We start from the raw sequence: 72,089 nt of genomic DNA, 5'->3' as shown, positions 1-72,089 counted from the left end.
TTCGAACATGATCTATATATGGAAGGAACCACACGATGTGCAAAGTTTGGATCAAATCGATTGCTACCTTCGAGAATTATCGTTCACACTATTTTTATACCCTCAGCCTTTAGGCTAAGGAGGGTATATACACTTTGATACGATGAAAATGTGCCTCATTGAAATAATGGTTTTAGACCCCAAGTATGTTTGGATGAAATGTGTTTCAGACAATTTGGAGTAGATCTAGCCATGTCCGTCCGTCTGTCTGTCTGTCCTGCTGGCTGGAGCGCACGATAACTCTCGAACGGATGAACCGATTCGGTTCAAATTTTGGCTTTCGTAATATTTTGCCCAAACTTAGTTTAAGTTCGAAGATGAGCTACATCGGTCCTTTCCTTCCGGTACCTCCCCCACAAAAGTTCGAAAATGTTCGGAAAGTTTGTGCGCACGATAACTCTTTAAGGGAGTGACCGATTTGGTCCATACTTTGCATAGCGTAAACTTCCTACCAGAGTAATATGAGGTTCCAATATGGTCTCAATTGGTTCACTCCTTCGGGTACCTCCCACACAACATTTCGGTAAAGTTCAGTTTAGGGCCATCTCTTGAATCGCTTTGATTTTTGTTTTAGCAACTTGTATTCACTGCCTTCCATACGACGGTACATGTTTCATCAGGGGCAAGTCCATACTTCCTGACAAAATAGCATGAAAGTTACAAAAACCCCTTTGACACCGTGTGAGGTGGTTGGAGCGCAAGACAACTCTCGAACGGATCTGCCGATTCGGTCCAACATATGGCCTTAGTAATATTTTGTCCAAACATAGTTTAAGTTTGAAGATAAGCCATATCGGTCTACTCCTTCAGGTACTTCACCCACAAATGTTCGGAAAAATGGTTCGTACGGTAACTCTTGAAGGGAGTGGCCGAATTGGTCTATACTTTACACGTCCTAATATATCTACCAGATATAGATTAGGTTCAAATATGGACTATATTGGTCCATTCTATCCGGTACCGGTAAGTTCACTTTAAGACCTAATATCGAATCACTTTGATTTTTGTTGAAGCAACTTGTATTCGCTGCTTCAATTACGATGGTAAAAGTTTTTTTAGGGGCAAGTCCATACTTCTTGAGCAACCCGAAGAGTGTAAAAACCCCCTATGGCACCATATGTTGTGGCTGGAGATCTTCCATAACGGTCAATGTCTATTCATTCCTTTTAGTATCTCCTTCGCAAAACTTTTGATCTTTAATCCTAATCAAAATTTTTGTCGGTTTAAATGCCCAAAATTTTTAAAACCCCCAAAATACATACGTATTTTGGGAAAAAATTGTTTCAATATACACAGGCTGAGGGTATATCTCTGTCGGCAAAGCCGACTGATACTTTTTTACTTGTTTTGTGTTCATTTATTTCAAATAAAAACAATTTCAATTCATTATGCCTCAGCGCCTAAAATACTTCTTTCCAAAATTATACAAATAATTCTACATTTATAAATCGATTATTATACCCTACACCACTATGTGGAAAGGGTATTATAAGTTTGTTTTGGTATACCAATCTTCATTAGAGCTGGCAAACTATCGATATCGGCCCCATTCGATTTTTTTCGATATTTCCGTTTCAAAATATCGATAAAATCGATACTATCGGAGATTTCGTACTCCTATTTATTTGAATTCAAAATTGCCGACAAATATGTTTTGTTTACATTTCGCATGTCAGTGAAATACTAGGCGAATTAGAAAAGTTTGCGGCCTAAGCAACACGCAGTGTCGCCAGTCGTCAGTTAACATTTTTAAGAAAGTGTGTCAATTTTTAGTCTGAGCGTACTAAGGACAGTTTAACATGTGTTGTGTTGTTCACATTGACTTGAAAAAATCACTTTGCAAAAAAATGGAATTCACTTGTGAACATTTTCGTCCGATAATTTTTCACAACTTTCGACGTGGATAATCGCGGCAAGAGTGCATCGATCAAATTAAGTCTTTGTATGTCAATAAAGGACCATCCTATAGAACTATTAAACTGGTTTAATGAATTCAATCGTGGCCAACATTCGCAAAAAAAAAACGAAGTTCCTGAGGGTCGTCCAAAAACGGTGAACGGATAGTGCAAGATCGCCATGTTATGTACCGTAAGATAAAGGCATCCTTGGGCATTTATTCTACCAACTAACATTTGATATTGCATGAACACTTGGCGCAAAAAATGGGAGTTTTCCCGTAGGATCCCGCGTTGATCGGTGCAAGAAAATGAAAAAATTTCTGGCTATTGTTTCTATAGCTTTTCTTTAGTGATGTCAAAATGGCCGATAGTATCGATATAAAAAACTATTCGTCGATAATGGTTTAAAAAATTAAGTATCGATAATATCGATATTTGCATCGATGGTTTGCCAGCTCTAATCTTCATATCTTGGCGAGATAAACCGATTTTGAGATGTGTGTCGTCCGTCCGTCCGTACGTCTGTCCATTATAAATTGTAATCAAACTCCAGTCCACAATTATGTACCGATTGTCATGGAATTTTGAATGGAGGTCGGTTTCAGACCAGAATAGACACCTATTCTTATTGGTGATGATCGTGAAATATTTAGCGGGTGAAATGGAAAAGACATAAGACAAAGACATAATTTTTATCCGATTTTGTAGGTGCTCTGTTGGTGGCAATAATAGCCCGATCGCCTCGAAAATTAAAACAAGCTAACAGTATATGACAAAAAAGATGCTTGCAGTTTGAGATTGTGATAGGATAATGTATAGAGGGGTAAATGGACCACAACTTTTGTGTGAAAATTGTGAAGATTTTTAATATGCCGGTTATATCCGTATTCCTGGAAGTCACATTCCGCCCACGTAAATAATATTTGAAGGTCCAACTCTTGCCCTTTTCATTGATGCCAATTATGTTGTTTTACGCGGTCAGATAACGGAGTTACAACCTAATATATCCAGTTTTTTGCTTGTAGTGTATTCATAAGCACACTAGAGGTCGCAATTACAGCTCAATAGTCACGAAATTTTGGATGAGGTATGGGTTTAGGTCGAAGAAGATGCCTAATGATAATTGAAGATGCCTTGGATAATGATCTGATATTATTAAGCGGGTGAAATGGACCATTACTTTTGTATGAAAAATAAAAACATTTTATTTTTCGTCCATATTTGAATTCCAGGAAGGCATAAACCGACAAAGTCACTTATATGTGGAAAAATAACTACTGACCTTTCCTCTGATGAAAATTGCAATAATAACCGTGCTTGATAACGGGCCTACTGCCTAATATATAATGAGTTTTGTGAAGAGAACTACATCTTCCTCGCATGCTACAAATTGTCTCTATCATGACAGAGTATTACTTGTCCAAATGTCCAAAATTTAAAAATGTAGCAGAAGGGGCTAAACAACGCCAATTTTCCAATTTAGGAGTACTTATTAGAAATGTATAATATATAATTGTACCACAAACATCCCAGTAGGGACAAAGTAGCCTTCTCTCATTTCAACGAATGCACCCAGATTAATATTAGCTCAATGATATGTAGACATGGAGTTTTATGTAACCCCTATTTTTTGTAAAATTTTGGAACTGGGCATATTTTGGCTTCTGATTAAATTTCAATCGAAATATATCACATATGCATATCCAAAATTTATTTATTTTAAATATTTTCGTATGCAATAAATATTTCAATAATATCTTCTAAAATGTTTATGTGTAATTTTTGTCTGTTTAAAATTCTCTTCAGACAACCTTCAGAATGTCGAAAATGGGGAGCTATCTGAAGACCTAGACCTACAACGATAAAGTTCTGGTGGAGAGTTTAGTACCCCCATTTCGGAGGGATATTGAGAACATAACCTTCAAAATACAGAAAATCAGTAGATACTGTTCTATGGGAGCTATATGAAGACGTGAACCTATACCGACAATTTCAGGTCGAAAGTTGTACCCCCAATAAAGACTTCATACAAAATTTCAGTTAATTCGGTGAGATATTTATGTCACAAATCCTTACATATGTTCATTTTATGCAAATATGTCTAAATAAATATGCAAAAAATTAGGTCCAGACTAATTCGGTTTATTTTGTTATAAAACAAGTTTTTGTCTAATCACATTACCTCTTCGACATTCCTAACCATATATGCATTTGCATAGGATTCCGCTGTCTAATGATATGGGACCTACTGTTTATCGCCGAGTCCGAACGGCGTGTCCTAAGACACCACTTGTACAGAAGTTTTTTATGACTGATATACTCAGGAAACATTACTGAAAGGTATTTTGCCACCGTTGAAAATTTGATACCATTGCACCACGCTGGCACACTATTAGAAATTTCATAACATGGAAATTTTACATATTCTGATTTTTAAAGAATTGACGTCCTATACATTTAATATGAACAATAACTAAAAAAATTATAGTATCTTCGTTTCTAATATCATGCCATAGAGTGCAGCTATATTTCAACTTCCTCAAATTTCCATGGTAAGATTATTCATTGTTGCCACAGTGGTACAATTGTATGCACACCCGCCTTGCAAGCTGAAGGTTGGGGGTTTCGATTCCCGGCCAGCCAACATCAAATTTCCAATGATAAAGTAAAGTTGGCGATATTTTCTGAGTATTTCAGCCATGTAAAACTTCTGTGCAGGTGGTGTCTTAAGGCCCCATATCATTGATGTAATATGAATCGTGGTGCACTCCCTGTCCCTACCGGGATGTCTGTGGAACAATTAATTTATTGTTATTTAAACTTGATGTGATAAGGTGGCAGACTCCACAAAGTTATTTCTTACAATAACTACATTTGTCCAAAAGGAATTTTGATTTGCTGAAAGCTAATTCGCAGGGTAGTGGTGTAGGGTATCGCATGGTAGGCCCTGTCCGACTATAACCTTTGCTTACTTGTTATCTAACAAATAAGTTTTTAAGAACGTTTTAAAAGAAAAGTCTATGCTGTAACCAGGGTTTCGGAGTCTACGAGTCGGAGTCGAGCAATTTTGCTGGAGTCGGAGTCTGAGTCGAAAAAAATAACTCGACTCCGACTCCGGGCAACATTTTTTTCTACGTTATAGATATATATCCTTAAAATTGGAACAAGAACATTTCTTTAAATGATTATTTATTTTAAAAGAAAGGTAAAAGAAAATATATATGCAAAATATATATTATACGAAGTTAAAGGACAATTCACAGGATATTTACTATCTTCTGAAGTGTAGTCTATTCATCCCTATTTTGTTGATCCAATGATTCCTCACATTTTTGCAAACAATAGTAAAGTTCTATCTATCGAATTAAGATTGGACCTTTAACCTCTTTCGTCAGAAGTCTTACTGGTCTTCTCACAAATGTCTATTGGTATTCTCATCTTGTTTTTTTATGAAAAGTCATCATTGTCTTCTATTAAAGACATTGTGGTCTCTATGGGAAATCTTACTGAATACACAGTGACACAAAACGGAAGTTAATATCTGGGGGAGGAAAATTCCTTTTGGGAATGAGAGCCCCAATTGAGAACCCCAAAGGATCCCATAGCTGAAATTTCTGAGTCATGACATAATGATTTTTTTGATTGACCCTCATCAATCATTGAGAAAATAGCTTTATATCTCTGTTTGGAGATATTGTTTCATCATTTTTAGATTACATGTTTCCAGTTAAATGGAATGACGAACCTTTATGTCAAATATGCTGTCCTTCTAGCTTAGTTTCTTCCATGTCCTTTTTGTTCTTGAACTCATAAAGTAAAACAAAATGAAATTTTCTACAAAAATGTTCCACCGAAAATTATATGTAGGTTTCCCATATCCAATAAATCGATATTGTCACGTTTTAATTGTCCGTTATCAGTTTTACCCGTTACTTTCTCAAAAAAACCTATGTTTATGTATTTCGGTTAAGTTCGCATAATCTATTAACTATATATCAAATTCGGATGATTACGCTTCTGAATTAGGCATCATAAATTCGTTGTTGGTTAACAGAAGCCTCACAAACGGAGAATCTTTCATCTAGGATTCATTAAATACTCAATGAGGGCTTTAGATGTAGATATTCAAATAACAGAATCTGTCAGAGTTTTCTGCACATTCAATTGCATATACGAAATTCAATGAAATACATAATCATAGAGTTTTCATAAGAAAGGATCGGGTAAAAGTGATAAAGGACAATAAAAACATGACAACATCGATTTCTTGTCCTAGTGAAGCGACACTACATAAAATTTTTCTAGCAACATTTTTGTAGTATATTTTCATGCACGAAATCTTATCGTTTGCTAATTTTCAGTTCCAGAAAACTTCATCTGCCTTCATGCTGAGTGGTGTACACAATATATCTCAAATATTTCAATAAAATTATCCACTCCACACCAAAGTTCAAAGCGTAAGCGCTGAATTTTAGTTTAAGGGGTGATTTATAAATTTCAGAAAAAGGTAGAAAGTATAAAGAGCATAGAATATGTGGTCAAATTTTTAAGTCGATCGGAACAATATTACCTCAGTATGAGCGTTAGATGGGAACAATTTATTTTATTTTGTATGCAGAATATAAACCTTGTTTTTAACGAAATGACAATTGGTTTATTAGTTTTCGAGATAGAGTTGGCACCGCAAAATGCTTTAATGAAAACAAATTTTCGTAAATTGCTTATAGCTTTTATTGCATGTAGTCCTTACGATTTGTATTGCCCCATCATTTTCAAACATTTTGAAGGCTTAAAGATGTTCTCACGCGGAAGAAATCCGTCCAGAATATACTCGTGCAAGAAAATGAAAACCGACAAAAACTTTCAAACTTTGCTATTTTTCAATGTAAGATTCGGCAGAAACAGTATTGATATGTTCGAATGTATTCGAACCAATGCCCTTTCTAATGAGTAAGTAAGGAAAAACTAACACATTAGCCTATATAGGCCAACATATAGGAAAAAGTTAAAAATTTGTGCACATTTTATTCATTTTTAGTGGTATAGGAATTCACTCTCGGAGTCGACCCGGAGTCTGAGTCGGAGTCGGAGTCGTGAAAAAACTCGCCTGGAGTCGGAGTCGGAGTCGAGCCAAAAATACCTCGACTCCGAAACCCTGGCTGTAACATATTACAACGATATATATATGTTATCATTCTCAATAACTCCCCAGCAAAAATTTGGTAGGCACATGTCATTACTTTCTGCATTTCTGAGTACTCGTTACCCTCCGCATTATCAGACAGTACATATATAACAGTTAACTTATAACTAGTTACATCCTTACTTACTACTTACTTACAAAGGAATAAGTACGGTGGCACAGGGCTAGTGTGTCTGACTACAAATCCTAGATTTGTGTGTTCAAAGCTCACTGTCAGCTCACGAAGAAATCTTGATGTACATGGATGTTTTTAAACAACCCTTACAATTTGTACGAGTGGCCTAGTGTGTAGTGTGTTTGGCTAGAAATCAGAAGTTCATGTGTTCGACACCGGCTGGGACCGGAATAAAAGAAAAAGAAAAAATAAAAACAAAAAATAATTGGAGTGTTGAATTTGAAAATAATTTCACCACAATTGTTCTAAAAATAGAACATATGCTTTTTAGATTTTTTTGACTACTGGTAACCCATGACATCCCCATGTAAAAATAATGACTTTTACGGTCAATTAGTAAGTAGTTACAACTGCAAAAATTTACTGAATAAAGTCATTATTTGGTAATGACTTTTTTTGCTGGGTCGTGCTTGAATTGAGAAAATTGTAAAATATTTTTTAATGCCTTTGGAAAGACATTGTATTCTATTGGTCCTATATATGTAATGCACTCTTTAGTTACATCTAAACGGCAACGAGCTACATTCAAGTTTTTGCTTGCCTTGTCATTCGTTGCGTAACCCCTTTGATTGGTAGGATATTGACTGCATGATCTCTAATAGATCTAACGTTGAAAGCCTTCTCGGTAAAAAATTTAAACTTTTGTGTGTGAGGTAGCCGAAGGAATGGACTGATGTGGCCCATCTTCAAACTTAATCTAAGTTTGGGCAAAATTTTACGAAGTGCAACCTTTGGTTCGAATCGGTTGATCCGTTCGAGAGTTATCGTGCGCCCTAGTCAGACAGGCGGACGTACATGGCTAAATCAACTCCAAATTGTCTGAAACGGATTTCATTCAAACATACTTGGGGTTTTAAACCGTTATTTTGATGAGGCACATTTTTGGTCGTATCAAAGTATATATACCCTCATTAGCATAAATGCTGAGGGTATAAAAATTACAACAGCATCCAGACATTGTGAGGAATAAAATGAAACCTAAGTGGTAAAGATTGGAGTTATAATAGTCGTGTTTTTTGCAAATCATCATATTATTCCAGTTTTATTTTATTTGTGGTTTTATAGGAAAAATTGAAGAAAAAATTGTTGAATTCTTTATCATTTTCGTCACAATCTCGCGCAATAATAAAGATATTTCGTAGCAACCCATTTCTATATCCTCCACCATAAGAAATAATCATTGTACATCGATATAACCATGTCATTCCGTCTGTCCGTCTGTAGAAATCACTCTAGCGTCCAAACGGATTGAAGTAGGGGGATAACATTTTGGTAGAATCTATTATATGTACGTAGGACTTTTAGTATTAAAAGCGGGCTATGTAGGCCCACGTTTTCGTACAAACGACGCAAGACGCGTCGTCGTTTTAAGGAGTTTTTACCACCGAAGTGGTTGTAATTTAGTACTTTGTGTCTCCAGAGGCTAAAAAACATTTCTACCAAAGTTTGTTTATATAGGTCCACGTTTTGGTATAGCCCCCATATATGGCCCCATAAATAGTACGCCTCACGTTAAGTTCTTTTGAATGTATTAGTCTCATTTGACAACAGAATCGGTTGTAACTTTGTACTTTGTGTTTCCAGAGGCTAAGAAACAACGTTTTGATATAGCCCCCATAGGACGATATCTCCCGATTTCCAGAATTTTGAAGGTTTTAGCCTCAATATCACACCGAAATGGCTAAAATTTGGTATTTGTTCTTGGTTGGGGGTATAAAACTTTCCCCCAGAAAATTTGTAGGTATAGGTCCACGCCTTCATATAGCCCTCATAGAACGGTTCCTCCCGATTTTCGGTATTTTGAAGGTTATGGTCTCAATATTCCACCGAAATGGCTGAAATTTAGTCTTCATTTGGGGAATTATACTTTTCATATGAAATTTGTCCGTATAGGTCCACGCTTTTATATAGCCCCAAAGAACTTACCTCCGGATTTTCGGTGTTTTGAAGGTTGTGGCCCAAATATTCCTCAGAAATGGCTGATATTTGGTATGTAGTCTACGTTGGGAGTATAAAACTTTCTCCCAGAAACTTGTCGGTACAGGTCCACGCCTTAGTATAACCCCAAAAAACGGTAATTCCCTATTTTCGGTATTTTGCAGGTTGTGGTCTCACTATTCCATCGAAATGGCTGCAATTGGTATTTAGTCTTCGTTGGGGGTATACAACTTTCCCGCGGAAATTTGTCGGTATAGGTCCACGTCTTTATACTGCCCCCATAGAACGGTACCTCCTGATTTTCCGTATTTCGAAGGTTGTGATCTCAATATCCCACAGAAATTACTGAAATGTGGTAGTAAGTCTTCGTTAAGGGTATACAGCTTTCCACCTGAAATTTGTCGGTATAGGTCCACGCCCTCACATAGAACGGTACCTCCTGATTTTCCGTATTTCGAAGGTTGTGATCTCAATATCCCACAGAAATTACTGAAATGTGGTAGTAAGTCTTCGTTAAGGGTATACAGCTTTCCACCTGAAATTTGTCGGTATAGGTCCACGCCCTCATATAGCCCCCAAAGGACGATATCTCAAAATTTTCGGTATTTTTGAAGGTTTTAGCTATCTTATCCTACCAGAATGGGTGAAATTTGATATTTCGTCCTCCTTCGGGATGCCAAACACTCTCCCAGAAATTTATCGGTATCGGTCCACGTTTTGGTGTACACCCATTAATCCACCGAAGTGGCTGAAATTTGGTATTTAGTCTTTTTTTGGACTACAAAAATTTCCCTCAGAAATTTGTAGGTACGGTTTTAGCCTCATTATGGTTTTAGCCATCAAATGGCTGCAAGTTTGTACTTAGTCTTCGTTGAGGGTATAAAACTTTCCACCTGAAATTTTTCGGTATAGGTCCATGTCTTCATATAGCCCCCTTAGAACGGTACCTCCAGATTTTCGGTATTTGGAAGGTTGCTGCTCAATATCCCATCGAAATGACAGACACTTGTTATTTAGTCTTCGTTTTCCACCGAAATAGCTGATATTTGGTATAAAGTTTTTGATAGGGGTATGAAACATTCCACCCGAAATGTGCCGGTATAGGTCGATGTCCTCAAATAAACCTCATAGAACCGTACCTCCCGATTTAAGATATTTTGAAAGTAGTGGCCTTAATATACCACCAATACGACTGAAATTTATTATTTAAACTGTCATGAGTATATAAAATATTGCATTTCTTCAAATAACCCCGCATAGAAGCGTACTCCCCCTTTTTTTGTCCCATCAATGTCCCATCGAAACGGATGATATTTAATAGCCCGTTGGTGGTATAAAACTTTCCACCCTAAATTTTCCGGTATTATTCCAAGTTTTTATATAGCCCCCATAGAAAGGTCCCTCCCAATTTTTGGTGTATTGAAAGTTTTAGCCACATTATTCAACGGGAATAACTGAAATTTGGTATTTAGCCTCCGCTGCAGTTACGAAACTTTCCTCCAGAAATTTATCGGTACAGGTCAACGTTTCATACAGCCTCCATAGAACGGTGCTCCTGATGTTGTTAACTATCCAAATCCAGAATATTCAGGTTTAGGTCTAGTCGCTATTGCCAAATTTTATGTACATATTTCGCTCAATTCGGAAAATTGTAAATATCGGTCCACGTTTTGGAAAGAACAACAATGTCGACCCATATGAACTGTTTTAAAGGAAGTATTATCAGTTGATATATATGTACTTCTCCTGTAATATTCACTTCAATACAGTTCGTGGTGGAGGGTATCAAAAGTTCGGCCCGACCGAACTTAACGCTTTCCTTACTTGTTATTTATTAATAAATATTTACTTGTTTCAGAAACATAACAAATTTTTTTTCTTCACAAATCCTAATAAGGAGACGATTATCTTAACGTTTTTTTAGCGTTTCGGCTCTTTGTACCTTACGATTTGTAGCAATCCGGCAGTCGGAGCACTAAGATTTTTAGTGTTCCGACTGCGGTATCCAACGTTTTAAGTGTACCAAAATGTGGTACACTACGCTTGCACAATGAAAAGCGAAAGATTGGTTGTATCGGTCCACTTCTTCCGTTACCTCCCCCAACAAAAGTTCGAAAATGTTCGGAAAATTTGTGCGCACAATAACTCTTGAAAGGAGTAACCGATTTGGTTTATACTTTGCACGTCGTGAAATTTCTACTAGTCTTAGATGAGGTTTCAATATGAACCAAATCTGTCCACTTCTACGGGTACCTCCCACACAAAATTTTGTGTGACTTTTGGACCAGGTCTCGAATCGGTTTAATTTTTGTGGTGGCAACTTGTATTCACTGCCCCCCATACGACGGTAAAGCTTTCATCAGGGGCAAGTCCATACTTCCTGAGAAAATAGCCTGAAAAGTGCAAAAAACCCTATGACACCGTGTGTTGTGGTTGGGGCGTTAGGTAACTATCGAACGGACCTGCCGATTCGAACCAAAATATGGTCTTCGTAATATTTTGTGCAAACTTAGTACATTCAGGTAACTCCCCCACAAAAGTTCAAATATGTTCGGAAAAATTGTGCGCACGATAACTCTTGATCGGCGTGCCCGAATTGGTCCATACGTTTCACATCCTAATATATATACTAGATATAGATCAGGTTCGAATATGGGCTATATTTGTCCGCTCCTTCGGGTAACTCCCACACAAAATTTTGAATAAATTCACTTTAAGACCTGCTCTCGAATCACTTTGATTTTTGCTGAAGCAACCTGCATACGCTGCCTCAACTACGACAGTAAACGTTTTTTGGTGAAGCTGATGCATACACCTTATCAGCGCGTCGCCTCCGGTTTTAAACAGCTCGGCTGGTAAGCCATCGGCTCCTGCTGCTTTATTATTCTTCAGCCGGTTGATTGCTGTTTTTATCTCATCTTAGCCGGGCGGTATACATTCTTTACCATCTTCTGGAATTGGATCTGTGGTATCATTGTCTTCTTTTCTGCTATTGGATACCAGCAGATTGGAGAAATGTTCCTTCCATATCCTGAGCACGCTATCTGTATCTGTTACCAGATTACCTTGCTAGTCTCTACAGGAGCCATCTGTTTGATGTTTAACTCTTTGGTAGAATTTTCGGACTTCATTCTTGCTCCTGTACATCTTGATTTTTTCACACTCCCGCTTTTTCATTTCTCCCTTTTTCTTGCGGAAAAGACGTTTCTCTTCTCTCCTTTTCTCCTGATATCTCTCTCGCTACGCTACGTTGCTACTGATTGTTAAGTAGCTCTATATGCCGCATTTTTCTCTTCGGTAGCAGTACGACATTCCTGGTCATACCATGAATTCCTTTGGGGAGGTCTCTGGAATCCAAGTATGGATTTTGCGGCTGTTTGCATGGAGTGGACAATATTTTGCCATTGTGTTGTTATGTTATCGGGACGAGGAGTGCTCGCGTTAAGCAATTGGGCTAATTGAGTGGAATATGCTGTGGGTATCTGTTGCGTTTGCAGCCTATCGATGTCCAACTTCCGCGTTGTGTCTGTTCGTGCTTTATTTGCAACGTTTAGACGGGTACGTACCTTTGCTGCAACAAGGTAGTGGTCCGAATCAATGTTTGCGACTCGAAACGATCGTACATCCAACACGCTGGATTAATGTCTTCCATCTATCACAACATGATCAATTTGATTACTTGTTCTTTGATCTGGAGACAACCAGGTGCCTTTATGAATATCGAGATGATTAAATCTGGTACTGCTAACTACCATGTTTTTTGCATTGTCCGATGTTTCACTATGGAGACTGAATTTCCCAGCTTTTTGGCCAAAGATATTCTCCTTTCCAATTTTGACATTAAAATCGCCTAGACCGATTTTAATGTCATGGGCAGGGCAACGGGCAAATATTTCTTCTAAGCCCTCGTAGAATATATCTTTGGTCTTTTCGTCCTTTTCTTCAGTGGTAGCATGAGCGCAAATAAAGCTGATGTTGAAGGCAAATAAAGCTGATGTTCACTGGGGTCAAGCTTAATACCAGATGTTTTAGCTTCCGACTAACTACGAATCCGCAACCAAACTCATGCTTTACGTCATGGCAGCTATAATACAGTGCGTCACCTTTAGGTGTTGTTGTGACGCCTTTCCCAATCCATCGTATTTCCTCTATGGCAGTAATATCGGCCTTGTACTTTTCAAGTAAGTCTGCCAATGAGAAGACTGCACTTTCTCTATAAAGAGTGCGAACATTCCAGGTGCAGATTCCCAGATCATGGTCCTTAAAACGTTTGCAGGGTTCGTCAACTTTAGAGGGGTTTGTTTTTCTTTTCTTTCGTTTTTTCATAGTAGGCTGTTTTTTCTAGGGGAGGGTTACTAACCCGAGGCCCAAACCATAGTTTTTAACGTTCTTATGGGTGAACGCGCGGCACATGTTAGCTCATTACTTTAACGGGTGTTAAAGGCAGTTCCCCAGGTGACACCACGGGGAGGTCAGTGTCCACTGGAGATGAAAGAGGGACCAAGATAAATCCTGGGCTTTGCCATGTTAAAACCGGTCAGGACCGTTCCTTGGTATCTTCCATCCCCTATGTCACCCATACTTGGGGTACCACCCACACAAATATTCAACATTTTTGTGAGGTTAAGGATCCTTTGGACATTTTTAGCGATGGTTTTCCTAATGACCCTGTTTACAGCATTATTATGTTTTTCGTAGGCTAGTATGGTAAAAAAACCTTTCTATCGATATCCCCGCATATTTTTGAGCTTTAATCCTATCCATATTTTTGTCGGTTTATACGCCCAAAATTTTGAAAATCCCCTAAATACATAAGTTTTTTTTTTTGGGAAAAAGGGTATTTCAATCCACACAGACTGAGGGTATTATCTCTTGTTTACATTAATACGACCGCTTTAATTCTTATTTTAAAAAAATCAATCTGTGAGTCGTGCTAAAACACCTCATTTTTCCTAAATGTGCTCAAAAGATGTGGTATTTTAAAATTGTTCGCGAGTTACAAACCCCATACCTCAGTTTCAGAATAAGTCAATTTTCTACAAAAATGGTCTATATAGAAAATGTATAATTACTCTACACTGTTATAATTCTCGGAATAGCAGATAACTATTTTTCTCAATTCCTCCCTTTACAATTTTCATTCAATTGACAGTTGGATCTATATTGATTTGTATATTCTTTGGTTTTCAGACTTCATTTAATATACAATATCTTTGTGTGACGCTTGGTATTTCAATAATTGTTGAAATTGACATATGTAGAACTGACAATTATCTGACCTTTGTGTATACCCTAAACCACCCATAGAATTACTATATATGAAATACGAGTATTATATAACTTTTTTGTTGTTGTACGTATGACAACAAATAATTGACTTTCACTGGAATTTTGGTGACCTTTTATATACAGGTGCAATTATAATTGTACACATATCCTGCTGGTCTTGTTGCACATGTGGATATGTGTGTGTGGAATGTATGAATTGGTCTCTTACACAATTTAAGATTCATATTGCGTTGAAATAAATATTTAATTAAAACCCAAAATGCGCAAATAAACATTAATAATGGGATGACACTTAATTAACACACTCACATAATATTTTAATTATACACTTGCACTGACTGACTGCCTGGCTCACTCACTCGATTATACACATATACACATTCGCTGAAATGCCAACATGTGGTACGCTAACAGTGCACAGTGGTTCCGCTCAAGGAAATAAATTGAAAACTTTTTCCAAATTAATTTTATAGTATTAGTTATTTACCCTACACCACAACGTATATAGAGTATTATAAGCGTCCTTTTCTGAATATTCATGTAACACTGTTGTTGTTGTCAGAGTTTCGGAGTCAGAGTCGGAGTCTACGAGTCAGAGTCGAGCAATTATGCTGGAGTTGGAGTCTGAGTCGAAAAAAATAACTCGACTATGACTCCGGGCAATTTTTTTGACATTACACTGTACGACACAATTAATAATTACATCATAATTCGGCCAGATTATGAAGGACCGAAAAAAGAAGACACGTGTATCTGCATTTTGAAAGTTTACGTCGGGAAGCAACCTAAATAGGCATGACAATTTCCGCCCATTTCTACAGGTTTTGAAATATTATATGCCGTATATAAAATATATTGATTTTTGCTTTAAAATATGCATGTTCCGTAATGTGGGGCTACATATACCAAATCATTGACATATACCAAACATGTTTAATAACCAAACTTCTTCATAAAGGACTCGAAATGTTAAATTACATTAAACTAAGTTTGGAAGAAATTTTTGAAAAATTTTAGAGTTTTCTTGCACAATAGCCAATAGCATGTGCCTTCAGGGTTTTGGAGCTTTCGGTCCATTATCTCAAGAATCGGGATATGAATCAAAACATAGCGAGAGGAGCTCTCAAACTTCACTTTTTCCGAATTTTTTGTGGGAGGTAACCGAAGGATTGGACCGATATAGTCCATGTTCTAATCTCATACATGACTGGATGAAATAATACGATGTGCAAAGTCTGTACCAATCAGAAACTCCCTGCCAGAATTATCTTTCAGATTTGCCATTTTGATTGGTGCCGTCAGGGTTTCATGGAGCTTTTAGGCTAATATCTCAAGAAATATGGATTTGCGCAAGAAAAAATTGTACTGTCGTTAAGGGAGCCGCAAGGACAACCTACTAAAAAATGAACACGAGAGTTGCTCTTAACATTCACGTTATCCGAATTTTGTGTTGGAGGTGCCCGAAGGAGTGGACCGATATAGTCCATATTCGAGTCCGAAATATATCTGAACCGATACTCTGTAATAAGGCGATGTGCAAATTTTGGACCAAATCAATTGCTCCCTTCAAGAGTTATCGTTCACACTATTTCCCAACATACTCGGACTCTAAAACAGTTATTTCGATGAGGCACATTTTTGGTGGTATTAAGGTGTGTATGAGACTGATAGACTTCGCAGGTGCAAAAACATGGTGGTTAACAGTACCAGATTTAAGTTTCTCGATGTTTATAAGGGCACCTGGCTGTCGCCAGATCAAAGAACAAGAAATCAAATTGATCACGTTGCGATAGATGGAAGACATGCATCGAGCGTGCTGGATGTACGATCGTTGCAGCAAAGGTACGTACCAGATTAAATGTAGCAAACAAATTGCGAACAGACACAACACGGAAGTTGGACATCGGTAAGCTGCAATCACAACAGATAGCCACATCATATTCCACTCAACTGGCCCAACTGCTTAATCAAAGCACTCCTCGTCCCGATAACATATCAGAACAATGGCAAAACATTACCAACTACATGCAAACAGCCGCAAAATCAGTACTTAGATACAAGAGACCTCCACCAAGGAATCCATGAGAAAAGAAAGAGATGGAAAAACGGGAGTGTGAACAAATCCAGGTGTACAGGAGACAGCATGAAGTACGAAAATTCTACCAAAGAGTGAAACATCAAACTGATGGCTTTAGCACTTGCACATCCTCCTGTAGAGACCAGCAAGGTAATTTGGCAACTGATACACATAGTGTGCTAAGGATATGGAAATAACACTTTTCCAAACGGTTGGTATCCTATAGTAGCGAAGTCGACGAAGATACCACAGATCCAATCCCAGAAGATGGTATACCACCCGGCCAAGATGAGGTAAAGACAGAAATAAACCGGCTGAAGAATAATAAGGCAGCAGGAGCCGATGGTCTACCAACCGAGCTGTTTAAAACCGGAGGCGACACGCTGATAAAGTGTATTCATCAGCTAGTTAGCTCCATCTGGCAGGAAGAACGCGTACCCGACGATTGGAACCTGAGCATCCTGTGTCCCGTCCATAAAGATGGAGATAAGACTTTATGCTCCAACTATTGGGGCATAAGTCTTCTCCCTATCGCCTACAAGATAGTGGCAGGGATATTGTGCGAACGACTAAAGCCCATGGTCAACGAAATAATTGGACCATACCAATGCGGTTTTAGACCAGGCAAGTCTACCATTGACCAGATATTTACCCTGCGGCAAATCCTGGAGAAGACGCAAGAGATGCAGATCGACACCTACCGCCTTTTTGTCGATTATAAAGCAGCCTTCGACAGCCCGCTACGTTCAAAGGTATTCCAAGCAATGTCTGAATTTGGTATCCCCGCAAAGCTCATTCGGTTTTGTAAAATGACTCTAACTGACACAAGATCTTCAGTTAAAATAGGAGAGAACGTGTGATCTTTTCAACATCCTGGTGCAAAAAGTTATACGAGTAGCAAACGTCAAAAGAAGTGGCACAATCTACACCAATAGCCACATGTTACTTGCTTATGCTGATGATATAGACATCAGGGGACGATCAGTAAAAGAAGTAACCGATACCTTTATGAAGTTCGAAGGAGAATCTGCTAAAGTGGGTCTGGCGATAAACGGTGAGAAGACTAAGTTGATGGTGTCGACGCGCGATGCGTCCATTGAGCTCGGACCAACTGTTGAAGTTGGTTCCTATAATTGTGAGATAGTAAAAGACTTTGTATACCTCGGTACCGCTCTAAACACAACAAACGACATCAGTTGTGAAATAAAAAGAAGAATTATATTGGCCAACAGATGCTACTTTGGCTTAAGTTAGCACTTTAAAAAGAAAGCCACAACTCGTCAAACAAAAATAACGCTCTACAAAACACTGATACTACCCGTGCTGATGTTTGGTTCCGAAGCCTGGGTACTCGCGCAAGCAGATAAGGCAGTGCTTGGCGTGTTTGAGAGAAAATTTTTTCGAAAGATCTACGAACCAATTTGCGTTAAAGGTGAATATCGACGTCGCGTGAACCACGAGCTGTATCAGCTATACAAAGACACCAGTATAGATAAACGTATCGAGATGCAGCGATTGCGTTGGCTAGGCTATATCAAAAGAATGAGCGATGATGAACCCGCTAAAAAGCCTTATAAATTCAGGGCAAATGTTCTGTAATGGGCCAGCTAAATAAGTAAGTACCCTTGGAGAAAATTCCTTTCAGATAATTTGGAGTCGATTTAGCCATATTCGTGCGTCCGCCTGCCTGTCTGTCTGAACGAATCAACGGATCGGGTTCAAACTTAGTTTGAGTTCGAAGCTGGGCCACATCGGTCCACTCCTTCGGGTACCTCCCGCTCAGAAGTTCAACATTTTTCTCCAAAATTGTGCTAACGATAACTCTCGTAACCGAATTGGTCATTTTTTTTAAATTTGTTTCAGCAGGTTGTCCTTGCAGCTCTCTTTACGACGGTACATTTTTTGGGACAATTCCATACTTCCTGAGATAAAAACATAAAAGCTCCTAAAAACCTTGACGACACCAACTAACATGACAAATCTCGCAGGCAGTTCCTGATTGGTCCAAACATTGCACATCGTATTTGTTCATATAGTCATGTATCAGGTTGGAATATGGACTACATCGGTTCCCGTTCCTGTTACGGGGGCAAGTCCATACTTTCTGAGATAATGGTACAAAATCTCTGAAAAAAAAGCTGCCGGCATCAACTAAACTGGGTAGTACATTAGATACGTTGTACATCGTATTATTTCTTACAGCCCAACAGGTACCTCCCCGACAAAGCTAAGAGCACAGTCTAAGGACTCGTCTGGAATAGTTTTTAAATTTTGGCAAATATTACGTAGGCGGCCCTAGTTAAGGCGGTATATTTTTTTCGGAAGCAAATCCATACTTCCTGGGAAATTGGATCAAAAACTCAAAAAAAACCTGTAGACGTCATAAGTATTGTGTTTATTTCCTTTCTTTAGGTCCGAGACAGATGGTATATATCGGCACAGCAAACTGATACTTTCATACGTGTTTTATCCTATTTTTCAGTTGGTCTGTATGGCGTAAAAATAATCCGATTAACTTTAAGACAAATTAGAAGCTTGAAATTTACTTACTTACATAGCTGGCCCATTACAGAACATTTGTTCCATAGGCCGAACCAAGGAAATATCTCCAATTCTCTCTATTTGTTGCTTCGCACTCTGGAATACCGCGCCTTTTCATCTCTTCATCCACTTGTTTGCGCCATCTATTCCTTGGCCTGCCAATTCTGCGTGCACCGCCAAGCGTTCGTCTTTATACGCCTTTTTAGCGGGTTCATCTTCGCCCATTCTTATGATATGGCCTAGCTAACGCAATCGCTGCATCTCGATACGTTTAACTATATTGATGTCGTTGTACAGCAGATACAGCTCGTGGTTCATGCGACGTCGATATTCACCGTCAACGCAGATTGGTCCGTAGATCTTTCGAAGAATTTTTCTCCCAAACACACCAAGCACTGCCATCTCTGCTTGCGCAAGTATCCAGGCTTCGGAGCCATACATCAGCACGGTAGTATCAGTGTTTTGTAGAGCGTTATTTTTGTTTGACGAGATGTGGCTTTGCTTTTAAACTGCATACTTAAACCAAAGTAGCATCTGTTGGCCAATACAATTCTTCTTTTTATTTCACAACTGATGTCGTTTTTTGTGTTTACGAAGGTGCCGAGGTAGACGAAGTCTTTTACTACCTCAAACATATAGGAACCAACTTCCACAGTCGGTCCGAGCTCAATGGACGCATTGCGCGTCGACACCATCCACTTGGTCTTCTCACCGTTTACCGCCAGACCCATTTTAGCAGATTCTCCTTCGACCTTCATAGAGGTATCGGTTACTTCTTTTACTGATCGCCCCATGATGTCTATATCATCAGCATAAGCAAGTAACATGTGGCTATTGGCGTAGATTGTGCCACTTCTTTTGACGTTTGCTTCTCGTATTACCTTTTCCAGCAGGATATTGAAGAGATCACACGAAAGGCTGTCTCCTTGTCTGAAACCTCTTTTGGTACAAAACTCTTGGGAGAGGTTCTTTCCTATTTTAACTGAGGATCTCGTGTCAGTTAAAGTCATTTTACAAAGCCGGATGAGCTTTGCGGAGATACCAAATTCAGACATGGCTTGGAATACCTTTGAACGCAGCTGACTGTCGAAGCCTGCTTTATAATCGAAAAAAGGTGGTAGGTGTCGATCTGCATCTCTTGAGTCTTCTCCAGGATTTGCAGCAGAGTAAATATCTGGTCAATGGTGGACTTACTAGGTCTAAAGCCGCATTGGTATGGTCCAATTATCTTGGTGGCCATAGGCTTTATTCGTTCGCACAATATCCCTGACACGATCTTGTAGGCAATAGGGAGTACAGTTATGCCCCTATAGTTAGAGCATACAGTCTTATCTCCTTTTTTGTGGACGGGGCACAGGATACTCAGGGCGGTATACATTCTATACCATCTTCTGGGATTGGGTCTGTGGTATCTTCGTCGCCTTCGCTGCAATTAGATACCACCAGTTTTGAAAAAAGTTTTTTCCATATCCTGAGTACACTATCTGCATCAGTAACCAAATTACATTGTTGGTCTCTACAGGAGGATGTGCCTGTACCAAAGGCATTAGTTTGATGCTTGACTCTTTGGAAGAATTCTCGGACTTCATTCTGGTTCCTGTTCAGCTTGATTTTTTTACACTCCCGTTTTTCCATTTCTCTCTTTTTCTTGCGGAAAAGACGTTTCTCATCTCTCCTTTTCTCCCGATATCTCTCGTGGGCTACGCGTTGCTACGAATTGTAAAGTAGCCCTATATGCCGCATTTTTCTCTTCGGTAGCAGCACGATACTGCTGATCATACTATGGATTCCTTGATGGAGGTCTCTGGTATCGAAGTATGGATTTTGCGGCTGTTTGCACGGAGTGGGCAATACTTTGTCATTGCGCTGATATGTTATCGGGATGAGAAGTGTTTTGATTAAGCAATTGGGCTAGTTGAGTGGAATATGCTGTGGATATCTGTTGTGATTGCAGCTTACCGATGTCTAACTTTAGTATTGTGTCTGTTCGTACTTTGTTTGCTACGTTTAACCGGGTGCGTATCTTTGCTGCAACAAGGTAGTGGTCCTAGTCTACGTTTGCTCCTCGGAACGAACGCACATCCAACACGCTCAATGAATGTCTTCCATCTATCACAACTTGATCAATTTGATTTCTTCTTTCAGATCTGGAGACAGCCAGGTGCCCTTATGGATGTCGAGATGTTGAAATCTGGTGCTCCTAACTACCATGTTTTTTTGCCGCTGCGAAGTCTATCAGCCTCATACCATTGTCAGATGTTTCACAGTGGAGACTGAATTTTCCGGCTGTTGGGCCAATGATACATTCCTTTCCAATTTTGGCATTAAAATCGCCTTGAATAATTTTAATGTCATGGGCAGGACAACGGTCGTATGTTTCTTCTAAACGCTCATAAAATATATCTTTGGTCAGTTCGTCCTTGTCTTCAGTGGAAGCATGAGCGCAAATAAAGCTGATGTTGAAGAATTTTGCTTTTATTCGAATTGTAGGAAGTCTTTCATTAACTGGTGTAAAACTGGAGACCAGGTGTTTTAAGCTCCGACCAACTACAAATCCGCAACCAAACTCATGCTTATGTCATGGCAGCTATAATACAGTGCGTCACCTTTAGGTGTTGTTGTGACGTCTTTCCCATTCGATCGTATTTCCTGTATGGCAGTAATGTCGGCCTTGTACTTTTCAAGTACATCTGCCAATGCGTAAACTGCACCTTCTCTATAAAGAGTGCGAACATTCCAGGTGCAGATTCGCAGATCATGGTCCTTAAAACGATTGCGGGGGTCATCAACTTTTGAGGGATTTGTTTTTCTTTTCTTTCGTTTTTTCATAGTAGGCTGCTTTTTCTAGGGGAGGGCTACTAACCCTGCGCCCAAACCCAAGCTTTTAACGTTCTTACGGGTGTTAAAGGCAGCTAAAGCAGGTGACACCACGGGGGGGGGGGGGTCAGTGTCCACTTGAGATGAAAGAGGGACCAAGATAAATCCTGGACTTTGCCATGTTGAAGCCGGTCAGGACCGTTCCTTGGTACCTTTCATCCCCTACGTCACCCTTGAAATTTAGGATTTCTAATATTCAGCCTATACTTTTATTCATGGAAGACACCTATCCCCTATGAACAAATTTTGTATATTTTTTCCCTAATTAAATCAAAAGTTCCCAATGTGCCACACCAGAATCAAAAGTAACACGAAACTATTCATGGTATGTTGGACTCACGCATAACAAGAACAAACAAGCACATGTACATGTATACATACTTCTACAACATAAGAAGTATGCTTATGGCGAGGACAAACAACAACAGCAACAATCATCATATTGCATGAGTACAAGTTAAAATAGCAAACGAAGTATTGTAATTGTTTTTAACCTTGCGAATGAGTGAGTGAATGCATGTGTATGTGTGTGCAAATATGTAGCAGGTCTGAGTAGCTGCTGTGGTATGTATTCCTATGTTCTGTATGCTTTGTTTAATTTACAACACTTAACGGTTTTTACATGACCTTTATGTTATAAAGTAAAAGTACTTTATGTGGTTGAGCACCTACAATGTACTACTGCTGCTGCTACAACTATGGCTATGTTTGAACAGACACAACGACGACGGCTAAGTGTATTCTCATTAGCACCTGTATGGAGAAGCAAGTGATGGTGATGACGACACCATTACACTGGTCTCATACTGATCCCATACTAGTCTGCCTAACTTGTTTAGCAAGGTGAAAAGGTGCTCCGAGTGCATTGTTTTATATAAATTTAGTAACACTTTGCAATTGAATCATTGTGGGTGTGCATGTGTGTGTGGTACTTTTTGCCACGACACCAAACTAAATAGGAACTACAAAACCCATATAAATTAGACAAAAATGTTGGAAAATGTCCTCTTTTTCCACTTGCTTTTTTGTTATAAAAAGTGACAAAAAGATACATGTGTGTTTGTCGTCGTCGTTTGGTCGCTCGTTAGAATTTTTGGACTGTAAAACAAATTAGTTGGGATTTTGCTACTGGGAGAGTTGAAAATTTTAATTAAATCTTAACAAATTGTTCTGGGAATGAATGAGAGAAGGCACTTGTGTGTGTGTGCGGATTTGGTCAAAGGTTACAACATGATAGAGTTATGGTTTGTATGTTACCATGTGAAATATTATGTGCTTAGAAGGCTGAAGGTCATGATGTGCTACATTGTTACCGGAGTGGTTTTTGGTTAAATTAAGTTTAGTAACATATTTATGAAGTTTTAAAGGAAGCTATAAATATTTAAGTTAGAAACTTTGAGATTTCATAAATAAAATACCTAATTCCTTAAAAGGATAAGTTAATGTTGTTTTATGGGTGTATGAATTTAGGGAGTGAACCTCAAATATATTTAACTAACAGATCTTTCACCGGTTATTGGAACAAAATCCAACAATTTCAGGGACCTTAACTAGGACGGAACATTTGTATTTGGTGTTCATAAGTACAAAGGATCCAATTACCAAAAAATCCCATTACCAAATAACAGATTTTTATGGTAATTTTTGGTAATCGAAACTACTTACAAATAAACTTACTTACTTACTTAGTTGGCCCATTACAGAACATTTGTTCCATACACCGAACTAAGAAAAGATATTCCTCTCTGTTTTTCGCTTGACTTTTTGGAATACCGCGCCTTTTCATTTATTCATCCACTTGTATGCTCCATCGAAGCTGAGGCCTGCCGATTCTGCGTGCACCGCCATGTGGCATGTATTCCTACGCCTTTTTAGCGGGTTCTTCATCGCTCATTCTCATGATATGGCATAGCCAACGCAATCGTTACATCTCGATACGTTTAACTATATTCATGTCTTTGTATAGCTTATACAGCTCGTGGTTCATACGACGCCGATATTCACCGTCAACGCAAATCGGCCCGTAGATCTTTTCTGGCTTTGTTTTTAAATTGCTTACTTAGACCATAGTAGCATCTGTTTGCCAATACAATTCTTCTTCTTATTTCACAACTGATGTTGTTTGTTGTGTTTATGGCAGTGCCGATGTAGACGAAGTCTTTAACTACCTCAAAATTGTAGGTACCAACTTCCACGGTTGGTCCGAGCTCTTTGGACGCTTTGCGCGTCGACACCATCATTTAGTCTTTTTGCCGTTTACCGCCAGACCCACTTTCGCAGATTCTGCTTCGACCTTCCTAAAGGTATCAGTTACTTCCTTTACTGATCGTCCCATTATGTCTATGTCGTCAGCATAAGCAAGTAACATGTGGCTATTGGTGTAGATTGTGCCATTTCTTTTGACATTTGCATCTCGTATTACCTTTTCCAGCAAAATGTTGAATAGGTCACACGAAAGGCTGTCTCCTTGTCTGAAACCTCTTTTGGTACAAAATTCTTCGGAGAGGTTCTTTCCAATTTTAACTGAGGACCTAGTATCAGTTAAAGTCATCTTACAAAGCCGGATGAGGTTTGCGGGGATACCAAATTCAGACTTTGCATGGAATACCTTTGATCGGAGGGGACTGTCGAATGCTGCTTTATAATCGACAAAAAGGTGAAATGTGTCGATCTGCATCTCTTGGGTCTTCTCTAGGATTTGCCGCAGGGTACATATCTGGTCAATGGTGGACTTGCCAGGTCTAAAGCCACATTGGTATGGCCCAATTATTTCGCTGACCATTGGCTTTAGTCGTTCGCACAATATCCCTGACACTATCTTATGGGCAATAGGGAGAAGACTTTTGCCCCTATAGTTGGAGCATATAGTCTTATCTCCTTTCTTGTGGACGGGACATAGGATGCTCAGGTTCCAATCGTCGGGTACCCGTTCTTCCTGCCAGATGGTGCTAACTAGCTGATGCATACACCTTATCAGCGCGTCGCCTCCGGTTTAAAACAACTCGGCTAGTAGGCCATCAGCTCCTGCTGCCTTATTATCCTTCAGCCGGTTTTTTGCTGTCTTTTCCTCATCTTGGCCGGGTGGTATACATTCAATACCATCTTCTGAGATTGGATCTGTGGTATCTTTATTGACTTCGCTACTATTGGATACCAACAGTTTGAAAAAATGCTCTTTCCATATCCTTAGCAAACTAACTGTATCAGTTACCAGATTACGTTGCTGGTCTCTACAGGAGGATGTGCCAGTTCCAAAGCCATCAGTTTGATGTTTCACTCTTTGGTAGAATTTTCGGACTTCATTTTGTCTCCTGTACATTTCGAATTGTTCACACTCCCGCTTTTCCATCTCTCTCTTTTTCCTGCGGAAAAGACGTTTCTCCTCTCTCCTTTTCTCCCGATACCTCTCTCATGCGCTACGCGTTGCTACTGATTGTAAAGTAGCCCTATATGCCGCATTTTTCTCTTCGGTAGCAGCACGACACTCATGGTCATACCATGGATTCCTTGGTGGAGGTCTCTGGTATCCAAGTACTGATTTTGCGGCTGTTTGCATGGAGTGGGCAATGTTTTGCCATTATCCTGATATGTTATCGGGACGAGGAGTGCTTTGATTAAGCAGTTGGGCCAGTTGAGTGGAATATGCTGTGGCTATATGTTGTGATTGTAGCTTACCGATGCCCAACTTCCGTGTTGTGTCTGTTCGCACTTTGTTTGCTACGTTTAATCTGGTACGTACCTTTGCTGCAACAAGGTAGTGGTCCGAGTCTATGTTTGCACCTCGGAACGATCGTACATTCAACACCCTTGATGCATGTCTTCCATATATCACAACGTGATAAATTTGATTTCTTGTTCTTTGATCTGGTGCCCTTATGAATATCGAGATGCTTAAACTTGGTACTGCTAACTACCATGTTTCTTGCAGCTGCAAAATCTATCAGCCTCATACCATTGTAAGATGTTTCACTGTGGAGACTGAATTTTCCGACTGTTGGGCCAAAGATATTCTCCTTTCCAATTTTGGCATTAAAATCGCCTAGTATCATTTGAATGTCATGGGCAGGGCAACGGTCATAAGTTCCTTCTAAGCGCTCTTAAAATATATCTTTGGTCTTGTCTTCATTGCGAGCATGAACGCAAATGAAGCTGATGTTGAAGAATTTTGCTTTTAATGGAATTGCAGCGAGTCTATCATTCACTGGAGTGAAGCTAGAGACCAGATGTTTTAACCTCTGACCAACTACAAATCCGCAACCAAACTCATGCTTTATGTCATGGCAGCAATAATACGCCTTTCCCAATCCATCGTATTTCCTGTATGGCAGTAACATCGGCCTTGTACTTTTCAAGTACATCTGCCAATGCGTAAACTGCACCTTCTCTATAAAGAGTGCGAACATTCCAGGTGCAGATTCGCAGATCGTGGTCCTTAGAACGTTTGCGGGGGTCCTCATCTTTTGAGGGATTTGTTTTTCTTCTTCTTCTAATCAAAGCTACTTACAAATAAACTTACTAACCCATTATTTTAACAAGGGCATGTAGCACTGAACAAATAACTCAAAGGATATCACATCTCACAAAATTCAGTTTCGAGAAAAGCGAGTTTTAATTTGCGATTGAAATTTGACTTCTGATTAATAACCTTTACAGAAAATATGAAATAACTACTTCGACCATCTCTTCCAAATAGTGCCAAACTTCTGAGCAAGATCAGTGTTCTAGTGTTTCCTAAACTCAAAAAAAAAACTTTTATCTTGATTTATGCCAAACTCCTAATAAATGGCAACTCCTAGTAAATGACTCAGGATATGGAAAGAACATTTCTCCAAACTGTTGGTATCCGATAGTAGCAAAGACGGCGAAAATACCACAGATCCAATCCCCGAAGATGGTATTGAATGTATACCACCCGGCCAAGATGAGGTAAAGACAGCAATAAACCGGCTGACGAATAATAAGGCAGCAGGAGCCAATGGCTTACCAGCCGAGTTGTTCCAAACCGGATGCGACACGCTGATAAGGTGTATTCATCAGCTAGTTAGCACAATCTGGCAGGAACAACGAGTACTCGACGATTGGAACCTGAGCATCCTGTGCCCTGTCCACAAGAAAAGAGATAAGACTGAATGCTCTAACTATAGGGGCATAAGTTTTCTCCCTATTGCATACAAAAAAGTGTCATGGATAATGTGCGAGCGACTAAAGCCTATGGTCAATGAAATAAATAGGCCATACCAATGCGGCTTTAGACCTGGCAAATCCACCATTGACCAGTAATTTACCCTGCGGCAAATCGTGGAGAAGACCCAAGAGATGCAGATCGTCACTTACCACCTTTTTGTTGATTACAAAGCAGCCTTCGACAGCCCCCTTCGTTCAAAGGTATTCCAAGCCATGTCTGAATTTGGTATTCCCGCAAAGCTCATCCGGCTTTGTAAAATGACTTTAACTGACACGAGGTCCTCAGTTAAAATAGGAAAGAACCTCTCCGAAGGGTTTGGTACCAAGACCCAAGAGATGCAGATCGACACCTACCACCTTTTTGTCGATTAAAGGGTAGCCTTCGACAAAGGTATTCCAAGCCATGTCTGAATTTGATCCCTGCAAAGCTCATTTGGCTTTGTGGAATGACATTAACTGATACTCGGTCCTCAGTTAAAATAAACAAGTAAGAACGGCGTTAAGTTCGGCCGGGCCGAACTTGTTATACCCTCCACCACAAGTTGTATTGAAGTAAAATGGAATAATTAGTTTCCTTTCGTGTATGAAGAAGACTTACATATGTTCCCACAACATCCCCGAAGGGACAAGGGAGGCTTCTCTCATATCAATGAGTGCACGCCGATTCATATTAGCTCAATGATATGGGACCTATTTTTTATCGCCGAGTCCGAACGGCGTGTCTTACGACACCACTCTTAGAGACGTTTTTCATGGCTGAAATACTCAGGAAATGTCGCCGGCATTACTGAGGGGGAATATTGCCACCGTTGTAATTTTGATGTTGTTTGGCCTGGGATTCGAACCGCAGACCTTCTGAGTGCAAGGCGGACGTGCTAAACTTTGCACCACGGTGGCCCCCGAAGAAGACTTAATACTCAATTTCAGCAATTTCGGTAAAACAATGTGAGGCACCATTCTAAGGGGGCTATTTCAAAACGTCGCGACGTATAAATCGACGCGTCGATTTATACAGAAAAATTTCTGAAGGAAAGTTTTTAGGCTCAAAGAAGACTAAATACCAAATTTCCTATATTTCGGTAAGAGAATGTGGCTATAACTTAAAAATACCGAAAATCAAGAAGTACGCTTCTATGGGGATTTAGGAAGACGTGGACCTATACTGATAATACTCTTCTGGAAGACGAAATAACGAATTTCAGCCATTTCGTTTGGATATTGTCGTCACAATCTTCAGTATTACGAAAATCGGGTGGTACCGTTCTATGGGGGCTATATCGAAACGTGGACCTATACCGACGGATTTTAGTCAGAAACGGGGCAATATGAAAGCGTGGACCTGTACAGACATATTTCTGGCGAACAGTTTTATAACACATTGAAGACTAAATACCAAATTTCAGCCATTTTGGTGGAATATTGATGACACAACCTTCAAAATACGAAAAATCGGGAGGTACCTTTCCGTGGGGGCTATATGAAGGCGTGGACCTATACCGACAAATTTAAAGGGGAAGTTTGAGTACCCCCAACGAAGTCTAAATACCAAATTTCAGCCATTTCGGTGGAATATTGAGGCCACAACGTTCCGAAAATCGGGAGGTACCGTTCTATGGGTGCTATATGAAGGCATGGACCGACACCTACAAAGTTCTGGGGGAAAGTTTTATACCACCAACGTAGACTAAGTACCAAATTTCAGCCATTTCGGTGTGATAATGAAGCTAAAACCTTCAAAATACCGAAAATCGGGAGGTACCGTTCTATGGGGGCTATATGAAGGTGTGGACCGATACCGACAAAAAAATTCTGAGGAAAAGTTTTATACCCCTAAAGAAGACTATGTACCAAATTTCAGCCATTTTGGTATGATAATGAAGCTAAAACCTTAAAAATACCGAAAATCGGGAGGTTCCGCTTTAAGGGGGTTATATGAAGGTGTGGACCGATACCGACAAAATTCTGGGGGAAAATTTTATGCCCCTAAAGAAGACTACGTACCAAATTTCAGCCATTTTGGTAGGATAATGAAGCTAAAACCTTGCAAATACCGAAAATCGGGAGGTACCGTTCTATGGGGGCTCTATCAAAACGTGGACCGATATATCCCATTTTCAATACCAACCATCCTGCAAGTAATAAAAACTTCTGCACCAAATTTTGACGCACTATCTTTAAAATTGCGAGCTGTATCTTGATTTCAACAGACAGACGGACGGATGGACAGACGGACATGGTCAAATCGACATAGAATTTTATGCTGATCAATAATATATATACTTTATAGGGTCTCCGACGAATATTTCGATGTGTTACAAACGGAATGACAAATTTAATTATGCCCTCCATAGGTGGAGGGTATAAAAGAACCTCTCCGAAGAGTTTAGTACCAAAAGAGGTTTCAGACAAGGTGACGGAAAAGGTTATACGAGATGAGAAGGTCAAAAGAAGAGGCACAATATATACAAACAGCCATATGTTACTTGCTTATGCCGATGACATTGACATCATGGGTCGATCGGTAAGGGAAGTAACATACCTTTGAAAAAGTCGAAAGGGAATATTCTAAAGTGGGTCTGGCGGTAAACGGCAATGCGTACATAGAGATCGGTCTAACTGTTGAGATTGGTTCCTATAATTTTGATCTGCGTTGACGGTGAATATCGACGTCGTATGAACCACGAGCTGTATCTGCTATACAACGACATCATAAGAATGAGCGATGATGAACCCGCTAAAAAGGCGTATAAATACCTGCCACATGGCGGTCCACGCAGAAGGCATAAGCTTAGATGGAGCAAACAAGTGGATGGAGAGATAAAAATGTGCGGTATTCTTAGTTCGGCTTATGGAACAAATGTTCTGTAATGAGCCAGCTAAGTAAGTAAATAATGTCCATAATTATATCAGGCAATTTTCATGCGGCAATTGTCAGTTTGTCGGTGAGAGAGGGTGTTGAGAGGTAATGGGTTACCATATGCCTCACCTCTCTCTCCATCAAATTAGAGATGTGCGTGAGCCTAAAAAATTAGGCACGAACATGCACGAACACGGAACAACATTTTATGCACATTCACGCACAAACACGGCGATTTTCGAGAAGGCACAAACACGGACTACTCACAGCACGACACGCGCCCTCCTCTCAATCATAATCATATCAGGGGTCATCACGGGATACTACCATGAAGATCCAGAACCTGCTGGTTTGACATAAGATATGTCGATTACTGCAGATTATGTGATGATGTGTAAGCCTACTCCATGAAATGTCCAATATTAAATAACACTAAACACAGACTTTCCGGTGATTAGAAATTCTCATCTGTCTCTTCGATGGATATCAAAAAGTCTTCGCTCAAACTAATCCTTGTCTTCTTGGTTCGTTCTTTTTTTTCAAGTCAAGTCCACAAGTTCCTTCTTCCAAACTCTTCCAACAACTTATTCCCATTTTTCTGAACATATTTTATTTTTAACATAGCAAGAATTTTTTTTCAGATTTTTTTCAAAACCCAAACAATTTCATGAAACTTAATTTTGGTTTATCTAAATTTTATTGTCTAATATTTTGCCAAAATATTTTTATTTCATAAATTCTTGTTGCTGTTGTTGTCGTCATCGTCGTTTTGGGTAACTCGTAAACCAAAGGAATGCCGTATCAAAAGGACGCCTAAGTGAATTTAAAAGTTTAATAACGCCAACGAACCATAACATCCCTCCCCCCGTCAAACAACCAGCATCTTTGGTAACACCTCATACCTCATTAGTAACATCTGTAATGAAATTCCAAAACAACACCAGACAACAACAAGAAAACAAATAACACAGAACAGGAATGTCTTCGTTGTATCATCAGCAGGTTGGTTATTTGCGATATGATGAGGGAAGACGTGCGAAGGGTGGATTAAAGAAACATTGGCCAGAAAATTTATACATTTTATGTCGTTTCAGGTTGGATACTTTTATATATCACCAGAACGTTACCATTTTTATGGTATTCCAACTTAAAAATGTGTTAAATTATGTGTTCATATACGAATATTTTTACAGCTTGTTCTGCCTGTCTCCCGTATAGTGAATCTGACTCGGGTACTTGTTATGTTTTTGGATTTTTTTTTTGTGATATTTTCTCTGCTTTGTTCCTGCGGAGCATTTCCTTAAGTGTGAAATTTGAAGCAGCCAACAATAAAAGTAAGAAAAATATATTTATGAGCTAAGGCCAACAAAGGTTAGTCGGCACAAATGTTTTACCCATAAAAACAATATAAATTTCAAAAAGACAATAGCGGCAGCAGCTGACTGAAACCCCCCTCTTGAAAAAAGAACAACGAATGTTCTAGGAAAAAAGTGATTGTGTTTCTAAAGCAAAACTTGCGAACAAATACCCTCCAAGATTGTTATGGCAAATAATCTCATAATTTAAATATTTAATAATATTTATAGAGGAAATGGAGAAGCCGTTGTCGGGATGTAAATTTAAGTTTTATATAAATTTAAATTTGTTATTTTCAAAACCATAAAATTCTATATCAAAAATTGTTTATAAATACCAGTTGCTTTTAAGTATTAAAATACTATTCATTTTGGTAAATAATAACAACTGGAAATTAAAACGTTCGACAGTCAATATTACACATGAACCGAACTATATAGGGCTGAAACAATAGGCAAAATGGGGTGAATTGGCAGTTTTGGTTTTTAATTTTCTCTTCCTGTTTACCTTTTAAATGACTTTCAAAATTTAAAGGACAACATTTTTCAAAAAAAAAAAAAAATGGTATACTTGTACTTATCACACGATGCTGGTCGGTGTCATATAAAGGACTTAATATAATAATTATTAATTTACTGGATTCAAGGATAACACGGACATCAAAATTATCCATAGAAAATCGAATACTAAAAAATCCTTTGCAACACCTCCCGAAATTTTAATATTCTAGCTTTATAAGTTGCCCAGACAGTTGATTATTTAAATCTTAAGGTCTCGGTACATAAGTAGCCTCGCTGCCCGCCTTTCTAGCCTTGCTTAGTTTCTGACATAATACAAATAAAACAAGTAACAAAAATATTTAGTGGGTTTTAAAAATTTTGGGCGTTTGAACCGACAAAAATGTGGATTAGGATTAAAGATCAAAAGTTTTGCGGAGGAGATACTAAAAAGAATGGATCTCCAGCCACTACATATGGTGCCATTGGGGTTTTTTACACCCTTCGGGCTGTTTGCTCAAGAAGTATGGACTTGCCCCTGAAAAAAACTTTTACCATCGTAATTGAGGCAGCGAATGCAAGTTGCTTGAACAAAAATCAAAGTGATTCGATATCAGGTCTTAAAGTGAACTTATCCGAAATTTTTTGTGGGAGGTAACGGATGGAGTGGACAAATATAGCCCATATTTCAACCTGATCTATATCTGGTAGCTATATAATAGGACGTGTAAAGTATAGACCGAACATTTTTTCCGAACATTTTTGAAATTTTGTGGGGGAGGTCCCTGAAGGAGTGGACCGATATGAGTTATGTTCAAACTTAAACTATGTTTGGACAAAATATTACTAGGGACATATTTTGGACCGAATCCCTGACACTTTCTTATAAGCAATAGGGAGAAGACTTATGCCCTTATAGTTGGAGCATACAGTCTTATCTCCTTTCTTGTGGACGGGACACAGGATACTCAGGTTCCAATCGTCGGATACGCGTTCTCACGCCTCCGGTTTTAAACAGCTCGGCTGGTAAGCCATCGGCTCCTGCTGCTTTATTATTCTTCAGCCGAGTGATTGCTGTTTTAACCTCATTTTGGCCGGGCGGTATACATTCTAAACCACCTTCTGGGATTGAATCTGTGGTATCATCGTCTTCGCTGCTATTGGATACCAGCAGATTGGAGAAATGTTCCTTCCATATCCTGAACACGATATCTGTATCTGTTACCAGATTACCTTGCTGATCTCTACAGGAGGATATGCCTGTACCATAGCCATCTGTTTGATGTTTCACTCTATGGTAGACTTTTCGGACTTCATTCTGGCTCCTGTACATCTCGATTTTTTCACACTCCCGCTTTTCTATTTATCTATTTTTCTTGTGGAAAAGACGTTTCTCTTCTCTCCTTTTCTCCCGATATCTCTCGTGCGCTACGCGTTGCTACTGATTGTAAGGTAGCTCTATATGCCGCACTTTTCTCTTCGGTAGCAGCATGACACTCCTGGTCATACCATGAATTCCTTTATGGAGGTGTCTGGTATCCAAGTATGGATTTTGCGGCTGTTTGCATGGAGTGGGCAATACTTTGCCCTTGCGCTGGTATGTTATCGGGATGAGGAGTGCTTTGATTAAGCAATTGGGCTAGTTGAGTGGAATATGCTGTGGCTATCTGTTGTGATTGCAGCTAACCGATCTCTAACTTTCCTGTTGTGTCTGTTCGTACTTTGTTTGCTATGTTTAACCGGGTGCGTACCTTTGCTGCAACAAGGTTGTGGTCCGAGCGTATATATGCTCCTCGGAACGAATGCACATCCAACACGCTCGATGAATTTCTTCCATCTATCACAACGTAATCAATTTGATTTCTTGTTTTCTGATCTGGAGATAGCCAGGTGCCCTAATGGATGTCGAGATGCTGATATCTGGTGCTGCTAACTACCATGTATTTGCCGCTGCAAAGTGTATCTAACGTTCTTATGGGTGAACGCGCGGCACATATTAGCTCACTACCTTTAACGTGTGTTAAAGGCAGCTACCCCAGGTGACACCACGGGGAGGTCAGTGTCCACTTGAGACGAAAGAGGGACCAAGATAAATCCTAGACTTTGCCATGTTAAAGCCGGTCAGGACCGTTCCTTGGTACCTTTTATCACCTACGTCACCCGTCAAATTACAGCTAGTTAGGTAAAAGCTACTGAAAATCGGGAGGTAACGTTATATGGAGGCTATATCAAAATGTGGAACTATCTTGAAAATTGTTTGTGGAAAAGTTTTGTAACTGCTTGAGGTTAAAAATTTTAGCTAAAATCCTCAAAATACCGAAAATCGGGAGGTGCCGTTATATGGGGGCTATACGAAAACGTGGACCTATGCTGACGAGTTATAGTGAAGAAGTTTCGTAACCAAAGAGAAACTCAAATATCAAATTATAGTTATATAATTGTTCCACAAACATCCCGGAAGGGACAAGGTAGACTTCTCTCATATCAATCAGTGCACCCCTATTTATATTAGCTCAATGATATGGGACCTACAATTTATCGCCGAGTCCGAACGGCGTGTCCTAAGACACCACTTGCAGAGAAGTTTTAAAAATTATAGTTAGTTCGTTTAAAAATTGTAGCTATAATCCTCGAAATACCGCAAATCGGGAGGTTCAGTTATATGGGGGCTATAGCAAAACGTGAACCTATGTTGACGATTTTTGGTGGAATAGTTTCGTGGCAACTGATAACCTCAAATGTCAAATTACAGCTAGTTCGGTTAAAAAATTTAGCTAAAATCCTCAAAATACCGAAAATCGGGAGGTACTGTTCGGTTAAAAACTTTAGCTAAGATCCTCAAAATACCGAAAATCTAGAGGTACCATTATATAAGGACTATATCAAAACATGGACCTATGTTGACAATTTTTTGTGGACAAGTTTTGTAACCAGGGAACCTCAAATGTCAAATTACGCGTAGTTTTGTCTACATTGTTTGAGTTCAGTTATATAGGGGCTATATCAAAACAAGGACCTATGTTGACGATTTATAGTGAATAAGTTTTGTGTCCACAGAGAAACTCAAATATCAACTAACAAATAGTTACGCTAAAAATTGCAGCTAAGGCCCTCAAAAATACCGAAAATCGGGAGGTACAGTTAAATGGAGACTATACCAAGACGTGGGCCGACATAGCCCATCTTCAAACTTGACCTGCCTATGACAAAACGGCACTCTGGTGCAAAAATATAGTGTTCTAGCTCAATTATTGCGGACGCTAAAGTATTTACAAGAGACGGGCATGGCTATATCGACTAAGAATTTTAGCTTGATCAAGAATATATATACTTTATAGGGTAGCAAGTTATTACTTCAATGCGTTACAAACGAAAAAAAAAAACAAACTTAATATACCCTCCATACCATATTTATATTTTTTCGTCACAAATCCATCCAATTTTTTTAAGTCTCTCACTTAAGGACAAGCTTTTTATGTGTATAATAATTCCACTAAAACATATGAAGATCGAATCGTCCGTTAAAGAGCTACAGTGGGTACCGCTTTCAAAAATGCAATTTCGAGAAAACAGCATTCAAAACTTCGATGTCACATGCAGCGAAACAGCCGTCCATTTTCGCACGACGTTCCGGGAAATCAAGGAATTTCTCTTATAATATCAGGTTTTTCAATTTTCCCATATGTATGTACATACATTTACATTAATCCCAAGTTTCATCTCTTAAGATTGATGAAAATTCTACTTTTCAATATTTCTTCTGAAAAGGCTTTTATTCTCATAAATTACATGCAAACGAGTTTAGCTGAAGCGATATAAATAACCACTACAAATACTTATTATGTAACGGACGAACACAGAAATTAACATCCTTGTGGTGAATTAATCAACCAGATTAGATAATTAACCATTTTAATGGAACACTTTGTTCTAATTTACAATAAACAACGGCAACAGAACATAAATATCCTTATAACGCAACAATCCCCCTTTGGGCATGTAGTGGTGGATTATTGAAAGGATATTAATTTAATTTTATGAGTTAATTTGATTTAATTAAATCTGTTCGCACTGTTCATTAATGGCGAGAATTAATTCTGTTTAACAATGGCCATAATAAGGTAATAATCGTAATAACACCTTATCTTACCACCGCCCATCCAAAGACATCCGTTGTCAAGATGTGTTAATTAAGGCGATTTCATTTTTCAGTTTCTTTAGTCGTTTTTCAATGTCTTTATGTGTCTTTGTCTGTCTGTCGGTCCGTTTGTCTTTGCTATTAAGTATCTCAGTGGTGCGCGTATTTAATTGTGTCAAGTGAAATTACACTCCAGTTATCTGTGTCTTTTCTTAAATACCTTATTCTGCTTCTTCATCTACTTCTTAACCTTTCTTAAGCAGCTTCCCGTCTTAACGCTAAATTTCACTTAAACATTGTTTCGAAGGACTGGCTGACTATGCAAGTGGTAATTATGGAAATAATGTTTGACTTGGGATTTCTTTCCTATGATATCGCATTTTTTCTGCTTCCACTTGCTGTATTTGTACGTTTGTATGTGTATATGTGTGTGTCTATAAGACTTTATTTCGAAATAATGTAATTTTAATGAGCATTCTGTTATACTCTTTTTTTGACTGGAAATGCATTTCGACATACTTCAAAAATTCACAGGAAAATTGATAAAAATTAATATTCCATTTTTTTGTATATATTGCATGAAAATTATATAATATCAGGTTATTAAAAATGATGGCGTAGTATACCATAATACTTATTCCAAGCATAGGTCAATTATAATTCTTGTAATTATGTGGAGAGGTATTAGAAGGACAATACATCTCCACAAAATTCTTAAACTACTTTTGGAGTAATTATTGTTTAAAAAAATGTATAGTTTTGTGGTAAATTACTACCGGCTTCCGCAGTAAAAGCGTTTTGCGTGCCAGCGATAACTCGAAAACAAATGTGCCGATCTCGAGGGCGTTTTAAAGACCTAATAATCTTGTATTTAAGCGAAACAAATTTTAACAAATCAGTTAAAAACAAATAAAAAAGGGTCAGTTGGCTTTGCCGACAGATATATACCCTCAGCCTAAGTGAAGCGAAACTTTCACCTCCGGGCAGATCGAATGTATTTAAGGTCTCTTCAGAATTTTGTGACCCTTTTTGTATATTTGAACTTGCCGACCAAAAATGTGGATTAGGAATTAACTGCATTAAGACACAAATGTTGAACTTTTGTAGGGCAGGTACCCTTAGTGCGAACCGATATGGGCCATTTTAGAAGTTAAACTAAAATATTAGGGAATCCAAAGTTTGGACCAAATTGGTTGCCCCATTCAAGTGATATCGTCCTAGCATTTTCGTGTCATTTTTTAAATATTGGGGAGAAGTACCGAAAGTTGTGGACCAGTATGGCCCATGAAACTAAGTTTGGATATAATATGATGAAGACCAAATGTTGGACCAAATCGGTTGAACAGTTTGAGAGTTATCGTGCTCTCCGACCACCACATATGGTGACATAGGGTTTTTTATACCTTTCGGGCTGTTTTCGAAAGAAATATGGACTTGCCCTTGAAGAAACTTTTACCGTCGTAATGGAGGTAGCGAATGCAAATCGCTTCAACAAAAATTAAAGTCATTCGAGAGCAGCTCTTAAAGTGAACTTATCCGAAATTTTGTGTGAAAGGTACCAGAAGGAGAAAACAAATATAGTCCATATTCGAACCTGATCTATATCTGGTAGATATATTAGGATGTGCACAGTATGGATTTCATCGGTCACTCCCTTCAAGAGTTATGGTGCGCAAAATATTTCCTAACATTTTTGAAGTTTTGTGGTACCTGAAGGAGTGGACCGATATAGCCCATCTTCGAATTTAAACAATGTTTTGATAAACTATTACGAAGACCATATTTTGGACCGAATCGACAGATCCGTTGGAGGGTAATCTTGCGCTCCAACCACTACACAGGGTGTCATAGGGGCTTTTTGCACCTTTCCGTCCATTTTCTCAGGAAGTATGGACTTGCACCTGATGAAACTTGTACCCTCGTATGGGGGGAAGTGAATACAAGTTGTTGCAACAAAAATCAAAGCGATTCGAGAGCAAGTCCTAAACTGAACTTATCCGAATTTTTTTGTGGGAGGTACCCGAAGCAGTGGGCCGATTAAGTCCATATTGCAACCTCATTTAAGTCTGGTAGAAATTTCACGATGTGCAAAGTATGGACCAAATCGGTTACTTCCTTCAAGAGTTATCGTGCCACAATTTTTCCGAATATTTTGTAACTTTTGTGGGGGAGGTACCTGAAGGAGTGTACCTATATGGCCCATCTTCGAACTGATCTGGACAAAAAATCTGGACAAAATATTTCGATACCCAAAATTTTAACCGAATCGATTGATCCGTTCGAGAGTTATCGTGCGCACCAGCCAGCCAGACAGACAGACGGACGGACATTGCTAGATCTACTCAAAATTGTCTGAAACGGATATCGTACAAACATACTTCGGGTCTAAAACCATTATTTCGATGAGGCACATTTTTGGTCGTATCAAAGTGTAAATACCCTCTTTAGCCTAAAGGCTGAGGGTATAATTACACTTCCAAGAAGAGATTCAATGCGCACAATTTTCAAAAAAATTTTTGCTGATTGAGGGGTATCATATCCGCCGATCTAGTGGACGGATTTGGACGCGTCATGGCTTATTAGATTCAGAACGTAAAAAAACTAAGTTCACGCGGGTTTCACCGACAATTTAATCGCAGTTGCAAATTTTGAATCAAAAAAACAGGTTTTTTATAAAAATTTACGCACAAAAATTTCGACATTAAGCTGAGATTGTTGTGAACCTTTGAAGGCTACACGCCCGAGTTATACATCAAAAAATGCGTAATCGCGAGTACTACAATCTCATAATCAGTTTTTAAATGAGTAAATTTGCGCGTCCCGATTAGAGAAGAAATTCAAAAAACCCAATTTTTCATTCTTCAAAATGTCAACGATTTTTTCCTATTTTTTTACATTAATATGACCACAGCTTCTGCTCAAATTATAATTTTAAGAAATCCATCGGTGAATCGATTCACGATTCACGATTCACCGATGGATTTCTTAAAATTATAATTTGAGCAGAAGCTGTGGTCATATTAATGTAAAAAAATAGGAAAAAATCGTTGACATTTTGAAGAATGAAAAATTGGGTTTTTTGAATTTCTTCTCTAATCGGGACGCGCAAATTTACTCATTTAAAAACTGATTATGAGATTGTAGTACTCGCGATTACGCATTTTTTGATGTATAACTCGGGCGTGTAGCCTTCAAAGTTTATTTTACCTAAATGCGTTCGAAAATTATGGTATATTACAACAATTCGCGAGTTACAATACCCCATACCTCAGTTTCAACAATTCCCCCGACGGTGTTATTCTTATCAAATTTATGTCACCATATGATAAGAATTTTTTTCTCAAATCTCTATCAGGATTTAAAAAGCAGAATAATAACAAGCTATTGCTTTGTAATATTGGGTTTCAATCAAATTCCCAATTTTATATTAATGAAAACCTTTCCAATTCGAATTACCAATTATTACAAGATGCTGTGCACATTAAAAAGAAAGGTTTTATAAAATCTGCATATACGTTTCGTGGTTTGGTATATATTAAATCCATCAATAATAATGAACCTATCTGCGTGTATCATCCCAAAATTCTCGATGAATTTCGGACACTGCGAGATACATCTAACCCGGAGTTGCAGAATTGACATTTGCCTACCAATACTTTTTTTATATTTACACTCTTAAACTCAAATATTGTAAACAATTCATATGGATATTATTTTATATTTTTTATATTTTTTATCTATTTTATGCACTCTATATGTGTTTTTCATTTTATTTTTGCTGCTTTAAACTCAAACTTGTCAATCATATAGGAAATTTGGTTGTTGATGTTTTTCTCTCGTATCTCTCGACTTTCTATATTGGACCTAATAGATAGTGGTAACAGAGATTCCGAAGACGTCACCAAAACTCTATTGAACATACTTGCCAATCAATCCAATGGTCTGAAGATTTGTCATATTAACTCTCAGAGTCTAGTGAAGAAGATGGACGAGTTTAAATATATATTTGACCAATCTGGAGTTGATATTATATGTCTCTCAGAAACATGGTTAGGAGTCGGGAAGTCCAAAACAAGTACCACTTTCCACGGTGATGTTAATGAACTTAATGCTGCATTTATAAACATACCTCCAGTGCAAATTGACACCCAATACTATGACAGTTATAATACTGAATTTAATTTCGATCCTCACCGAACTTTTGAGTTCAGGTGTGTCACAGATGAAGAAGTACTTAATAGCTTTATAAGTGTTAAATCAAACGCAATTGGTTTGGACGACATTGATCCCAGATTTGTACGTATATTGCTTCCACGTCTCCTACCCTATTTTACTCATCTCTTCAATTCTATACTATATTCAAGTGTATATCCTTCCATCTGGAAGCATGCCAAAATCATTCCTACACCAAAATCTAACGTTGACTATAGACCTATCTCAATCCTTTGTTATCTATCTAAAGTTTTTGAAAGGATTTTACATAACCAAATGATGGAGTATATTACGCGAGAATCATTGTTAACTGATCGGCAGTCAGGTTTCCGTGCTGACAACAGTTGTGTTACTGCATTAGTTGAAGTCGTTGAGGAAATTAGAAGTGAAATTGATGAGAACAAATTAATTTTCCTTGTATTGCTAGATCACTCCAAAGCATTCGACTCTGTTCATCACCTGAACTTATGTATGAAGCTGCGGAGATTTTTCAATTTTTCGCCTTCAGCAATCAATTTAGTAATGTCGTATCTCACCAACAGGCAACAATCAGTATGCACTGGAAATATAAAATCCAAACCATTACTTGTACCTACGGGAGTACCTCAAGGTTCAATCATTGGTCCATTGTTGTTCTCCCTATACGTAAATGACTTACCGCAACAACTATCTGACAGTCAAATTGTTATGTACGCAGATGATGTGCAGATTTTCATAAGTTGCACCATTGACGAGATTAATGAATGCATTAACAAACTTAATGCCGATTTATCCAGAGTATATTCGTGGGCGACTGCAAATGGTTTATTGCTTAACCCCACAAAATCTAAGTGTCTAATTATACACAAAAATAAAAACTTCTCCATTCCACATCCAAACGTCTACATTAACAATCAGAAAATAGATTTTGTATCAAAAACGAAGAATTTAGGTGTAACACTCAACAGCAATCTAGGTTGGTCAGATCATATTAATAATATTGCTGGTCAGACATATGCAAAATTGCGATCCTTATGGATTGCACATTCGTTCACGCCATTAAAAATAAGGATACTCCTTGCAAAAACGTTTCTTGTTCCTAGTCTGATATATGGGTGCGAGCTTTTTGCCAACTGCAATTCCTCGAGTTTGCGCAAATTAAATGTGACATACAACAATATAATTCGTTATGTGTATGGTCTGAAAATATCCCAGCATATCTCCCCTTTTGCCAATTCGCTCTACGGAGTTAGTTTCAACGATCTTCTTAACATTAGATCCTTAATTCTGTTACAAAAAGTAATTGTGAAGAAAAAGCCGAGCTATCTGTATCAGAAACTTAAGTTTGCTCAATCTCGCAGAGGAAGGAAATTGATTCCTCTCAGAAGGCGCAGTTTTGTGTCGGAACAGCAATTTTATATCAATAGTATACGTCTTTGGAATACTCTACCTCACCAAATCCAAAGCATCAACAACGCTCTTACCTTCAAAAAACGTATTTTTCAATATTTTATAAATTAATTACAATATAATTTGTTTGTCATTTCTTTTTGTTCTTATCAATTATTATACCCCATTAAAAACTATGTATCCCCCCATATACTTTGTGACCCTACTAGTTAAGTTGGATATCTTTTTTCTCATAAATCTACACTGTAACTATAAGATTACCATCTTGTTGTGTAGACAAAAGTAAAGTAAATAAATTAAATTAAATTAAATTAAAAAATTAATTCCAGGAGGAGCGGCTGAATACAGAGACGGAAACTCTAAACCCTTCAGAAGGCCACGGCAAACCACTGAAGTACAATCCCTAGTAAATCATACAATTACAATGAATACAGAATATAACATACGGCCCTCAGTCTCCGGCAATCAGAGGGTGCTAAGAATCCCCGGAGGTAAAACAAAAACAAAACTTAGGATAGGAACTTGGAATGTGAGAAGTCTTTATGAACTTGGAAAACTAGACAACACCATAAGCGAAATGGAAAGACTACAAATTGATATCCTGGGTATCAGTGAAACGTGGTGGACGGAGGATGCAGAATTTATTTCCCAGAACGTAAAAATTTATCATTCCGGAAACAGAGAGGGAATTCACAGAAAGGGCGTTGCTATTATAGTAAAAAGTCACATAGGGACCTGTGTCACTGGATACGTTCCAATTTCTGATAGGGCGATGATGATAAAAATATCTGCAAAACCAATAAACATGAATATAATACAGGTATATGCACCCACAAGCGATGGCGATAACGATGAATTGGAACAGTTTTATTGCGACATTGAAAAGTTATTAAAGATGACAAAACCCCACGACATTACCATAATCCAGGGCGATTTTAATGCTAAAGTTGGGCAAGAAGTAACAAACGGAATCACAGGAAAATTTGGCTTAGGACAACGGAATGAAAGAGGAGAACGACTGATACAATTCTGTCAGGAACACAATTTTAAGGTTGCGAATACTATGTTTCGCCTCCATCCAAGACGACTTTACACCTGGAAATCGCCACAGGATAATAACAGAAACATTGTTAGAAACCAAATTGATTACATTTTAATAAATAAGCGATATTCCTCCTGCATAAATAAATGTTGTACGTACCCAGGAGCTGATGTACCCTCGGACCATAACCTTCTGCTGTGCAAATTACAGATAAAGCTAACTACCATCCGAAAGAAAAAACCAAAGAAAAGAGTTAACATTCAAAAATTAAACGATCCCTCCACTAAACAAATCATGAAAAATCACCTTAATGTAGAACTGCACAATATTGATGGAGAAGACATCGAGAATTTATGGAATAATGTAAAAAACTCCATGAATACCATAACCAGCAATATCCTTGGAACCACAACATCTAAAAGAGAAGACACGTGGATGACGGACGAAATACGCGCGCTTCGCATAGAAAGGAGCAAGCACAAAAATTCTAACTATGAAAGATATTGGGAAATAAATCAAGAAATAAAAATTGCAACTCGGGCCGCAAAAAATGCGCAACTCAATAAACAGTGCCAGGAAATTGAAAGACTCCAAATCCTACATGACGATTTCAATCTTCACAAAAAGTTAAAAGAGGCATCTGGAATTTATTCAAAAAGATCATCTACATTTATTTTTGCTGAGAATAATACAGCCATATACGAAACTGCAGAAAAGAAAAAACACTGGGAAAACTATATTAGAAATCTCTTTACCGACACTACAAGAACAGAAACTAATAACACAGATAGAGAAACCAATTTTAGAGGAAGACGCATTACCAAAAGTGAACTAGATATGGCCATAAATTCAATGAAAAACAATAAGGCTACCGGGCCGGATGAAGTCCCATCTGAATTATTTAAATTACTAGATGAAAGAAACACACAACTATTGTTGAAATTATACAACCAAATTTATGAAACAGGACAATACCCTCAAGATTGGCTGAAATCTACGTTTATAACGATTCCCAAGAAAAATAATGCGAAGACGTGCGGAGACTATAGATTAATAAGTCTTATGAGCCATGCTTTAAAAATATTCTTAAAGATAATACATAGGCGCATATACCCAATATGCGAATCACATATGGGAAAAACTCAATTTGGTTTCAGGGAAGGCATGGGTACTCGAGAGGCCCTACTTAGTTTGAATGTACTAATACAAAACTGCCGAGATGTGCAAAAGGATGTTTACATATGCTTTATCGACTACGAGAAGGCATTTGACACGGTCAACCATGACAAGTTGATGGAAATTTTGATATCAATTGGATTAGATGAAAGTGACCTTAAATGCATTAGAAACCTGTACTGGCAACAGAGAGCCAACATTCATATAGATGGTGAACTTACCAACGATGTTCCTATTTCAAAAGGCGTAAGACAGGGTTGTATACTATCCCCTCTTCTATTTAATGTATATTCCCAAAAAATTTTTGAGGAGTCAATATGTGGGAAAAATATCGGAATTAGAATAAATAATACATTCATAAACAATATACGTTATGCCGACGACACCACATTACTTGCAAGCAGCCTCGCAGGATTACAAAAGCTAGTAGATGCTCTAGAACATTCTAGTACGTCATATGCCTTAAAGATTAATATAATGAAGACGAAGTATATGATTATAAGTAGAAGAAATATCGAATCCAACATTCCCTTATGCATTAATGGAACTCAAATAGAAAGAGTCTCCAAATTCAAATACCTCGGAGTGCAAATTAATGACCACTGGGACATATCAAAGGAAATAAAATGCCGAATTGAAATGGCAAGAAACTCTTTTTTTAAATATAGAAAAATACTAACGAGCCATGACATAACCATGGAAACTAAAAAACGATTTGTTAAATGCTACATTTGGTCCGTTTTATTATACTCGGCAGAAACATGGACTCTTAAAGCAGCAGACGAAAGAAGACTGCACTCGTTTGAGGTTTGGATATACCGACGGATCTTAAAGATATCCTGGACAGATCACATCTCAAATAATGAAGTACTGAGACGAATGAACACCGAAAGTCAAATGATCAGATTGATAAAAACGAGAAAAACTGCTTATTTGGGACACCTTATGAGAAATAGCAAATATAATCTCCTCCAAGCAATCATAAGAACCAAAATAGAAGGACGCCGACCAAGAGGGAGACGAGAAATAACATGGATCAAAAACATTCTGGAATGGACAGGACACCAAGATGAAATAAGCCTTTTAAGCGCCGCCAGAAACAGAGAACTAGCTATTATAGAATGAAATTTTTAATTTTATAACATATAACCAAATAACTCTGTAATAATTAACATTGTATGATCGCTAATATCCGAATACGGATTTGCAAATAAAGAAGAAGAAGAAGAAAAAATTAAAAATTAAATTAAGTAAATTTTCTACAAAAAGGCCGATATACCCTCGTTAGCATAAATGCTGAAGGTACAAAAAGAAGAATTGTGTTTGCTTAAATAAGCCGTTTAAAAACAAAAATAATGCTCTACAAAACACTGATACTGCACTTGCTGATGTATGGCTCCGAAGCCTGAGTACTTGCGCAAGCAGACATGGCAGTGCTTGGCGTGTTAGAGAGAAAAATGCTTTGAAAGATCTACGGACCAATCTGCGTTGACGGTGAATTTCGACGTTGTATGAACCACGAGCTGTACCTGCTATACAACGCCATCATTATAGATAAACGTACCGAGATGCAACGATTGGGTTGGCTAAGCCATATCATAAGAATGAGCGATGATGAACCCGCTAAAAAGGCGTATAAATACGGGTGTACGCAGAACTGGCAGGCCAAGGAATAGATGGCGCAAACAAGTTGGTGAAGAGAGGAAAAGGCGCTGTATTCCAGAAAGCGAAGCAACAAACGGGGAGAATTGACGATATTTTCTTAGTTCGGCCTATGGAGCAAATATTCTGTAATGGGCCAGCTAGCCAGCCGGCAAAACAATTTTAAAGCGATTTTAAAAGACATTTTAATGTATTTAACAAGCTTACCAAAATATATGAAGATTGGTCCTGTCGTTTTCGATCTATCGTTGGCACCCATTTCAAAAATGTCATTACGAGAAAAACGCGTTTTTAGTTTCGCCTTTGCACACGAAAACAGTTCTTCACGGTCTAAAGGGTCATAACTCGTCCAATTTTTCTCCAATCGACTCTATACTACCTTTACTTCAAAATTAGTCAATAAAATTAATTAAGATTTTTATACCCTTCACCATAGTATTCAGGGTATATTAAGTTTGTTTTTCTGTTTGTAACGCATTGAAATATACATGTCCGACCCTATAAAGTATATATATTCTTGATCGGGATAAAATTCTGAGCTATATCCGTCTGCTGTAATCACTCTAGCGTCCAAAATAATTGAGCTAGAACGCTGCATTTTTGCACCCGAATATCCCTTCTCCATACGCAGGTCAAATTCGAAGATGGGCTATATCGGCCCACGTTTTGGTATAACCCCATATAAAGGTACTAGGTGATTTTCGGTAGCTGTAATTTGACATTTAAGGTTCTTAGGGGTCACAACACTACTCCACCAATAACTGTCAACATACATCCCCCATATATCGGTGCCTCCCGATTTTCGGTATTTTGAAGGTTTTACCTACAATTTTTGACCGAACCAGCTGTAATTTAACATTTAAAGTTCTTAGGTGTCACAACACTACACCACCAAAAACTGTCAACGTAGGTCCTGGTTTAGGTATAGCCTCCATACAACGGTACCTCCATAAGTCCATATAACGGTACCTCCCGATTTTCAGTATTTTGAGGGTCTTAGATATATTTTTTGACCGAACTAGCTGTAATTTGACTTTTGAGGTTCCCTGCAGCTATAAAACGTTTCCCCAAACTATTTTAAAGATAGGTAGACACTATGATATAGCCCCATAGCACAGTGGTTCCACTTGTATGGGAAGGAGGGCCAAAAGTAGTTATTACCGAGATACCACCGAAATTTGAAACATAGGTTTATAACGAGCAAAAAAGATAGAAAAACATTGTTTAGTGGATGTAGGTCCACATTAGGGTATAGCTCCCATACCGCCCGATTTTTGGTATTGTGACGAATTTAGCCAACATTTTCCAACCGATTTGGATGTAATATTGCATTTTGAGTTCTGAGTAAATAAGTTACATCTTTGCAAAAAATTTTCGATATAGGTCCACGTTTAGATATAGTCCCCATATAAATGTCTCCTCGGCTTTTCGGTATTTTGGAGATTTTAGCGAAATTTTCCAACTCATTTAGCTATAATTTTGCATTTTAAGTTCTGAGTGAACAAAATACCGCCCTGTAAAAAATGTTCAAAATCGGTCTACGTTTATGTATAGCCCCCATATAAACGTACCGCCCGATTTCCGGTATTTTGACGTTTTTAGCTGCATTTTCCAACCGATTTAGCTGTAATTTTACATTTTGAGTTCTGAGTTAATAATATACCTCCTTGCCAAAAATGCTCAATATAGGTCCAAGTTTAGGTATAGCTCCCATATAAACATGCCTCCCGATTTTCGGAATTTCGACAATTTTACTGGCGTGGTATAAGGGGAATAACTTACCGGGTGGCGGATGGGGGCAGCTGGATTTTTTTTTATCGTAAACTAGACACTTTCCCCTGTATTTAAGTAAAAACGCCGGAACTCACAAATGCTTTCAACATTAGTAAAACTCAACATAAATTAATAGTAATGATATTAAAACAAGTAAGAAAAGTCTATAGTCGGACGGAGCCGACCATGGGATACCCTATACCACTATCCCTGGACAATCGCTCTCCACGGAACTTCTTTTCAATGATTGTGAAAATTTAATTATCAAATATCAGAGATGTAATGTATAATACTTATGACCAAAACCAAAAAGTTATCTAGCATGACAAAGACATTTTTGTAGCAGGAAAGGAAAATTTAGTTCACACAAACTAAAATGTAATGAAACCCACTTATGTAGTACTACTACTTCCGTTGTTTAACCACTACGTTATTGAAATTTTTACCAATTTCACACAAAAGTTTCAGTCCATTTAACCCGCTAAGTATTATCTGATCTTCACGTTGGTTTGTACGCTTCTTCTTCATCATAAACTCAAACTTTGTTTAAAAATTTGCGGGTTATTATTTTGACCTACAAAGCCGCTACAAAATTGTTTAAAATTTTGTTTTTGGTCCATTTCATCCCCTGAACATTTCACGATCATCACCAAAAACTAATCATTTCTATTCTGGCCCGAACCCAACCTCTTTAAAAAATTCGTTACAATCGGTTCATACTGCGACCTTAAGCTTGTTTACAATTTTTAATGGACGGACACACATCGCTAAATCGCTCTATCTCGTCGAGATGTGAATTTTGGCATATCAAATAAGGGGTTGTAATAAGTATTTCAAACACCGTTTATTTTTGTTGTCGGCTTGCTGATAGAGCAAGTTTGATGGATGTCAGCACAAGTCTGACTTCTTTATTTTTCCTTTCGGTATTTATAATAAAATTCTTAATTCTAACAAAATTTCTTAAATCTAGATATCACTCAATACTCTTTTCTGTTAACCAATCAGAAAAGAGTTCTTACAAATCTATTTTACAACTAGGTATATTTGTATGTGTGTATTTGATATTTTTACATATGTTGTCATGCATTTCATATTTTCATTCATACTCATATTCTGGAATTTCACTCAATGAAATTTACTATTGGGATATTCTTCATTCCCATTGGCCGAACTCTGACTCATTACAATAGTATTTGAGTTTTCAATTGGAAACTCTAAACTGTCGCCCAACATATGAGTGAGCATGAAGCAATGAACTTCATATGAGTAGCGCTTTGAAAACAAAGAAACAATGAAAGCAATGAACTCGTTGTGGCACTGACCAACTCAACAAAACAAAATACTGAATATCAAAAAGCATGGCAACATAATGTGATGGTGACACACAACAGGGTCTAGGACGATTATTTCGTGGTGTTACATAAACTTTTGGAGAGACAATATGTAGCATGGTATAAAACTGTGGTTCTCTACACAGAACCCATTATATATTAGGCAGTAGGCCCGTTATCTAGCAAACACTTTATTGCAATTTACATCAGAGGAAAGGTCAGTAGTTTTTTCCATATGTAGGCTACTTTGCGAAATATATATGTCCTCAAAGAATTAAAATATCGACTAAAAATAAAATTTTTATATTTTTCGTACAAAAGTAATGGTCCATTTCACCCGCTAAAGAATATCAGATCATCATTCAAAATTGTAGGCATCTTTTTCGACCTATACTCTTACCCGGTGCAAAATTTCGTGACTATTGATGTATAATTGCGACTTCTAGCGAGTTTATTATTACACTACAAACAAATAACAGAATATATTAGGCTGTAACTCTGTTATCTGATCATGCACACCAACATAATTGGCATCAGTTGAAAGGTCAAGCGTTCCACTTTCAAGTATATCTCACTTGTCCGGAATGTCACTTCCTGAAATTAAGATATAAGCTGTATATTAAAAATTTTCACAATTTTCACACAAAAGTTTTGGTCCATTTAACCCTCTAAATATTATCCGATCGCCATCTCAATTTGCAAGCTTCTCCTTTGTGATATACTCTCACCTTTTTTAAAATTACGCGTTGATCGGAATATTATTGAGACCTACAGAGCCGCTAGAAAATTGGATAAATATTATGTTTTTGGTCCATTTCACCCGCTAAATATTTCACGATCCTCACCAATAAGAATAGGGATCTATTCTGATCTGAACCCGACCTCCATACAAAATTTCGTGACGATCGGTCCATAATTGCGGCCTGGAGCGTGTTTACAATTTATAATGGACAGACGGACGGACGGACGGACGGAGGGACGGACGGACACACATCTCAAAATCGCTTTATCTCGTCGAGATATGAAGATTGGTATACCACATTGGGGGTCTGAGACGAATATTTCGCTGTGTTACATTAATTTTTACCAAAACAAACTTATAATACCCTTTTCCACATTGTGGTATAGGGTATAAATACCAGAAAAAGTAATTTACGAAGATTTTTTTAATGAAGTTAGAAAACGAAATATGATTTTTTTGTTTTCGTAAAATTATTACCAATGCCATCAACTACAAGTTTTATTTTGAAAATCGCCCATTTACTTGTTCAACTTTGTATAACACTGTGCAACACTGGAAATGCAAACAACTTCTATTGGGCATTTTCTGAAAGTACATATTGAGACAACAAAAACCTTAATTGGGTTCTGTGTTCTTAGATCGGGTTTATATTTTATGGCCTCATCTAAACCGACCTAAATTGAGCCCTTTTTCCAGTGATCGGACCTTTATCTCCGAAACTAATAAGAATTTTGCTTTGCAGTCTTCAGCAATATTGTAGCCATTAAGTAGTAGAACTTATGTGTCAAACAGATGAACTAGGAGGTGCCCGGACATAACTCCCAAAATGATTTTGGGCGTTATGTCCGCTGCCCTTTGCGGACATAACTCCCAAAATTCGTTGGGAGTTATGTCCGTAAAGCAAAGCGGACATAACACCAAAAAAAATTGCGGACATAACTCCCAACGATTTTTTCTTAATTTATAAATTATTTCTTTGCTTAATTTTGAAATTTATAGTTATACATATTTTTTAAATTTTAGAGTAGAAGTTAGAATGTAAGCGGAATTATACATTTAAGCGGAATTACATTTCAGTGCCAAACAATACCGAAGTATCCACAAAATCCTCCTGATTTCATAAAATTAGTTAAAAACGAAATTATGCCCGAAATGATGTAAGTAGCAGTTAGGAGAAGTTTTATATTGAAAAAATATTTGTTAAGAAAATCGCGCTATTTATTAAAAAATATTTTTGTTTTTCAGAAAGTATTTGAATATTTGTACAAACACTTTTTATCTTCTTAAATAACTTTTACAAAAACTTTTTATTTTCTTAAATTGTGAAAATATTTTTGTGAAAAATCGCGAATATTTTTGCAAAAACTTTTCATCTTCTTAAATTGTGAAAATATTTTTGTAAAAAATCGCGCAATTTTTTTAATATTTTTGCCTGCGGCGCTTTTTATTTTTCAGAAAGTATTTGAATATTCCTACAAAAACTTTTTATCTTCTTAAATTGTGAAAATATTTTTGTAAAAATTGAGCGATTTTTTCAAAAATATTTTCGCCTGCGGCGCTTTTTGTTTTCTAGAAAGTATTTGAATATTTTTTACAAAAACTTTTTATCTTCTTAAACTGTGAAAATATTTTAGTAAAAAATCGGGCGATTTTTTCAAAAATATTTTCGACTGCGGCGCTTTTCGTTTTTCAGGAAGTATTTGAATATTTTTGCAAAAAAAATTATTTAAAAATATTTTTGTGAAAAATCGCGCGATTTTTTCAAAAATATTTTCGCCTGCGGCGCTTTTCGTTTTTCAGAAAGTGTTTGAATATTTTTACAAAAACTTTTTATTTTCTTAAGTTGTGAAAATATTTTTGTAAAAAATCGCGCCATTTTTTTCAAATATATTTTCGCCTGCGGCGCTTATCTTTTTTCAGAAAGTATCTGCGAATTTTAACAAAAACTTTTTATTTTCCTGTAGGCAGCATTTTTCGTTTATGTTGGAAGGCAAATTTTGCATATAGTTCGATTTGAGATGGCTACTACTTATATTGTACTTAATTTTCTTAAAAATTTTAAATCAATTATAAATTATTTTATGAAATGAAAAATGCATATGGACTTAAAGTTAATTTTTAATTTTTTTCTTATACATTTGAAATAAAAATTTTATTTAAATAAAAATCACTTAAATTTTAAAAACGGACATAACTCCCATTGGGACTTATGTCCGCTAAGGGGGGGTCGGACATAGCTCCCAAAAAATTTGGGAGTTATGTCCGCAAACCAAGGCGGACATAACTCCCAAAATCGTTTTGGGAGTTATGTCCGTTGGGAGTTATGTCACGGCACCGAACTAGGAAAAGCTGCATCTAGCGCATCAAACTCGTTAAAATATAGAAAAGTTTACATAATTTCTGAAATTTTGGTCAGTAACAACTAAACTGCTGGGAGTTGAAACAAGTAACCATTATAAAAAGTTTCCAAATAATGTGACCATCAATTCTTCAGAACATTCTGAAACTCTAAAGTGGTTATTTCACGTTGTTTAAGGGGTATTTCATAACATACCTTTTACAAAACTTATTTCAAACAATGTTCACACAGGCTGTTTATTCGAATGTTGCGGATTTCAATGAATTATTGAAATATTTACCTAATTGTTGTTGAAAAAATTGATATAAACAAGGCGATAGAGCCATTTTACAACAATATAATGTTCTGCAGAGTTGTGTATTAAATTCCAGAGAATATTTTCCCAAAAGGTAGCATTAAGAACAATTTAACATTTTGGGAGATACGCTGCGAAATATACACAAATTATAGAATTTTAAGATATATTATAAAATTTGAGGCAATAAATGCAGTTTTTCGAGTCCACTATTCCTAACGTCAAAACAAGATTCGTATTGGTTTCAGAAATACAGCCCCGATTTGTTTTAAAAATTCGATCTTTAACCATGTTTAGATGAGGCCATAAAAACCGAACCCGATCTAAGAAAACAAAACCCAAATATGGTTTTTGCCTATTGGTCCTCTACTTTCATAAAATTCTGGACAGAAGTTGTTTGCACGCGATTAGAACAAAAATGTTGCACAGTGTAATTTTACCAACGCTTTGTGGTGTATTTTTAATTTTTAAGGCACCACATACAATTCAAAACTTCTCCGGCTTAACCTGGAATATTAGCACTGTAAATTGACAAGTACGATTGGATGTTAAAAATTAGATGTGTTTAGACAATATTTATTTCATTCGCAACCAAATTTGTCGCCATCAATTTTTCGATTTTTGTCCACGGGCGGAACCACTGTGCATAGGCGGTATCATTCACCACCACCTAAAATTGTGAAATTAAATGCCATTTCATTTAAGACTATTTTATGCTGGAGGGTATAAAAAGTTCGGCCCGGAACTTAACTTGTTAGGCGTACAGAAATAAGGCCTCATGAAATAACACCCCAAACGGAAATGAAAATGGACCCCAATTTTTGGGGTGTTTTTCCAATTTGAACAATGGCCCCAATGCAAAAAGGCACCGAACTAGGAAATTCGGCCTCAAAAAGTATTATATTTATGCCTGGATTGGATTGCATTGGCCCAAAATGCATTTTTGAAATTGGGGTGCATTCGGCAAAAGCATACCGAAAAGCGGCGCAGGCGAAAATATTTTAGAAAAAATAGCGCGATTGTTTTACAAAAATATTTTCACAGTTGTACCATGTACAAAGTTTTTCTAAAAAATTTAAAGTACTTTTATAAAACTAACTGGACCTATTTCGAGTGACTTTTTACAAAAATAGTTTTGCTATTTAAAAAATGCAAAAACATTTTTTTTTCAATTTAAATAATTAATAAACTCTATATACGAAATGTCTTTGTCAAATACCGTAGTCTGGTAAAATTTCTCCGAACTGCTACTGACAAATTCAGATATAATGTTATTTTTAAATACTTTTTGAAAGCGGAATTGTACATTTGGGAAGGCTTAAGTGCCAAACAATAACGAAGTCTACACAAAATCTTCCAGTAGGCCTATTCTGTAACTTTTATCGATTAAAAAGTTGTTAAAATTTCTTTTGTTTTTGTCACAAGTACAAAACAAACAAATGAAATAGTTGTAAAATAAACAATGAGGAAAGTTGTTAAAAAGTTACAGAATAGGCCTACTGGAGTTATGTCCGGGCACCGTTTCTTTTTTGTCTACATATAAAGTAGAAAACTGTTTGTATGTTTGTTTGAAGTTTATAGACTCAAAAACCGCTGAACCTATCTTTCTGAATTTTTCATAGTATATTATTACATGGCCTGAAAGTAACATAGGCTATAAAAAGTTTTGAAATTCCGCTTTGATCCGGAGATATTGCATCAGAATCGGAGACACCACCATAAAATTTAGATTTAGTATGCATATATCTATAGGAGATAAATCTACAAATTTGGGGTGTGTGACGGAATTTGTCCTACAAATACACGTGCCAAAATATATCGAAATCCGTTCACATTTGGATATAGCTCCCATATATATTTTCGTCCGATTTCAAGTATTCGATGCACCAAAAACGCTATAAAATGTCCCAAGAAGTCGAAAATAGGCCCCAAAAGTTTTGTTGTTGTTTTCCATATACCTGTTTGGGCCTATTTTAATTTTCAATTTGGGGTGTTATTTCATGGGGCCTTATTTCTGTACGCCCGTTTTTTACTTGTTTGAAAGTAATATATATTAAGGTAACCCCCTTAAACATTTTGACAAAGGTATTGATTATGGTCCTGATTACAACGATATAACATTGTCCGTGGGTTAGTCCATAGAATGTTCTAATAAACCCCAACCCAACAAAAATTGTCTTAATTTTTTCATCAATACATAAAATGCAGAAAATAATTCTCTATTCTAAATTTACCACAGATATTTGATTTATTACAACCCTAAACATATTTTCTTCTAAATGTCAAATAAACATTCATTTTTCAAAACTTTTTACAAATTTATTGCCCCTAAACATTTTACAAATCGTGGCCATTTGTACGTGCATTTGATTCACTACAAATCATTCTTTTTTAATAATTTTTATTTTAAATAAATCATTATACCATAAATTATACATTTCAAACAAGAAATTCAAACATTCACACATACATACTATCACACACACCGACACACAAAAACAGAGATAGGAAATAACTTAGAATCAAGTGAAACATGACGGGAACATAGGTTTTTGTTGTGCATAAATTATGATAAAAGTAAACAACAAAGAAACAAACCAAAACAAAACACCTGACAACGCGGGAACACGTGAGTTGGATGGGTAAGGAAGGGGAAGAAGATGGTGGCAGAAAGTCCAACTCCACTTAAGAAAGTCGAACACATAACTCAAAAAGGAAAATTCACCAGCCACCATCAATGTTGGTTAGACCAACAGCAGCATACGAACAACAATGGAGAAGTAAAAAAGGTTAAAAGTAACCTTAGTTAAGTTAGGTTGGCCACAGCTATCATAGAAGGACATCTTGGGAAAACTTTTTGCGGTGTGTGAAAATAGAAGCACCAGACACAAACATATAAAAAAAGATGATTTATAAACATTAGAAATTTGTATTTGTGTGGCCAGAGAACAGTGTTCGAAAAGAAACAGTACACTAAAATAACGTACCGTACCAGGTACGGTATCACTAAAAAATATTTTAGTGTACCGTACCGGTACGCAACCACTAAAAAATATTTTAGCGTACCGTACCGGAGCACAACGAAAATTGTAGTGAACCGCAGTCGGTACACTAAAAAATCGTAGCGTACCGCAGTCGGTACACTAAAATATCGTAGTGTACCACTGGTCGGTTCACTAAAAAATAACGTACCACACATGTGTTTTTTTAATTATGAGGAAATATGAATTGTTATATGCTTTCTTGGGAAAGAAGGCAAGTATAATAAATAAAATTCAATATTGTATAAATTAATTACATTTTAATCGTTTATAAATATTGAGAAAATTACTAGAAAATATAATGTTGTTTAAGAAAATCGTGAATTATAAAATCATTTACATGAATAAGTAAAGAATAATTTTACTTTTTTTGATGTTATTAGCATTTTTTGGAAAAAGGTTATTCAGAAAAATTTAATATTTGCTATACAATCCACATTAATATTACCAATACCAACAAAAAATACCCATCTATTTTGTTTGTAGCGAACAGTACTGTTCATCACTAAGGTTTTTTCCAAGCTATGTTTATTTACACATTTAAAAGTATTTGTAGCCAAATTACAAATTTTATTATGATTTTTTCAATATGGAATGTATTTATCATAACACCAGTATGAGGTTACTAATTGATGTCATAAGGATGTTTAAAAATCCCCTCGTGCAAAATCATTATTATTGGCGGCACCAATAACAGAAAATCTATTCATAGCAAGGTAATGTGGACGATCAACGAGAATTTTGCCTGTTACTTTGTGGTACTACTGAAAAGGACGAAGCAGTAAAACTTCGTAGTTCGTATTGTTGGAACAATGAAAATAATATACAGTTTGTCAAGTAATTGTTTTCGAACTAAGAAAACTAATAATTTTCTGTATCAATTTGTGAAAAATGTCTGATAATTGGGATAAAAATGTCAGGTTTTTTTGCAAAAAATAGTTGGTAGACATATTAAAGACAACATAGGATGTATAAATAAAAAAATGACCCACGTAGTCCAACAAAAAATAACAAAATCCCATAACTACATATAATTCCAGCTGTCAAATAAATGTTTTCGAAATTTAATGGAGGTTCCAAAATAACACATATTTTTGCAAAATTCTTGAAAATCATGACATTTTATGAATGTTATTCTTAAAAAGGGTTTACTACTAACAAGTATCAACAATATTAGTCATAGAATATCCCTACTAGGCGGGTTACCATATGGACTAAGGGAGTACTATGTCATATCACATGTAAACAGGGTCCTATAGGTCTAAAACCGATAATATCTGAAAACTAAGACGTTTTATGAGTTTCTTTAGTTCACTAGGATGTATTGTCATCAACAAAAATAAAGATTACCTTCAGAATAATAAAATCAGGAAGGTTGCCAGATGTACGAAAAAGGTACCAAGTCATATAAACAGTGAATGAGACCAACTAAATCCATAACCAGGGCTTAAGATTTGTTTATTTAACTAAAATTGAATTAAGGGATAAGGGAATTCTCCAACATAAACCAAAATATGACTTAAAAGTACAAAAATCGCTTAGAAATGAATATATAAGATATTGTCAGTCTATACTGATTTTTAATAGACCTCCGATTTCAACTGTTTATAGCCAGTTCAAAGGAATTCTCTATGTTTTTTACTTCCATTCTAGCACTGAAGCATTATTTACCCATTAACATAATTTTTCGCTTAAGAATGTACTACACAAGTATTGCAGAGTACGCGAAATGTGTCCAATAGGTCGAAGTATGCATTTCTGAAAATTGTCGAAACCTTTACCCTTATACATTTCTAAGCAATATTGGTCTCCTACTGCGATATTTCCGATTATTTAGTGAAATGTCATTATCTCTTAATTAATATTAGGTAAAAAACAAACTTCGGTGCCCTGTTTTGGGGCCTGCGTGGCCTCGTTTACTGTTTATATAACCTGATACCTTTTTAGTCGATCTGGCAACCCTTCTGATCTAATTATGCTACAGGTAATATTTATTGTGTTTGATGGCAGTCCATCCTCGTGAACTAAAAAACTCATAAAACGCCATAGTTTTCAGATATTACCGGCTTAGGACCTATAGGACCCTGTTTACATGTGATATGACCTGGTACTCCCTTGGTCCATATGGTAACCCTCCTAGTAGGGATATTCTATGACTAATATTGTTGATACTTGTTAGTAGTTAACCCTTTTTAAGAATAACATTCATAAAATGTCAAGATTTTCAAGAATTTTGCAAAAATATGGGTTATTTTGGAACCTCCATTAAATTTCGAAAACATTTATTTGACAGCTGGCATTATATGTAGTTATGGGTTTTCGTTATTTTTTGTTGGACTACGTGAGTCAATTTTTTATTTATTCATCCTATCTTGTCTTTAATAAATCTACCAACTATTTTTTTGCAAAAAACCCGACAGTTTTATCCCAATTATCAGTAATTTTTCATAAATTAATACAGAAAAACGTTAGTTTTCTTGGTTCGAAAACAATTACTTGACAAACTGTACGTATCTGTAATGTAACATACATGTGTTTTCATGAATTATGAGAAAATGTAAAATATTTAATGGTTTTTTGTTTTATTATGGAAGACTATATAAATTGACCCCATAATTGTGTTATTTACATATGTATATCCAAAATATTTGTATAAAGTAATAAGGCACGTGTTGGTGTCACATTGATGTTTTATGGGCCAAACGAACAGTGGAAAAAATACAGATATAGCGCACCAAAACTTAAAAAAATCACATACGCCTATGTAAAAATTATTGGTGAAGTATTGATCTAAGGTGTCCACAGAATCTAACGACAGTTAAAATAATTTGTTTTACATCAGCCAAAGCAAAATAACGTTTAATTTTTTGTTCACAATTTGGTTTTTATAATATATTTTAGTAGTAAATTTGCGATCGTCGTATGCAGTCTTCCTACAAAGTAATTTTAAAGCTTTTCGTGAAGACAGGTGAGCAAAAAATATTTTATATAATATGTTATTTATTGTAACTCGGATTTTACACATATGTAAATCACGTGACTTCCGCTTTTCTTTCAAATTCTGTACTTTGTTAAAGCTTCTTAGTAGGGAGTGTCGCGGGATGGCGCGTAAATTTTTTATTTTATTTTTAGTACATATAGTTCTTACCAAATTTGTAAAGTTTTAGCTGCAACAAAGTGCAACAAAATATTTTATAATTGTTTTTATTATTATTTTCTATCTAATATTAGCAAAATTCGGGCGGTACATTTCTATGGGGGTCATATCAAAACATGAACCTGTGCAGACAATTCTCCGTCGGAATATTTTATACTCCCAACGTAGACTAAATGCCAAGTTTCAACTAATTCGGTTGGATAACGTGGCTACAACCTTCAAAATAATCAATATCGGCGGAACCGTTCTATGGGGGCTATATAAAAACGTGGACCTGTACCGAAAATTCTTATAGGAATGCATGTATAATCCCAACGGACACTAGATACCAAATCTAAGCCATTTCGGTGGGATACATTATGGACAAACGTAAACGTATTCTACCAGCAGAAAGTTTGAGTTTTTGGAGGCATTATTCTCATATTCTTACCATGGCAGAACTACCAGGTAGTGGTATCACACCAGCTGATCGAATATGAAAAGTAAAATCACTATATAAAAAAAATTATTTTTGTTGTAATTTCCCCAACAACATAACGAAAGTTTTGACATAACATATTCAAATTTTTACGATGGCACTACCTGTGTAATTGTGCCTTGATTCTTACCATTTTTTTGTTACCTATTACAAACGGATTTTATGTTTTATGCAATTTTATTTTAATTAATTCAAACATATCAACATTAAAACTTCAACAGAATAAACATATTAAAATTTTAAAATATACTACCTGGAGACTCAATCTTTAGTGATCCGACTGTGGCTGTTTTGTTTGTTCATGTGGATTGGACAACAAACATAACCTTTCTATGAATTGACTTTTGCTGCAAATAAACATCCTTATGACACCAACATATTAACGTTATTCTTTTCCATTCATAGAAATGGTTTTATGATATATGCATTATCACCCCTTTTTATTTAAAAGCAGTGTTTTAATATGTACATTGACTACATGGACCCTAATGAGCCCATAATAAAATTTTCTCAAAGCGAGTAAATAGAAATACATACATTAATAATATGGGTTTTAAACCTAATACTATAATAGAGGGTAAATTTATTAAAATATGTATTGGTTGGAAATTTTAGCTAATTTCATATTTTATACTAATTTTCTCAACATTCGTATACCGACCGAATTTACCACATTCGTGCATTTAATTTATATAATCTTGAATTTAAGTTACTATTATTGCCCTTATTTTCAAAAACATGAAATATATAATTTTTCATCACAATTTACAAAAAACACACGTGCGGTACATTACCGGTACGTTATGTTTTAGTGAACCGACCAGTGGTACACTACGATAATCGTACTGTACCGCAGTCGGTTCACTAAAAAATCGTAGCGTACCGCAGTCGGTACACTAAAAATCGTTGTGTACCGCAGTCGGTACAGTAAGATTTTCGTTGTGCTCCGGTACAGTATCACTAAAATATTTTTTAGTGTTTGTGTACCGGTACGGTACATTATCGTAGCGTACCTATCCACCTTGGTACGGTACAGAACGGTACGGTACGATTCCATAGTGTTTATTTTCGAACACTGCCAGAGAATAGGTCAAGAGAATGTGATAAATTTTAAATATAAGCAAGGTGTGTGATTTAAAAGAGGAAGGTGTAAAAAACTTATGTGTAAGCAGCTGGGTCAACATACTCAGCTGATAAATAGAAATAAATCAGTGAAGTAATAAGGGACTCTCAAGATCTTTATGATGGCAGAGATTGGATGAGATCAAACCTGGAAATGGAGTCTTTTCCGAATGTCAGAACTGTTATTTAAACCTAAGATAATGTCAATGACGTGGACATATGTGAATAACCTATTGGTTTTTGCACATATTTTTGTAGGCAGAATTTTCCTCTTATCGACTCATTATCTAATCGTCGAATGTTCCTTCGAAACCTTTCGTAACCTACTATCAAGGTATTTTTCACTTAAGTTTATAAGTTTATTAAAATTTTTAATTGTAATAAATATTTAAATAAATATAAAAAAATAAATATATTCCCATTGGCTGCAGAGAATGAATGAAATCCAACATTTCACCAACGACTACCTAAAATGTTTCCCGAGTGTTTTTTTTTAATTCAAATGTAATTGGTCTGCAAAATTTCGTAGATGATCGTTTAACAAAATTTCTTCTCTGTGAATGGCTAGTCAAAACCTCTGAATCTGCAGAGTTGTATACTAGACACATTAGTATAAATGATACCGTGAACATATGAATGTCTGAAGCGAGATAATGTGGCTAAAACCTTCAGAATACGAAAATCGGCAGGTTCCCTTTCTATGGCAGCTATATGAGACCGTGGACCTACATGGAAGACAAAATGCATTTCGGTTGCATAGTGACGCCTCAAACTTCAAAAAAACTGACAAATTTCTGGGAGTAAAACTTTCTCCCAACGAAGAATAAATTCCAAATGTCAGATTTTCGGTGGGATATTAAGGCCACAACATTCAAACATTCACGTACCCCTCTTTGGGGGCTATATAAAGATGTGGACATATAACGAATAATTTCAGGCGGAAAGTTTTCTACCACCAACGAAGAATAAATACCAAATTTCACCCATTTCGATGGGATATTGAGGCTACAACCTTAAAAACACCGAAAATCGGGAGGTGAAAAGTTTTATACCTCCAACGAAGACACCAACGAAGTAATTTCAGCCTTTTCGGTGGGATATTGAGTGCACAATCTTCAAAATACTGATAATCGGAGGTACCGTTCTATGGGGGCTATTGCAGGCGTGGACCTGTATGTCAGCCTTTTCGGTACCGGAAATCTGGAGGTACCATTCTATGGGGTCTTGGACCCATATAGTCCATTTGCAATGTCAAACATCCAAGGAGTGATAGAAACTTATATACCAAACTATAAAGCTCAATATTTAAAATTGCGAGCTGTATCTTGATATCAACAGAGAGATAGACGGACAGTCGGACATCGTTATATCAACTTAGAACTTTGTGCTGATAAAGATTATATATACAATATTTTGATGGAATGGCAAATATAATTAACCCTCCATATTATGAAGGTTTCAGACAAGGAGACATCCTTTCGTGTGACCTGTTCAACATCCTGCTGGAAAAGGTTATAGGAGATGCAAATGTCAAAAGAAATTCCACAATATACAGCAACAGCCACATGTTACTTGCTTATGCTGATGACATTGACATCATGGGACGATCAGTAAAGAAAGTAACTGATACTTTTAAGAAGGTCGAAGCAGTAAACGGCGAAAAGACAAAGTTGATGGTGTTGACGCCCAATGCGTCCATAGAGCTAGGACCAACAGTGGAAGTTGTTCCTATAATTTTGAGGTAGTAAAAGACTTCGCCTACCTCGGCACCGCCATAAACACAACAAACAACATCAGTTGTGAAATAAAGAGAAGAATTGTGTTGGCCAACAGGTGCTACTTTGGCTTAAGTAAGCAGTTTAAAAACAAGGCCACATCTCGTCAAACAAAAACAACGCTTTAAAACCACTGATACTACCTGTGCTAATGTATGATTCCGAAGCCTGGGTACTTGCGCAAGCAGATAAGACAGTGCTTGGAGTGTTTGAGACAAATTTTTTTTCAAAAGATCTACTGACCACTCTGCGTTGACGGTGAATATCGACGTCGTATGAACCACGAGCTGTATCTGCTATACAACAACATCTGTATATATAAACGTATCAAGATTCAACGATTGCGTTGGCTAGGCCATATCATAAGAATGAGCGATGATGAACCCACTAAAAAGGCGTTTAAATATGGGCCGCATGGCGGTACCCTCAGAACTTGCAGGCCAAGGCTTCGGTGGAGCGAACAAGTGGAAAAAGAAATGGAAAGACGCGTTATTCGGCTTTCTTAGTTCGGCTTATGGAACAAATGTTCTGTAATGGGTCATCTAAGTAAGTAGTATATTATGGTGGAGGGTATAACAAGTAAGAAAGTATCAGACTGCCTTGCCGACAGAGATTTTGGAAGTGACTCTTAGTTTGGGAATAATTTCTTTTGACATGTATAGCGCTCATATATCATTTCATTGGGCCAGTTATACAATGTAGAACTTGTGACGACGTATTTTCACTTTGAAGCTGGGGTAGGTTCAGCGGGGCCATGGTCGTCACAAAATTTATTTGTTATAGGGCATTAGAGAGAGGAAAGGCACACAGTTGATTTTTCTTAAAACGTTATAAACAATCCTTTATTTATTATTAAAAAATACACTTTACATAACACTGTATTGAGCATTATTATGACGATGAATACTTGGCAGCGATTTGGTACGGTAGCGGCCCGATGGGGGTGGATGGCAGAATAGATGGTGACGGCTTTGGCCCGGTAGCGGTCCGATGAATGTTGATAGCAGAACAGTTGGCAGCGGCTTTTGTACGGCAGCGGCCCATGAATGCTGAGGGAGAGGAATATTGACGACAGGATAGTTGGTGATGGCTGTTACGACGGACTCGGCACCAAAGGACGTTGGCGTCGACGTGGCACCACACCGGTGGATATAGGTATCTAAAGCCAGAGGCACGGTAATCCCCCTCCTGACTCCAAACACACCGACACAAAATATGTCTAAAGCCAAGGGCACGTTATAAACCCCACTTGACTCCTAACACAACACTACACAATATGGCTAAAGCCAAGGGCACGTTATAAACCCCACTTGACTCTAAACAACAACACTACGCAATATGCCTAAAGCCAAGGGCACGTTATAAACCCCACTTGACTCTAAACAACAACACTACACAAGATGCCTAAAGCCAAGTGCACGTTATAAACCCCACTTGTCTCTAAACAACAACACAATATGCCTAAAGCCAAGGACACGTTATAAACCCCATTTGACTCTAAACAACAACACAACTATTTTCTGTTTAGCCGAGAGCAACGTTATAAACCCCACTCAACTCCACAGAACTACTACAAAACTACTTCTACATTTGCCAAGGGAACGTTGTAAACCCCACTTAGCACACCAGCCATCAACAGACGAGTGCCCCGAGTGTCTGTTTGCAGCCTCCTTTTATACCTGTTGTGGGCAGGCCCACATACACACGGCACAGCAACACAACTGATTGTGTGATGAAGTTTGGTAATTCCGGTAATTGCCGCCAGGGTTACCCGTGTTCGTTTTGCTGTTGGTTAGTGCCTGGCATTGCCACTAGATGATCAATTTTTCCGTTAATTTATTTTAATGGAAATACGAAATATATAAAATACTGATTGTAGTCAAAAACGAGGCTACGACTTTTGATCGTTACAAACTTTTGGACAATTATGTCTGAAAGCGCGACCACGAAAAGTATAATATTGCTAAAAACAGGATCACAAGCAGTATCATCTCCAAAAATGTCCAAAGGAATTTCGAACAGACCTTAAACTGCACTTAAACAAAAATGTTGAACTTTGGCGAGGCAGGTACCCTAAGGAGTGGAACAATATGGCCCATTTTCGAACTTAGACTGAATTTGGACAAAATAATACGAGATCTATATTAGCTCAAAATTTTGAACCATTTAGTGTTAGGCACAGGAAGGAGTGGAACGATAAGCACCATCTTCGAACTACGATTCTCAGAAATGATACGATATAGACCAAAGCATAATTTGGTCCCAAATTTGTTGTGTTCAGGCTATCTTCTCAGAAAATATAGACTTGCCCCTAAAAACATGTACAGTTATAATGAGGGTCCTGTTAACAACATGTTGCAAACCAATTACAGTCGAAATCGCTTAAAACGTCGGTCAAGGGACCGGCCAAAAGCGGACGCTATAAGCGATAGCCGTTATAAAAGATATTTATAAAAGAAGTAATATTATATTATGTATAGTGACATTTGTGTATTAATAGGTTGTTTTATTAAGTAAATAAATAAAATTAATTCAATTTTTTACTTTTTCATTCTATAAATGACAAAATTATAAAAAATAACGATATTAAATTTATTCTTCAGCAGATCACCTTCAAAATATCACCTTTAAATAGGATATGGTTCTATTTCTAAAAGTCTGTTATTTTAGTTTGTAAGTTAGTTTTAAATTTAACTCGGATCTGACTTTTGAAAGGATTTCCAAAACATATTTTTTTTGTAACATCTTCTGAGTAAATACATTTTTGAAGAGTTTCTATAGTTAGACACGCCTCTGACACTTACAGCATTTGAAACTCTGTCTATCTAAAACTTCCAATATTATGTCGTCGTCATTATATATGGCAGATGTGAAAACTTTGTCATCGATGGCAAATAATTAATGAATATCTTCTAGGTGTTGGGAGAAATTAGAACGAAGGTAAATGTCTTCAGAAACTTTTAAAGGTCCATTAACAATCCCGCAAGATGAAGAAAATCGTCAATGACAGAAGACGTTACATATTTCCATGATTCATCTTACACTAACATGGCATCCAACACATTTAATTTCGTACTTTGATCCTTTTCAATTCTTGGCAGCATAGTGGATATTTGCTTATCCGGCAATACTATTTTAATGATTTTGTTTCACCTTGGTCCATGGATTGTAAAACAGATGTGACATTGGGTGGCAAACAATCAAGTTTAATTGACTTGAGACCGCCATCTTCGAACATGTTGTACATAGGTTTGGTATTTTGTTGTTGTTTGAGTTTGAAAAAATATACATACAACAAATTATTAAGAGACAATTTCCTTCTTCGTATGATTGGACGTTACAACCGATAGCAAAATTCAAATATTTCACAAAAAAACCGACGTTACAACCGATATGACGCTATAAGCGATATTTATTTGTGTGGAATATAAAGTGCAGAAATTCGGGACTTTTGGATTTCGTCGCTATAAGCGATATGACGTTACAAACGACGACGTTATAAGCGATTTCGACTGTAAATGGATTCTACAGAGGTCTTAAAATGTACTTTTCCGAAAATTTTGTGTGGGACCTACCCGATACTTTTGACCGAAATTGTCCATATTCGAATATCAGATTTGATATGTCTTACAGAAACTTCAGGTCCAGGTCTGGTACACATATTACCATGTACAAAATATGGATCAAATCTGTGACTTCCTTTGTGAGTTATCGTGCTCACCACTTTTGCGAACGATTTTAAACTTTTGCGGTGAATGTACCCGAGAGGGGCAAATTTTGGACAGAATCGGTTGATTCATTGGAGAGTCTAAAAACATTATTTCGATGAGTCACATTTTGGTCGTATGAAGGTGTTATACTCTCTTTAGCCTAAAGGCTGAGAATGACAGTGGTACCCTTTGTATTAGGCAAACGGGAAGAGCGAGAATTCTGAAGTTTGGAATGAGGGTAACTGATGGAGAGTTAGAAAAATGTACCAAAGAGTTTTTGGAAATTCGACCTCTAAGTGTACGAAAAGTACTAAAAGTTACAAAATTTAGTACCAGTTGTATATTTTGAACGGACTTAGCTAGAAACTTGGAATTTGGTATGTAAATGAAGGTTGGAAAGTGGTTTTTATAAAAGGAAATGTGAACGAAAAGTACTAAATGGTACTAAATGTAATACAACTTGGATTTGGGTGAAAGGATAGAGCTGGAAACTTGAAATTTGGAATTAAACTTACTGACGAAGTATAGGATTGAGATAAGGGGGTAGTTTTGGAAATTCGTACTTATGTGCACTAGGGTTATGACTTTTTTACAACCTCATATCCCTGTATCATATCGTGATGAGTTTTGCCATAAGATTACATAAAATTTTAATTATAAGGTGATTCGGTGAAAAAACCTCACGCACAAAATGATTTTAAAATTTGAAGTTATCAAAATTATGGACTATTTTTTGAAGTCACTGAAAACAGATATATAATTGAAAATAAACTTTAGAGCCACATGAGATAATTAAAATGACATACAATTTATTTCTCACTATTTTTCTTCTATTCTGAGAATCGTAAAAATGTCGTAAACGCTTTTATTCAAAAATATAATTTTTTAACAAAAAACAAGAAATTTAAAATTTTTTCAAAATGACCTTTTTCGCGACTTTTTTATTATTTGAATGAAATAAATGTTATTATAGTTATTAGTAGGGTTATATTTATTCATTCGTGCAACAAAAAATAATTTTTTGAAAAAAAAATTTTTTTTCGTTTTATATATTTTTTCAAAAAATTATTTTTTTAAAATCGATTTGTGCGTGAACTTTTTTTATATTTCAAGGGAATAAACGATAGCATAGTGATTAATAGGCAAAAGTTCATTCATCTCTGCTACAGGAAATCATTTTTGAGGAAAATTTTCAAAAAGTCATAACCCTAATGTGCACGAAAAGTATTAAATGGTACTAAATTTAGTACAACTTGGATTTGGGTTAACGGAAATAGCTGAAAACCTGAAATTTGGGATTAAGATTACTGTTGCAGTGTAGGATTGAGATATGGGGTAGTTTTGGAAATTTGTACTTATGTGTACGAAAAGTACTAAATGGTACTAAATTTAGTACAACTTGGAATTGATTGAACGGATAGGTCTGGAATCCTGAAATTTGGAGTTAATGTTACTGTTGGACTGTAGGATTAAGGAAATTTTGGAAATTCATACTTATGGGTACGAAAAGTACAAAATGGTACTAAATTTGGTACAATTTGTATTTGGTGAACGAATAGAGCTGGAATCCTGAAATTTGGAATTAATATTACAGTTGGAGTATAGGATTGAAGCAGTTTTGGAAATTAGTACTAATGGGTACGAAAAGTACAAAATGGTACTAAATTTGGTACAATTTGTATTTGGTGGTTAAGATTACTGTTGGACTGTAGGATTAAGGAAGTTTTGGAAATTCATACTTATGGGTACGAAAAGTACTAAATGGTACTGAATTTGGTACACTTTGGATTTGGGTGAACGGATAGCGTGGGATCCTGAAATTTGGAATGAAGATTACTGTTGAAGTGTAGGATTGAGGTGGTTTTGGAAATTCGAACTTATGGGTATGGAAAGTACTAAATGGTACTAAATTTGGTACAATTTGAAGCTGGAGTGTAGGATTGTGGGTACGAAAAGTACTAAACGTCACTAAATTTGATACAATTTGTGTTTGGGAGAACGGATAGGGCTGGAATCCTGAAATTTGGAATTAAAATTACAGTTGGCCAGTTGAGGGAGTTTCGTAAAATTTGTACTTGTGGTTACGATAAGTATTAAATTTCGTACAATTTAGATTTGGTTAACGGAGAGAGCTGGAATTCTGAAATTTGGAATTAAAGTTGCTGTTAAAGTGAAGAATTGAGGTAGTTTTGGAAAATGGTACTTATGTGCACGAAGAGTACTAAATGGAACTAAGTTTGGTACAATTTGATAATGGACGAACAGATACTGCTTGAATCCTGAGATTTGGAATCAATATTAATGTTGTTATTTTGTATAATTGTCAGTTTAGGCTTGAGACATGTGGTTGCCAAAATACGTGCCATAAGTTTAAACAATGATTAAATGGTACTCAATTTGTTGTTGGGTGTGCGGACGGACCTGGAATCTGTATTTTTGGAGTTAAGGTGAGTATTGGTGTGTAACATTGGTATATTTACAAAGAGTACTAAAGACTTCTAAATGTTGTATCGGATGTAGCATGGGTGGAATTTTAAACTTTGTTCTTAGAGTCACTGTTGGTATGTGAGGTTAAGATATGTAGATGTTTTGGAAATGCATACTATTATAAAAAGTAGTAAATGGTATGGAATTTGATATCACTTGTTATTGTTGAAAGGGGTTAACAGGATGTTTTGGAATTTTAGTACGAGGTTTCGGAAATTCGTTCTTATGTATTTATATGTAAAGTACTATAATTTAGTTTAGGGGAACTGATAGAGCTGGAAATGAGAATCGCGGTTGGTATAAATGGTTGATATAATAAGATTTTTGAGATTATACCCACGTGTATGAAAACGATGAACGTTTATATAATTAGTTTTTTAATGCGTACAAATTCTAAAATTTGGTATGAGGGTCGTTGATGGCTGAAATGATATTGGAAATACCTAATATTAAGTAAATGGTACTGAAATTTGGAACTAACATTACTGTTGGAGTGGAGGATTTATGTTACCTTTGAAATTCGTTCTTATGTGTACCAAAAGTACTTAATTATACTTAACGTGATAAAATTTGGATTTGGTGAATGCATCGAGATAAAATCCTGAAATATAGAACTAAGATTTCAGCCGGAGTGAAGGATTGAGTTAGTCATTGTACTTTCGTATGAAAAGTATTAAATGGTACTAAATTTTGTATATGGAATTCGGAAATTTGGTACTATAGTTGCTGTTGGTGTGTAGGTTTGAGTTGTGGATGTCACTGTGGATATACGTACCATAAGAGGTAGAGCTGGAATTGTGAAATTCGGTATTAGGATAGCAGTTGGGGTATAGAGTGGAGATAAGGAGGATGTTTTGGAAATTCATTAAATATGGTTTTAGGAGACAGATAAAGCTGTAAATAGGTACCGCTATTTCGATATATTTTTTGATAAAGGGATGTAATTTTTGAAACTATTACCTATTATTAGTACTAAATTTGGTACCGTTTTGTTGTAGCCTAAAGGGATATAGCTGGAATTTCGAATTTTTGCGTTAAGTTCAGTGTTAGTGTTTAGATAAGGACATTTATTAAATGCATACAAATTCCGAAATTAGGTATGGAGGTTGCTGTGGGCTAAGGTATTAAGCTGGTTTTGGAAATGCGGAAATATATTTTGATATCACAAACTCCGAAATTACAACTTCTTCGGTTGGAAAACGTGGATACAATTTTAAACTACCCGCACCGTTGTAATGCGACAAGGTTTTCTATTCTTGGAAATTAGAATTAAAGTTGTACAAACGGTATTTATATTAAATTAAAAATCAACTAAAATAGATATTGATACATCAAAAAATTTGTTTCATATTAAGTATTTTTTATTTGCATATTCTTCCTTTTCCGAATACGAAGTAGCGGGCATTTTGCTAGTGCTTATATATAAGCATATAACAAAGGCCTCGACCATAACATAAAAAATAGTTTGATTCTCAAATCATAATCGATCAGATTTTTTTTTTTTTCAAAAATTGAAATGGAGATTTTTTGCCGAACTGTCCGAAAACCAAGGATCGATGTTGAAACATCCGACAAGGAAAATATAGTAATCAGTAACATCAAATTCTAACATCTCGATATTCATAGGGTTTTCGCTAGATCAAGTCACATGACCGCATAATGATCACGTCGTGGATGATGGAAGACATTCATCGGGTGCAGTGGAAACTTAGTTGGATTACTGAAAAATTGACACATTACCAAGCTGAAAAACTAAATTTAACTCCACGCAACTTAGCCGAATGCTTCATGAAAGCCCTTCTCGTCCCGATAACATATCACAGCAATGGAAAACCATTGTCAACAACATGCGTATACATATTTTTATTCAATCCGTGTACATATTTTTATTAGAAATACTTTTTGTTTGGCGATAGTTTGGCTGAAGGTCATAAAAAAGACTATCGCCAAACAAAAGAAATACTTTTTACTATATAAGATCAATCTAGTGTCTATAATTATATATGGCTATTACCACATGGCGAGGCAAAATTAAATTTAACCTGTTTCATAAGGTTTGTGGATATTAAAATATCTAAATATCAATTTGATTCCAATTTAATTTACAAATCAAAACTTATTAAAATCTATTTTCTTCTTCAAGAAAAAAAAAACTTTTCAAAAAAATTCGACAAGACACTGAGATGGAGAATCATTATCTTAAAACTTGTTTGCAACTGCTGCACAAGCAAAAGAAAAAACAAGAACAACGAACAGCGAAGACTACAAAAACTGCAGCAGAGTACTTAAAATGGAAAACCCTTAGCAAAAAGTGAAAAATCTCTGCATGATAAGACTCATCATCATCATCTTCTTCTTATAGGAGATGCAAACTTTTTAACCAACTTGGGCTTAACAAAATGAACCAAAGAAGTGGCAGCAGTAGCAACAAAAAGAAGAAGCCAACTATTTTTGTGGCTAATATTTTCCCCTTTTGCTGCGGAAGTGAGTTGGTGAACCCTTAAAAGTTACTCAACTGTTAACCAAAAAGAAAACAAAAAAAAAACAAACTATAAAGACTTGTGTGTGTTTGTGTCTCCATTTCTGAATAAAGGATAAAGTTACAAATTAGCTTAGTATCACGGTATTTACACCTGACGTTCCAAATACAAAGATAACAAACTCCTCATACACACACACTCAAACCAAAAAAGAAGAAAACTTACTTTTATAAGTTACTTAACCAAAAAAGTTTATTATTTTCTTCCTTTGCCCTCTCCTTTGCCACAGCACCCAGAATCACTTAATGCCAATGAATGTGTGCGTATGTAAGTGAAACCCCCAAGAGGATATTGTAGAAAAGATCTTATGTGGGTTGGTTTGTGTTATTTGGATAACCATTGAAGTAACTTTTTGACAAATTTAAAGTGACCTTTTAGCTTAGGAATTTAGCGTAAAAAAGGTACAAATAGTAAAAGAAAATTGAATAAGAAAAATCTGATTATTTCGGAACTTTTTGCGAAATGTATGGTTGAATTTGATATTTTTTTTTAAATCGCAAAAAATGTTTTTTGCTAAGAGATAATGACGCATTTTTAGATAACTCCATTAGAGATAGCTGGAGAATTATTCGGATTGTTCCCATCCCAAAACCCAATAAAGACTTGAGTCAAATTTGTAATTATCGCCCTATTTCACTTATTTCGGTCTTCATTAAATGTATCAACTTAATGTTGAAAGACATGTTGGTGCAGTTTTTGGACAACAATTTGGTTTTACCACAGCGGTCATATGCCTATAGGAGCGGGATGTCGACTTCTAGCTGCCTAAATGAATTCTTACATAGAGTAGCGTTACTCAAGGCTAATAATTATAAGGTATTAGTACTGTCTCTGGACATTAACAATGCCTATAACTGTGTTAAGATTGACATTCTTGCTAACCTCATGTACAATTATGGAGTGAATGGCCGGATTACGAACTGGATTGTAAACTTCTTTTCCAAAAGAATTTTAAGACTGGGCGACAATGAGGTTGAAGTGAACAATGGAATTCCGCAAGGTAGCTGTTTGTCACCAATTTTGTTTAATCTATACACTGCGAAATTACATGATCTGGAAGATTCTAGCACTATGATATTCCAATATGCTGACGACTTTTTATTAATGGTGTTTGACAGAGACTTCGACGTAGCTGCTGAGCGTCTTCAAAGAAAAGCGATCTCCTTTCAAAGAATTTGTGCTTCCTTAAATCTTTCTTTCAATCCAGAAAAATCTAATACTATCTATTTCGCCAAGAACAGCGTTAAGCAAATCACATTGTCCATTAATGGTAGCCAGGTGCATCAGGTTAAAAAGATGAAATTTTTGGGCAGAATTGTATCAAATTCTTTGTCGGTTTATGACCATTACACTTTTATCGATGAATCTGTGAAAAGGAGGACCAATTTATTAAGGTGTCTGATGTCAGTTAAAGGTGGCCTTCATCCCAATGTGTCACTGAAAATGTATAAAAGTATTGTGAGGTCAAAGATTGAATACGGAAGAACATCCACTGCTCATTCTCCTGTATATGTCAACAAAAAAATTGAACGTTTACAAAATGATATGTTGCGTAAGTCCTTGGGAGTCCCCAGATCGGCGCCTACGCATGCCGTGTATGCACTGGCTGGTGAATTGCCTCCAAAATATAGAGCCAAGATACTCACAGTTAAAGAAATAATAAAGATCATGCTCAAAAATGAAAATCTATATGACATCATATCTGATAACCCCAAAGTCAAGTCCAGTT

The sequence above is a fragment of the Musca autumnalis genome, unplaced genomic scaffold (assembly GCF_047663935.1).
Source record: "Musca autumnalis isolate F117 unplaced genomic scaffold, ASM4766393v1 scaffold_3, whole genome shotgun sequence".
Lineage (NCBI taxonomy): Eukaryota > Metazoa > Arthropoda > Insecta > Diptera > Muscidae > Musca > Musca autumnalis.
The sequence above is the reverse complement of the archived record's forward strand: the minus strand, read 5'-3'. Positions refer to the sequence as shown.